This window comes from Amia ocellicauda, chromosome 3 (assembly GCF_036373705.1).
Source record: "Amia ocellicauda isolate fAmiCal2 chromosome 3, fAmiCal2.hap1, whole genome shotgun sequence".
Lineage (NCBI taxonomy): Eukaryota > Metazoa > Chordata > Actinopteri > Amiiformes > Amiidae > Amia > Amia ocellicauda.
Genome location: NC_089852.1, coordinates 29,470,395 through 29,542,483, shown reverse-complemented (window position 1 = coordinate 29,542,483; position 72,089 = coordinate 29,470,395). Strand labels below are relative to the sequence as shown.

At 41.2% G+C, this 72,089-nt stretch overlaps 2 protein-coding genes across 2 annotated transcripts; both read right to left on the bottom strand.

Annotated features, from left to right (window-relative positions):
* Positions 1 to 21,212: 21,212 nt before the first annotated feature.
* On the bottom strand, positions 21,213 to 52,425 carry fbxl20 (F-box and leucine-rich repeat protein 20). Its single transcript, XM_066698936.1, has 15 exons — positions 52,271 to 52,425; positions 45,133 to 45,194; positions 43,134 to 43,188; positions 41,929 to 42,003; positions 41,182 to 41,276; positions 40,822 to 40,890; positions 40,564 to 40,659; positions 37,769 to 37,895; positions 36,458 to 36,532; positions 35,873 to 36,003; positions 35,612 to 35,672; positions 29,425 to 29,469; positions 28,921 to 28,977; positions 27,868 to 28,080; positions 21,213 to 27,299 (listed from the first exon to the last, which is right to left on the bottom strand). The coding sequence occupies exons 1-15, from the start codon at positions 52,310 to 52,312 to the stop codon at positions 27,192 to 27,194; spliced, it is 1,311 nt and encodes a 436-aa protein (XP_066555033.1). The 5' UTR covers positions 52,313 to 52,425; the 3' UTR covers positions 21,213 to 27,191.
* A 644-nt stretch (positions 52,426 to 53,069) lies between these two features.
* med1 (mediator complex subunit 1) lies at positions 53,070 to 71,210 on the bottom strand. The gene is made up of 17 exons (XM_066698933.1): positions 71,057 to 71,210; positions 69,208 to 69,314; positions 68,532 to 68,610; positions 67,931 to 67,985; positions 67,257 to 67,389; positions 66,541 to 66,569; positions 65,688 to 65,759; positions 65,511 to 65,585; positions 65,044 to 65,117; positions 64,504 to 64,593; positions 63,430 to 63,541; positions 62,278 to 62,402; positions 60,510 to 60,634; positions 59,931 to 60,132; positions 59,652 to 59,747; positions 59,367 to 59,472; positions 53,070 to 59,092 (listed from the first exon to the last, which is right to left on the bottom strand). The coding sequence occupies exons 1-17, from the start codon at positions 71,175 to 71,177 to the stop codon at positions 55,147 to 55,149; spliced, it is 5,547 nt and encodes a 1,848-aa protein (XP_066555030.1). The 5' UTR covers positions 71,178 to 71,210; the 3' UTR covers positions 53,070 to 55,146.
* Between the last annotated feature and the right edge of the window lie 879 nt (positions 71,211 to 72,089).

Below are 72,089 nucleotides of genomic sequence, written 5' to 3'. Positions count from 1 at the left end.
ATTAAATTGTAGTGATTCACATGATTTCAGGATAAATTCAGCAGTTCCTGTATTATTATTATTATTATTATTATTATTATTTATTTATTGGCAGATGCCCTTATCCAGGGTAACTTACAAAATATAAGCGCAATACAAAGTGCAAAACTACAGTGCAGTTCAAGGCATAAAACATCACAAATTCCAATTTACATAATACAGTGCAATTCCAAGCATAATACATTTGATACATTCCAATTTACACAAGTGTATACAATAAATTAGGTCTTACATCCTGGATTGTAAAAGCTAAGTGCGGACAAGATGTTAGGCCACAGTCAAGGGCCATGGGAAAGGGAGCATAGGGGAAATCAAAATAATATGAGTACTAGTAATGCAAGTATTATAAAACGTTGTAAAGTGCAACCTTACAGGAGAATGAAAGGACTAATATTACAAGTACTGTCTGAAAAGATGTGTTTTGAGTAAGCACCGGAAGGAGGTCAGTGACTTTAGAGGGAAGGTCGTTCCACCACTTGGGGGTCAGGGATGAGAAGGAGCGTCTCTGGAGGAAGGGGAGAGCCGGACTCGAATCGGAGAGATAGTCATGACTGCCTGTTGTTGCTGTGCAGCATCACCTTGCAGTCTTCAGCTCACTGGAGTCTCGCAGCTAGAGTCCTTGCCCTTTGTCAGCGTGGCCCTTCGGAAGGGGGGCACTGAGGCTGCTAGTGCTGACTGCAGAGGTCCAGGGGGCTGTTAAATACTCCCCCTGTAGCTAATTACGACAGTGCACACCTGCGTTGCGTTGAATGACACAAGGCTATCGTGATTGCACAATCCCTCCCAGGCAGGACTGCTAAAAGTACAATGAATGGCCGCTTTGAATGTCAATACAGACAAAGAACGTGCCAGACACTTGCAGTTACACTGAATAATAGCTTGCAACAATACTAAATAATAACAGCCTACAATGTAACTGCTTCTGAATTACAGAAACTGCATGTCAATCTAAGGACAAAGTGCATTAATTCAGTTGCTAATTTACTAACAAACAGTTGCTGTCATTACAACAATACAGGTGCAAAATATAGCTAACTCTTAGCTAAACAGTAAGTTCCCTTTGTTGGGTAGTGGAAATCAAGGCCTTGAATATCCCGTGGGGCATGGTCAAGATGATTATTAAGAAGTGGAAGGTACAGTGTATGGCACCATATAGTTTCTATAGGTACTTTATATATATACTGTATATACAGTGCCTATAAAAGGTCTACACCTCTTGATTTTTTTTTACATTTTGTTGTGTCAGTGCCTCAACGTTTCATGCATTTTAATGAGGATTTGTTCCCCACTTATATACACATCATACTTCAAATTGTTAAGGGGAATAACATTTTTATTATGAAGAATATATATTTGACATTTTAGCACCTCTAAATTTCATATTATTCTCGAGTGCCCCCGGACAGGGCTCCTCAAAAGCAAGGAGCTTCTCAAACTGTGACAAGAACAGGTGTGCTGCCAAAATGTGCCAGTTGGGACTGAATTCTTCACGTCTGCTGTCAATTTAGGATTAACTGGTAACAGCTGTTTTTGTACCAGTCAATCCCAACATATGTCATGACCAAATACATTATCTTGAGTTAATTGTAACATTTTGAAGAATGCATTTTAACTAGCTCTAACGTGTTTTTTAGGACTTTGTGAATACAACATACAATTTTAGAGGTCAAATAATTTTAACTCTTTAGGATAGAGTTTGTTGCAATCGTTTGTCACAAATATTGAACAGGCTTGACAAAAATATATTATCCCAGGTTATCAAAACTCTGTATGTGACATATATGGCAGAATGTGTTCACCTGTATATTACTGTATTCATTACAGTAAATTACAAAGTAATATTTGTTTGATATGTTTAGCAAGAAATGCTAAAAAAAGTATTACAGAAATCAAATTGCTTCCTAAATAGTCTATACTGTATCTACCTGATGGGTCATGTCAAAACTCAACAAAATATTGTACCCGAAATTATTACTGGGCTTGCTGAGTGACATTTTAGTAATGTTATGATGATTAGGGAATATTTGCACAATTCAAGAATGACAACTTTGGAGACAGATCTATCATTGATAGCTTGTTGGCCAGTGCAGGAATTGTTCAGACTTGTGAACTAGTTAAGTTTTTATTTTATTTTAAACTTCGATGCAATATTGGGACTGACACGGTCAATTATTATGAGATATCAAGCCGTCTCTTCCAAAGGACTTGGAAATTAATTCACAAAATCATTAAGTAGTTCACAGTACTGTATATGATTTTATTCCTATTGCCACAGGGAGGAACAACGGCTCGGTCACGGCTTGGGGGGGAATGTCTCGGTGATGCTCCAAGGCAGATGCTGAGCTGTGGTGCTAAGGGGTCTGAGGCTAAACGAAAACAGCGGGAAGGTGAAATAAGGTGCAAAGTGTCTGAATTTGACGCTGCTGCCAGAGTTAATGAGAAGCAACCTCGCCCCCACCAATAGCTGTGCCCTGGGCTGACCCGTCACAGTACTATATATATATATATATATATATATATATATATACTGTTTTCTTATATTTGTAATATATTTAGAATACAGTATATACAGTGAAGGTGTGACAGAGGGAGGTGAGATACTATTACCCTGCATAATGGTCCAGTATTGTTCACTGTCTTTGATAAACCCTCTCCACAGCACTCTGCTCTGGCTTTGATTTTGATATGGCTAATTGAGCCGAGCTTACTGAGATCAGCAGGCAGAATTATTAGTGTCTCTCCATTAAACAGGCTCTATTGTGCGCAGCACGGGGCTGGTTGAGAGCAGCGTCAGGGAAATGGAGTTACATTTTCTACACATATTTAAGGTATTATGTTATTCAAAGAAGGTATTTGAAAATAAGTGAACAGCTTGTTCATTTAAGTTAGGAATGTCCTGGTACTCACAGAAATAGAATATGAATCATCACTGTTCTCTGGAGATTGAGTATGAACCTCTGTTGTCTGGAGCGATCTGTAACAATAGAAGTAGCTGGTTGTTGATTTACTTCATCAAGAAACTACTTTGAGTGATCAATTCATGTAGATTAACTCTATCAACTCTATCTAAGACCAATGGGATGGGACCCCTGCCTCCCGGACATGAGGTGTGAATTATTCTCAAGGTAGAAATTATTTAGTAAGAGTGGCTGTTTGAGTTGTGGCTCGACCTTGGCATGTCGATGTTCTGTATCCTAAGATCAATAAATGTTAGATAAAGTTATGTTGATCTGTGATTATTTTAAAACGTAACTAACTAAAAAATAGACAATCAAATAGATTGAAATAATTAAATCTAGTCTCTCCTTGTATTAGTACTTTTGTGGATTGGTGACAATCCATGAGGCTTTGTCCTGTGATGGAAAGAGTGGTGCATGGCATGCTTAACCAGTGCAGACCAGTGCCACAAACCATAGAGCACAAATACTCCACCTGCCATAAGCCCTTCATCATTATTGATACACACTGACTCATGCCCGATGCAAAACTGGATTTCAAACCTGGATATTGACCTGGATACAGTGATCGTTGTGAATCATACCAAACCAGTGCCATACTATGAAGGAAAAGGATCCATTGAAATAATTTGAAATCATTTCACTTACTTGTCAGGATCCCCTATTGACTGATTAGGATTAAAACATGTGCCTCCCGAAGGGCAATTCTAAGCAACTGCTAAATATAAATGTAATCATGTCATTTCGGAAGCTACCGGAACTTGCTCTTGCCGAAGTACAGAAAGCATTATAGACTGGGAACTTGTGATTTCCTGGCAAGACACAACCTTTTTAATTATTCAGTCCTTTAGGAATATATGCATTCTGTATTATTTGTATTATTATATAATTGAAGTTGAAATTGAAGAAAAATAATTTAAACCACTGTTGTGTCTGCACTACAGGTCACAAAATCACTTCATATGATGCTTTCAGTCAGAAAGAGCAAGTTTCCGTAGTCTCTAAAATGACCTTTACAGTTATAAATAGTTTTAAATTGGCTTCCAGATTGCAATGTTATGATCCTGACCTGTGAAGTAAATAAGTGAAGCGCCACTCTCATCAACTCATTCATGCATCCATCACTAAATCTGTGAACCCAGTGGGATCATGGTCACCTAAACTACAGAGCAACCCTTTTACCAGCCTTTCTATTCCATAACATCATCAGGACCCCCTTACCTTACAATAAGAAAACTAAATTGGAAATCTAAACAGCAGCTTGGGGAAGCCTCTGTCTGTCTGTGAAAAATAAAGGGAAAACATTTCATTTTCAAGTAAAACCTCACATACAGAGATTTTACCACAAATTCTCACATTGACCCATATTAAAGTTAACTGCAGTATAACTTGGTAAAAGAGTTGTAAAGTGTAACAAAGCAGAACTAAATAAAATTGAAATGTAACATCACAGTGCAACCATATTTTATAAGTGCTCAATACAGTAGCAATTCTATAAAGGTTACCGGGCAAACCAGCCCCGGCCAAATGATCTGTGACTGTGAGAATGTTACAATGTACCTTGTAGAACTATTCTTTTGAGCAAAGGATTTACACATTGCTGTGCATTATGATTTACATGCTTGCTCTGGGGCTTTCTGTTGAGCATATCTTCATGTATTTGAATGGAAGGAGTGTTTGTAAAGGTCAATGATCAAAGAAACATGTCTATGGGCACATGATTGGCTTTCCTTTATGTTTTTCAACATATACCATTCAAACTATGAGTGGTTACCTTTCATTTAACACAAGCATGAACCAAGTACCAACATTTATCAACATTTGTGGGGAACCCCCCACAGACACACACAGTGCATTTGTTTTGCAAGGGCATGACTTTGAAATCTTCTGTGTTATTATTATTATTATTATTATTATTATTTTTATTTCTTGGCAGACACCCTTATCCAGCGCGACTTGCAACATAAGTGTAAAACAAAGTGCAAACATACAGTTAAGTAAAAGTCATCAATCATTACAAATTCAATTAAACTAAAACATAGCAATTCAAAATAATACATTTTACAAATTCCAATTTACAATTTAAACAGGCAAGTACAGTAAGTGAGGTCTTACATCCTGGATGGTAAAAGCTAAGTGCTGTCAAGATGTAGGGTCACAGTCAAGGGCTACAGGAAAGAGAGCAAGGAGGAAAACAAATCAAAATCACAAGAAGCATGATAAAACTGTGAAGTGCTATCTAGCAGGGATAGAGGACTAATATTACAAGTACTGTTGGAAAAGATGCGTCTTGAGTAAGCACCGGAAGGAGGTCAAGGACTCTGCTGTTTTGACTTCGGTGGGCAGGTCGTTCCACCATTTAGGGGTCAGGGATGAGAAGGAGCGGCTCTGGAGGGTTAGATGGTTGTGTGAGATCTGCATGAATATACACTCACCTAAAGGATTATTAGGAACACCTGTTCAATTTCTCATTAATGCAATTATCTAACCAACCAATCACATGGCAGTTGCTTCAATGCATTTAGGGGTGTGGTCCTGGTCAAGACAATCTCCTGAACTCCGAACTGAATGTCTGAATGGGAAAGAAAGGTGATTTAAGCAATTTTGAGCGTGGCATGGTTGTTGGTGCCAGACGGGCCGGTCTGAGTATTTCACAATCTGCTCAGTTACTGGGATTTTCACGCACAACCATTTCTAGGGTTTACAAAGAATGGTGTGAAAAGGGAAAAACATCCAGTATGCGGCAGTCCTGTGGGCGAAAATGCCTTGTTGATGCTAGAGGTCAGAGGAGAATGGGCCGACTGATTCAAGCTGATAGAAGAGCAACTTTGACTTTGAGTCAGAATTTGGCGTAAACAGAATGAGAACATGGATCCATCATGCCTTGTTACCACTGTGCAGGCTGGTGGTGGTGGTGTAATGGTGTGGGGGATGTTTTCTTGGCACACTTTAGGCCCCTTAGTGCCAATTGGGCATCGTTTAAATGCCACGGCCTACCTGAGCATTGTTTCTGACCATGTCCATCCCTTTATGACCACCATGTACCCATCCTCTGATGGCTACTTCCAGCAGGATAATGCACCATGTCACAAAGGTCGAATCATTTCAAATTGGTTTCTTGAACATGACAATGAGTTCACTGTACTAAACTGGCCCCCACAGTCACCAGATCTCAACCCAATAGAGCATCTTTGGGATGTGGTGGAACGGGAGCTTCGTGCCCTGGATGTGCATCCCACAAATCTCCATCAACTGCAAGATGCTATCCTATCAATATGGGCCAACATTTCTAAAGAATGCTTTCAGCACCTTGTTGAATCAATGCCACGTAGAATTAAGGCAGTTCTGAAGGCGAAAGGGGGTCAAACACAGTATTAGTATGGTGTTCCTAATAATCCTTTAGGTGAGTGTAAGTGTGAGGGTGTGTTCTGAATGTAACTGGGCTTCTTGTGTACATGAGCCCATTGATTTAGACAAGTTTACAAACCTGTCACATCAGAGGGGATACTATAGCTGGAACTACGGCTGGGGCCATGTGCATCGGAGATATGCTTTTGATGGTGGTTCGAATCTGAGGTGTCACTGGATAACACTATAAGCATGGGCAGTTATGGTTGGTCAAGGGAAACGTGGGAGTGCATGGTAGAGTATGATGGCTGGATAGAGTTAGAATCACCTTTGTCAGGAAGATCAGAGCTCTGAGCTCTCAGGTCAAAACATAGGAGACCCCTGTGCCGCCAACTGCCCCCGCAAAGCCTGAGTGCAACTGCATAAACATTGTGATATCTGGTCTATTTAAAGAACACACTTCCTGCAAGATAATTGTTGGATAATTGCTAGAATGTTTTCTTTAATAAGACACTTCACCCTGCTTCAAGCAGCAGGCCATGAATTACAACAAAGAAACAAACATACCAAAAATATAGTGTTATGGTTTAGAGCAAAATTCCTGATAATATCTACAGTCTATAATCATATTATCCTTCAGTTAGAGCCCTATAGATCCTGGCATGTTAGCTTTCAATCTTTAAACATCACAGTAAGTGTTTAAAATATTTGTCAGCTACTACATAACTAATTCAATAAAAACATACTTTGACACTCATTTTTTTCACTGATTGTGTGAATCATAAGAACAATGAAGGTTTTATTAGACTTTAATACATGTATGTGAGAAACACAAATGTCACCCATGTGAATCAAAATGTAGTTTAATGTGAGGTGTGAGTAAAACTTAAAATACTCTTGAAAGTCACTAAAATAAGTTAATTAACTACAGCAGCTGTACAAAATTGATACGTTTTACAAACAAACGTTTGTATTAAAATCATAAATCATAAACTATACAAAAATGTTCCCTAGTACATTCTGTGAAACCATAACCATTGTGAACCTATGGTTAAAGCACAGTACAAAATATAAAAGTGTAAAACAATCCATGGTAAATTTAACAAGGTAAACTTGCATAGGGGGTGTTAGTTCAGGGAACTGGAGGCACTATAATAGATTTGTATAAACATTATCCTTTATTATCAGTAAGGGTTTTGAGACATATCATATGGTGGTGTATAGGTGTATTATGCTAATTTTATTTACAGAAAGTTCTTGCACATTTGTAGGTAGGTGAATAGTATTGTTTGTCAGTAACAGAATGTTCTAGACCCTGTTCTTTGGTTCTGTGGGTTTTCAGAGCTCATACATATTTATCAAGTGAGTTTGGTTTGAGCTCCATTGCTTTGTATGTAGAAAAAGCTAGATTCCCTTGATATGGACATAGTTAAGGGGAGATTCTGGAGGCTAGGTATTTAAGTAGAGCTGAAGCCCTGTAAATTGTTGTTGAGCGTAATTGTTGAGCAGTTTAAGTGAATGGATTTGAAGGCCAGTAGAGCTGCACTGAATGAAAAAACGAGGAACTGCAAAGACAGCAGTTGATAAAAGCAGCAATACCTGGGTGGACAAAATTGCAATAGGTAATATTGATATTTTGAAAGTTATGATGTCCAATTTTGCTAGCAAGCCAGTTTTGATCTGTTAATGGAATTGGGGAAAATGTGTCCTTCTTGTCTGATGTTACAGGAGAGTCCTCTGCCTATTTCATCTGCCTGTCTGCACCAACATGCAAAATGCACAAGCAGCTAAATTAACAAACAGGAGATTGCAGAAGGTGCTGACAAGGATGGGGAGTCAATTACTAAATAATCAATTATTCAATATATTACCTATGATTTGAATATGTTTAAAAGTAAGTGGCTGCAAAAGTGGATATTATGCAACTGAGTAAAGCAAGAGATTAAAATATAATTGCATCATCCTATACACTTGTAACAAACATATTTCCACATAATTGTTTTATTCTCACCCTGATAATATAATAATTTAGCTTGCTTGTAAATTATGCAATCCACCATAGAAATTACATTGGGAGCAGAAAAGGGAAAACAATAGCTTTCATTTTACAATAGAGTTTTATTAACTATGGGATGCCAACTGTAAAACAATACACATTTTTTAAGTGTCTTTTTTTCAGGTTTAACGTGTTTTTTCCAGATTCTGAAAATAATTAAGCCTTTGTTTCCACGTGTATAAATATGTCCATTATTTTAAATAATAAATACTTTAAAAAAAAAGCTAAATCTCTGTTTTTAAAAATATGCATCTTTGGAATAAATATTCAGCTTAAATCTTAAATCTGAGGCTCGCAAACTCAACATTTAGCTTTGAAAATAACATTTAACTTAAATCTAAATATGAAATCTGGGTAACAGATTAAAGATTCAGCAAAATCTGTAGACAAACAGGAATTATTTTCAATACTGAAATTTAGTGAAGCCATATCAACAGTATACACAGTGCTACATATTGTCTCTCTTCAGTTAATTGCACCCTCTGTAATGTATGAACCTAACAGAGACAGAGGCAGGCTGCAGTAGGAGATTAATTTGGAGAACACAGCTGATGTTCATGCCTGGTGCTGACTCAGCCAGGGGCAGGTGTGTGGAAGCGTGTTACTAGACATCTAGAGCGATTTCATTTCCAAGAGATCGATTCCCTTGGCAAACTGGGCTTTTTCAGCCGTGACTCATGGTACTCTTTCCGAGTGTGTAAAGTAGTCTGTGAAAGACAGTAGAGACTCAAGCTCGAAAGAGGCTTGCATCCTTGTCTTTGGGTCTGGGCTGCTCTTTGATGTTGCTCAGTTTGTGTATTCTGCCAAACACTTGTGTACACCCCCATCGTACACCTGTTCAACTACAACATCCATACATAAGAAGGCTGTGAAATGGAGGCTTCCAAGTGACTTATCCTGTAAAAGCCTCTAATCAGAGTATAGGTTTATATCTGTGTGATTAAGTGTTTCACAAACTTTGTAAACCTTGGTCTGAGTTTATGTCATGTAAATGAATTGCTAGAGGTGTGCACTCTCTGCTGCTCTGTGGAAATGTCCACACTGCTGTCCATGGTCCCGATGCTGGGAGAGTAGCATGCTGCTGTCCACGGACCTGTCACTGGGAATCTTCCCGTGGCTGCCCATGGTGCTGACACTGGGAGTGCTACAAGTGACTCTCAGAGGTCCTGCAGGCCCGAGAAGATAGGAAACATGCAGGCACTTATTGATGATTTATGACCCCTCATCACTCTATAGTGAAATTAGAAGATTATGACTTTTTATTTCGTATAATTTAAAATGTTCTCACAAGTGACTTTTCCAAAAATGTCACAACTGTTCATGCTTAATGTCACACCAATGAGCTACGACAATGGTTGTGTAGCACTGGACTAGACATGGCTGCTTTGAATTAAGACTGTGGCATTGCCTACCCTAACTGTGTTTTTCACCAGGGTGTATAGGTGTTACCAGCCTTGGGTGGACTTGAAGCAATTGGGGCTTTTTCAGTTTGTCATACAGCCTGCCATTTACTTGGTGACTATGAGCACCACAGTGAGAGCTGCATCGGTCCTGCCAACGATGCTACAGCTAAGCTCCAGGGGGCACATTAGATTCCTAAATCTCTTCTGCATTGATCACAGGGGCTGTAGCAGGGAATTTAGTTGATCAGCAGTTGGCAATTCCAAGTTGAGATCACTATTAAAGCAAACTATATCGCTTCACCTCACAGACTATAATGATGTGTCTTGTACTTTATTATGTTTCTTTGTATAACTTTGAATATTTCTAATCCTTTGCTCAAACACTCTACAATGTAACCTTAGCACCATGTAACATTTAAAATAATATATATATATGTGCTTTTCAGGTATAGAACACTGATGCCATATTTTGATTATTAGAAACATTACCAACAAAATGACAAATGGGTAACGGTATCCTCAATATTTAAAATTTACAAATGAATAGTCAGAAATGAGCGTCATCATGAGCACATTAGAGATGCAAGGGGAAACAGTTTTAGGACCTCCAAATTAATTTAAAGATTAACAGCAACCAAGTCGCAACCAAAAGATCAAAGCTCAGGCTTCAAAACTCTGCCAACACTACAAGCATATTTCTCATCTCTTATCAACACAGGGGGCTTCACTGTCAAGGGGAACAATCATGTTTAATCTCACCATGCCAACAAGTCACAAAGGACAACTTTGTTGTGAAGTTCACATTCAAGCTGGGTTTAGCTGGATTCTGTACTGGCAGGATCTGCTTTGTCTCTCTACCTTTGTGGTTGTCTTGCATGGTGAGATCATACGTCAGAAGCTGCAGGACAAATACTGATAGCAATGTGACTCTGCTGTAGATTCTCATAATTATTTTGTGTATAGAATTTACTTCTAAACATGGAAGTGATACAAACTTTAGAAAATGTAGATAAAGTATTTGAGCAGATTTAACGGGTCTCTCTAAATGATCAAGCACAGGGGGGAAAACGTGCTGCAGCGGGGGCTTTCTGGGACCAGCCTGGTAGGCTCCTATACTCACATCAGCAGCAATATGCCTCAAGCTCATGAACCTTAACCTTCTAGAAGTGAAAGGCAGCTGTAATAAATGCCAGCTCAGACACTAAATGAGCAGCCAGGCTGAAGGGTTGAGTAACATCACCATTTGCTATTTCTAGGCCTGATTCCCCTCTGGCTAGATGTGGTGGTACGAATCATGTAAAGAGATTGACTGTAAATCTGCTTATCAGGCTGGGCACAGACAAGTGGTGACATGTCTGGAGACACCCGTCTGAAAGCCTGGGAAACAAAGTGGGGAAAAGAATGGTGATTTGGGTGAATGAGGAAAAGGAAGAGAAAAAGATAAGGGTGAGGATAGGCTGGGGGAGAAAGACAGAAAAGGAAGGAGTGTGGAGACAGAGAGAATGGGGGGAAGATAAAGCAGGGAGAAATATGATAATTTCCAACCAGCTCCATAATATGAGGAGGCCTCAGGCAGGCTGGGTTTGTTAAGATGCCCGTGAATCAGGAATAAACTGATAATATTCAGCATGTTAAGAAAAGTCTCTGTAATCATGGATTATATTTAATCAAGGATATATAGACCGCAGTTCTATAAATTACATTTTTCAGATTTAGATTTTTTCCCATATTTATATATTTTAGTACATATCATTACCCTTCCAGCATTTCTTTATAATGCTATCAAACTAGTAGATTTCAGTAATTAACACCTGTTTATTCATACAAAATCAGCTGTAGTTTAAAGGGAAAGTTTAAAAAGCTAGACTACAATACAGTTCCCGATATAGTGGAACCAAATTGGGAAGTCTGATGAAAATGACAAGAAAAGAAGTGTGTGTGTGTGTGTGTGTGTGTGTGTGTGTGTGTGTGTGTGTGTGTATGTGTGTGTGGGTGGGGGAGATGGGATGTGATGGGGGTCAGAGTGAGAGGAGAATCATGCAGATTTTAACAGCAGGGAGAGAGCGACAGCGAGGACGGTACGTTCTGTAGTCTGAGTGATTCTTTTATCATACCTCCACTGACAGGCGGCGAGAACGACTGCAACACAAATTAGCCGCCTGGCTGCAGCTGAGAACAGCAGAGATGACAGCTGTATAGCACTGAGAGAGTCCAGGGCACTGCCACTATGAGTGTGTGCGTGCATGTGTGTGCGTGTGTGCATGTGTGTGCGTGTGCATGTAAGGACATGCTGTTTAAGACAATAGTCTCAAATCCAGGCTGCAAATTATTACCAGTGGCACACCTTGCAAATATATTTCAAGGAGTTTTGTCAAACTAACTCTTATATTCACTTTAGAGTGTATTGCAGGGTTTATTGTTCTTATTAGAACACTTACTCCACCACTGTACCAAGAGAAATGCATTTCACATACTGCCCAATTATTTATACCCTTCATTGGGTGGTAAATTAATTATAATTAGCAGTAACAGCTTGTGCTCTGGTATAAAACTGTACATAGTATGGCCATTGTGGAGCGAGCCAGTGGCTGAAAGAGTGAGGGGAAAACACATGATCAAATATGAGGCAAATTTTGAAATGTGGATTGGGGGAAAGTGGCTCGAGGGACTGATTTAAAGGTGCAAATGTGCAGTCTTTGCAATCTGATGTGCCTGAGCAGTTCACAGCATGAACTGTTGTGAGTAACACTGAGTCTGAGTGTGTTTGCATTAAGGCATGAGGGGTGATGGGGGCACTTAACTGTTTAGTCAGTTTAGTTTTTGCAGCCTTTCAACATTTGAAGATGAAAACTGTCTGCCTTTAGACTCAAGCCCACATCTTCACAGGAGAGAATCTTTGTGCATCAGCATTAAGCAGCCGCACCACCAAAAGGCTGTCTAGCAATGCAAAGCAAACATTTTTCCAAAAATAACAACTTGTGCGCAGCAGTTTTGACTTATTTATTGACTTATTGTACTGTGTGCGCATTTTCAAAATAACTGTATGACGTATGTATGAGTAACTATAACTTTCCAACCCCAGCGAAGTGGCAGTACAGCTCTGAGCTGCCAGCTGGCAGGGTAAATTAGATTTCAGCCGCAGCTCCACAGTCTGAAGGGTTTGATGGCCCCTCATGAGAACTCGACAAAGGTTAAAGGATGGAGAAAAGGCCACCTAGTCACTGACACTTGCTCATGTTCTAATAATCGAGTTTGGCCGCGTCAGACCTGCTCTTTAAAAAATAGCTCAGTAACGAAGGGAGTTAGAGACTAACCTTTTCAGGTTGCATGTATATGTCGGTATATTTTTATGAATACCCACATGCCAGTAACACTGAAATAAAATAATGTGTGGACCTTTGAATCAGTTTCTGTTCTATCATCATCAGTGTATAAACACCATTGTCTAACTTTTAATTAGGAGTAGTAGTAGCAGAAGACACCCAGATTTACATTTTTCATACGAAACAGTTTCTAAGCATTACAAATTGCAGTAAAATACAGTCAGTACAAAATACAATATACAGTTTACAATAAGCATACATCCTAGTACAAACGAGCTAACAAGTGCAGACAAAATAGTTAAATCCCAGGTGTGTGCTAAAGGATGGGGTAGGCATAGGAGGAGTTACAGTAACATGATAGTGAAGTGAAGTGCTCACAGGACATAAGAGAAAGGTGCATAAGAGTAAGAGTGCTGAGCAGCCCAGGAGATTAGGCTGCTGTATTACAGGTACGGTCTGAACAGATGTGTCTTGAGTAATCAGCAGAAGGTGCTCAGGGACTAGGCAGAGCAGATATCAGTGGGAAGGTCATTACACCACTTTGGGGTGAGGGCTCTGGGGGAAAGGAGAGGCGGTGCTGGAGGGAGTAATGAAGAAATAAGAGTCTGTAGTTAAGTCAATGGTAGGCAAGAACCAAAGTCTTGAACTGGATGTGAGCCGAGATTGGGAGCCAGTAGAGGGAGTAGCATGTGCAAATCGAGGCAAGAATCAGGGTTTGGACAAGCAGCTGAGCTGAGGAGTGTTTGAGGAAGAGACAGATTATGTGTATGTTGCTCGGGAAGAATCTGCAATTGTGTGGGTAGGACAGAGTGGGGTCAACGGTGACTCCAAAATTCTTAGTGGAAGAAGAGAGGGAGAGTGTGGTAGATTCCAGTGGAATTGAAAGAGAGAGATCAGAAGAAGGTGAGGAGGAGGAGGAAAAGAAGAGAAGATCAGATTTCAAAAGGTTAAGCTGGTGATGTGAGTGCATCCAGGAGGAGATATCAGTGAGACAAAAGCAAGAATGAAAAAAGAAGCAAGAGGGGATGAGACAATCAGAAGAGGGAAAATAAAGGAAGACCTGGGCATCATCTAAATAGAAGAGGTTAGAGCACCCATGGGATGTGCTGAGAGAGCCCAGAGTGCAGGTGTAAAGGGGGGAAATGAGAGGGCCCAGGACAGATACATGGGGCACACCTGTTAAGAAAGGTTGCAGTGCGGAAAAATAACCACACCATGTCACCTGGTAGAGGCAACCAGTGAGGTAGGAACCAGGCAAGAGCAGTGCCAGACATGACAAGGTCAGCAAGGGAGGAGAGGAGGACGAAGTGAACGACAGCGTCATAGGCTGCAGGGAGATTGAGGAGGATTAGCACAGAGGAGAGGGAGGGCACAGAAGCAGAGTGAAGCGAAATCAGACAGATAGATAGGAGAGCAGTTTCAGTGGAGTAAGCAGTGTGAAAGCCTGATTGCAAAAGGTCAAGATGTTGTTCAATTTCCATTTAAAAATGACACCAACTTCCATTAACATCTAACATTTTTACCTTTGTATTTTCTTACATCCATTAAAGGTAATTGCTGCCTTTAAGAAAAAGCAGCAGCCAAACCTTGATGGCATTTTTCAAACTGTCTTCATTGCAGACCTGTAGTCATTAGTTCCCTGTTTTTATCTATAAGGAACACCAGTTATTCTATTAACTTAACTCTTTAAGTACCGAAGCTATTCAAGACACTCTTGGTAAAGGTATCTGTTAATACATGAATTATTGAATGAATGAATAGTAATAATAATAATGATAATACTAGTTTAATAAGAGTCCAAGGCAAATGCTTGCAGTTTGAGGAAACATTTTCACCTAATGTTAGTAGCACATGACATTCTTGTATTTACCACTTGTATGTACTTGTGTCTACTTTTCAGTGTATATATTGGTATATGCAGTTATAATGTATACAGTGACTATAGGAAGTATTCAACCCCTTGGATGTTTTCACATTTTGTTGTGTTACAACCTGAAATGTTGTTGTATTTAAATGGGATTTTTGTTTTCTCCTTTGATTTATACAACCTATACCATACTTTTAACGAGAGAAAAAATGGGGGGGGAGTGAACAAATAAATCAATTTAAAAAAACAACATGAAAAGTCTTCATTAGGGACATACTCATCCCCTTTGCTATGATACTCCAAAATAAGTTCAGGTACAATCAAATGCCTTAAGAATTCACCAATAAGGTGAATGGAGTCTATCTGTGTGCAATAAAAGTGGTTCACATGATTTCAGATTAAATATTCTTGTCTCTGTAAGGTTCAGCAGTCGGGTAGTGCAAATATACTACCATGAAGACCAAGGAGCTTTCAAAACAAGTGCAGGATAAAAGAGTATAAGATTTAAAAGGAATTGAATATCCCTTTGAGCACAGTCAAATCACCACCCAGAATGTGCTTAGAGCAGGCCGTCCTCCCAAACTGAGCAGCCGGGTAAGAAGGGCAATGGTCAGAGAAGCCGCCAGAGGCCAATGACAACTCTGACAGACCTACAGCGTTCCATGATATAGCTCAAGTACTCCACAAATCTGGCACATATGGAAGAATATCAAGAAGGAAGCCATTTCTGAACAAAGCCCATTTAAAATCAAGCTTGGAATTTGCAAAAAGATGTGGCAAAATATTCTGTGGTCTGATTAAATAAAAATTTAACTTTTTGGCTAAAAGCAAACCGTTATGTCTGGCACAAACCCAACACAGCGCATAACACCATCCCTACTGTGAAGCACGGGGGTGGCAGTATCATGTTATCGGGATGCTTTGCAGCAGGAGGGACTTGGAAGCTTTAGAGGGCAAAATTGAGGAAAACCTGCTTCAGTCTGCAAAAGGCCTAAGACTGGGATTTACCTTTTAGCAGGACAATGATCCCAAGCACACAGCCAAAGCGACACTGGAGTGGCTTAAAAACAAGAAAATGTATGACCTAGGCTGGCCCAGTCAGACCTTGGTCTTGAATTTAATTGAGAATCTGTAGCAAAGATTTGAAGAAATCTGAAAAAGGGGGTGAATACTTCCTATAGCCACTGTATACAAGACAGCTGTACAATATTAAACATAAACTGCAGACAATACTATGTTAGAGAAAACGTAGAGTAACACGTCACTGTATGGTAGCTTGTTACACCACTGATGTAGAGGTAATGTTGGAAAATCTGACCTGTATTTTCATGTATGTATGTAGATTTCTGACTGACACACTGAAACCTCCCTTTGTAATCTGAGTGTTCATCAGGAATCATTCCTAACAGACAGGTGGATGCACAGATCAAAATTGAGAACATTGTAAAAAAATGGTTTTCAGCTGTGCTTTTTAAGACCAGCTATAAAACATCACATTTATAGTCACCATATTGTAGGGAAGAAAGAAAAACTGGTAAATCTCTCAGTAACTACCAGAAAAAAAGCACTTTTCAAAAGATATTGAGGTACTGTTCAGATCACGCAGCTGAATAGCCAGCATGTAAATCTTTCTAATCTTTTCCAAAGCCACATGATGGTATTTGTGTGCATCACGCTGTGCTCTGTTTTTCATTCCTCTGTGCTGGCTTTCACATTGCTGTCATTGTACTTTTTTCAGACATTTATTGGTGTGTGTTTTCCTTAACATTTACTTCATCTATTGGTTCTTTAATAACGATGTCAGTACCAGTGTCTTAGCTTTTGCCTTGATCCCTGGCTTTTTTGATCTATGCTGCGATTTCAGTGGGGTCTGGGTGTTTGTACTGGAGGGCTCCATCTCTCTCACAGCACAAGAGCAGCATCTACTGGTCAGTTTCTCTAATTAACTAGCACTAGGTCACCAGCCATCCACTGGCACAAAGACAGACAGTGTTTGCAAGTGTGACTCCTGCTGTAGTGCAGACAGAACAAGCCAACATATCAGCGCTAAGATACACACAAGACCTTTTGCACTTCAGTTCCTCATGATAAATAGTATAATTATCATCAATAGTCAATGTAAAACGTTAATTTCTTTATGTTTTGGGGCAACTTTAAAAACATGTCCTGTCAAAGTGTTTGGTGGATTGTAGGGCTATATGGAAACCATAAGAATCCTGCACTGTTTTATACTAGACTTTACATTAGTTAGGACTTATACATCATACTCTTCACTCTTGCAAAATGTTTAGGTGAAATGTATTTATTATGTGACAAAGTCAAAATAAATACATACATACATAAATAAATACATGCTTTTATCATGCTAAACTCACCACATTGAATATCAGTAACCATAGCACACACCGTTTTTTCCAAACCCCCTCATTGATACTGAATACTTTAGGATGTACTTTTAGGTATGCAGACAAAGTGTCAAGCAGATTCCCTGGGATCCCGGAGACAATGCCAACTGCAATAAATCATTGAAAACCAAATGAGCAAAATGTGCTGAATGGTCTCCTTTCATTGCAAGCTTTGTTATATTCTTAATCTTGTGGCTGCATTATGACCCCCTTGCAAGGTTTTCAATCAATATTTCCAGGCTGTACAGTTTTTTAATCTATCTGTATACAATTAATATGAGATGGTAGCTTTATTACTCACTCCCTCTAAAATGACCTTCAACTGGCTGAACGGAAACAACATTCATTTAGTCTATTTCAGCTGCATGCCAGGCGCTGACCATGATAGCCCAGTCATTCAGAATTGATCTACTGTTCTTGTAAGCTCAGTGTCTCCATCTGACAAATTAAACAGCCCTGAATTTGCCTCCTTAATATACAGGAGCTGTCCTGTGCTGTCTGACTGTAAAAAGAGACTTGACAGCCAAGAGCTCCACGCCGCATTTATTACAGCCTTCTTTACCTCAACACAGCCATAATACAAGTCAGTAAGCACACAGCTGTCTGCTTATTCACTTGTGTTATGGCCATTCTGTGAGTGCATGTGACTGGCTGTAAAGCTGCATGATGCCATGTGTAATGCCCTTTCGACAAAGACACTAGCAGGTATTTGGTGTGCATTTTGTGGATAGGGTGCCTTAATCAGTTTATAATTTGTTTATCTAAACTTGATTGTAATGTAATTATCACTCTTTCCTCTTCATTTTACAATGACTATACAGTGATAATCTGTATAAAAACGGGTTTTGATGTTTGAAGTCTACAAGGCACCAGTTAGACTTCATCTGGTGCTCAGTTCACGTCACCACACTACAGGGTAGATATTGAAGAGAGCAACCAGGCTCATGGCATCTGTGAAGGAAATGTACTCAGAAAGATTAAGGGAATTTAATCTTTTTAACTTGGAAGAGAGAAGATTCAATGGTCTGATGGTCAGATTACATGACTCAGGTCTTCAAAATCGGGAAAGGTATTAATCATGTCAATCCAGAGAGCCTTTTCAATATCAACAATGATACAACGACCTGGGGACAGAGTTTAAAGGTGCTCGGAAAACAGGAGAATTGTGACAATCTGACACAAACTCCAGTCATGTTGTTGAAGCCGATTCCTTGTGATCATTCAGAAATAGCTCATTCAGACTAGCTATGACTGGGATCATTAAGTTGTTGATCTATTAAGGCTTCTCGTGTTATTTGGTTCAGATTATACAGAACAGTGCCTATAAAAAGAAACAGTGCCTCAGTTTCATGCATTTAAATGAGGATCCCCCCCCAACTCTGACACACACTTATCTACACACCATACCCCACACTGAGAGGAAAAACATTTTTATTGTGAAAAAAAGGATATTGAAAATACAAAACTGAAAGTCTCCATAAGTCTCCATCTCCCTGAGTTAATACTTGAAGGGAGCACCTTTTGTAGCACTTACAGCTGTGAGTCTGTTGGGATGGGTCTCTATCAATATTGCACATCTAGATTTGGCAATATTTGACCATTCGTCTTTACAAAACTGTTCAAGCGCTGTCCAGTTTCTTAGACAGCGTTGATGAACACAAACTTCAAGTCTAATGTTCGATAGGATTTAGATCAGGGCTCTGATTGGGCCACTCAAGGACATATACCTTGTTGTTCCTTAGCCACTCGTGTCATTGTGGCTGTGCTTCAGGTTCTTGTCATACTGAAAGGTGAACTTCCATCCCAGTTTCAGGTTTCTTACAGCAGGTTTTCCTCAATAAATTTTCTATACTATTTTCTCTTCTATCCCAACAAGTGCCCCAGTCCCAGCCAATGAGAAACATCCCCATAACCTGATGCTGCCCCACCATGCTTCACAGTAGGGATGGTGTTCTGGGTTCACACCAAACATGACCCTTTCCATGTAGGCCAAAAGGTTCCATTTTAGTTTTGTCAGACCACAACATTTTATATCACATGGCTACGGAATCTTATTTATTTTTTTACACATACTTCAAACGGGAGTCAAGGTGGGCCAGATTTGTGGAGTGCTTGGGATATAACACCCTACATTAGTCTTACTGTTGTGTAGAACACTGCTCCAGTGCTTTAGTTTAAATCTTAGACCTGACCCTTATTCACGGCCACCTTCACTAATTAACTGTCACTTATTACATTCATGCTGCAGTTTTCTCTATAGAAAAGTGTGAGAGTGTACATGTGTTAGCAGAATCTGTTTGATTAATTATTGTTGTGTTAATTGTGCAACGCCTGGCCTCCTCCAGATTTTTCTCTGATTTGCTCAAAGATCTCTGCAAGAGTTGCATCATTTTGTCCAACACTGCTCCTGAAGAGCCATACATTATTTAGTTTTTAGAGGGTTTTTTTAGGTAACTAACTTCAGCCAGTTGTTAAAAAACACATTCACAGTCAACAATTGGCTAATGCAATTTAATTAGTGACCCTTTAGGACCAGGTTTGGCAAGTTTGCCATACTACCAAGAGGAGTTGGAAAGGGTCTTGTACGGAGTGGTGAAATATCCCTTCTGAGAAGTTAGCAATTCATACTGTAAACTATTGTAACGTGTAGACAAGCATTTCATTGCTAACAGCTTTTAGTTACACTTTAACAAGGGTATGAACTTTGATGCTTCTTGGCATTGTTTAGTTAGAGCTGTTAAACCTTAGAAGAGTAGAGAAAGCTGTTGTGAATAGTGATGCCTGAAGCAGAAGGTTTTGGAGGACCAATTTATTTTTAAATCAAGTAATTCCTAATAAACAGATTAAAGAGGTTTTTGAGTAATAGTCACATACTAGCTGAATAAGAAATACTTCAATAAAAAGCAATTGAGCATTCTATAATTAATACAATTATCTTAAATACAACCAAAAGGTTTTTAAATACACACCCCCAAAAAAGACTTAAGTATCTGTAACTTCTTTCATTAATACATAAATAAATTAACAAATGGGGGGGTCAATAACCTGATTGATTTGACAGAGTTTTTTGTAAGTTCAAAGACATTATTTAAAAAAAATCAAATTGTTTATTTCAGGTAGGTGTCAGCACAGAACATTTGCCAGTTTACCATCTGTTTCTTTTAGTACCAATTATGTATTCATGTTTTGTTGTTGTTGTTAAAACATCTGTTGAAAGAGTACTTTAATTGCCCTTCACTATTAGAGAATATTTTATATGTGGAGACTGGAGGTGTTCATTTCATATATAATCTTTAGTTCTGCTTCTTTGAATGGCTTGATTTGCTCTTTGACCTTTCTAACTGCATACATGGTCATCAAATCATTGGTTTCACCTCAGTTATAACAGTATAATATTACAAATGAAAAATAAACAAATACATTGAGAGCTTGTGTTTAAGTGTTAACTCAGAACCATCTGTTATCAAAGTCGCAGTATTGTTGCAGCAGGCACTCCAAAAGGAAACAAAATTGATAGCCCTTAACGTTTTTCACAGATAGGGGTTACTTACGGGTTCTTACTGCGGCATGAGCTGTAACCCTGGGAAGAAAAAACCCAACTCAGACTGGTTCAATGGAGTGATGCTGGAGTTGAGTAGACTTGAAGGCTGTCATTTCATCTCCTTGTCATGAAATCTTTCTTGACTAGGAGTCGTGAAGAAAAAACAAAACACACAAAAAGAGTGTACAATAATATTTTTTTGGGGGGATTTTCTTTTTTCTTTCTTCTAGAAACGCAGTTTGAATTTCAGAAATAAAACAATGATCTTAATAATATAGTTATATATTTATTTATACATATATATTCATAGCGATTAATTATAAAAAAAAGAAAAACATGTACAGCAATTATAATTCAAATAGTCACAGATGATCATTCTCACGATCATTAGCTCCACAACATAACCCCCTCCCAACCCTTTACAGAGTGAAGAGTGACACTGGCTTCACACTGGATTCACACATTGTTCAATCTGAATCCAATCCACATGATGGTATCAGTCTCATACAAAGGAAGCAACACCACTCTCAAAGCCAATTGGATAGCACAATAGACCTCTAACTGTAAATACCAAAAAATAAAAAAAGGAAATTATATTTTTTATGACATTTGTAATATGGAAATACTAAGGGATTATAACTATCCAAAGCCAGTTTTTCTGTTCCCCTTCTGGTACCAAACATACTGACTTTAGGGTTCTTCCAGTGCAAGTGAGCCTTTTTACCTTTAATTATTTATTTATGATAAGAAAGAAAACAACGTTTTTTGAAGGCCATTCAGTCATTTGCATTGAAATGCTTTCTCATTAAATGGCAACAGTCACACCAGTGGACTTATTTATTGAAAGTGTGTCGTGCAAGTCTGTACAATCCTTCACAATGAAGGACAGGCAGTTAAATCCAGGCAGGTGGGAGGTTATGGTTCATTCATCTTTGCTACATGTATAATTCTTGTCACTATTCTAGCACAGGAAGGGAGAGAGGAGAGGTCAGACTGGACAAATTCAAATGCAATAATGGTTTTGACTCACTTCCTCTACTGCGCTTCAGGCTTCAGGAGATCAAATCTGAAGTTTGTTGCCACCTAGCTTAAATGTTTCACAGTTTAGGAGACAGAGTTGAAAACTGACAATAAAGAGCAGAAATAAAAAGAGGTATTTAAAAATTCTAAATATTATTGAGTAATTACCCCCCCCACCCCCACCAAAAAAAAAAAAAAAACCTATGAATACTCATTTCATTGTCAACTCGAATTAAAGAACCTGAGGGATCTACATATTGCTTGGTTTTGACAGGTAATTACATTTTTTTTACCTGTACAAAACTCTCATTTATATACCTAGAGTACTACTTCATCACACAGATGGGAATAACTGCGTGTAAATGAGCAAATCCTCTGCTGTCTTCAGACTGTCTAGTACGAACTTGCCCTGGGTCTGTAATGAAGGAAAACAGAAATCCTGCTGTACAGTACTATCCTGCTGGCAAAAAATCAGAAATCCAATGTATTGTTCCCCTCATGAAGAAGTGGTACTGTTAGGTACACTATAAAGATACCTATACGTAGAGTGTGAATATAGTAAACGTAAAGTGTACTTAAATTTATTTCTTTTTCATTAGGTTTTACACTTGACATCCGTATTCAAGTTAAAACACTTGAACTATACAGCGTCTGGACTTATAGCATAGCCAGCAGAGAGCAATATCTAGAAAGTACCAAATAGCTATGCAATGGGAGTCTTATTGGTTAACCTATAATAAAGAAAAGTTAAAGACAGCCATAGGCAAGCAGTCCGGCGGTGAAGGGGTTAAAGGCCAGCACTGGCTTGCCCCCCCACTGCACCACTCTGTAATCTGCTGCCATGGCACCAAAAGGGCTGGCCTGGCCTGGGGGATTGTTCAGAAACGCTGCACTCCCATATCCACTTCCAAAACTCATCTGTACAAGTGAATAATTAAAACTAAAGACAGTTTCATTTCATTCAGCAGACAAATGTATTTTTTAAAAAGGGGGCAGATTTTCAGTGTTAGAGAGAAAAACATTCTGCTTAATTTGGGGAAATACTGAAATTATTTTAAAGGTGGTTTTCTGCCCACCCCCACTTCATGAAACTGGAATATTTTTAAAAGGATATTATCATGCCATTGTACTAGCTATACTCAACAGAGCTACAGAGCCACTGGTGTCGCTGTGGATCACACTACAGTGTTGAATGTGTTCTGAATGTTTTACACAATGTTGTGTGCAGATGGTAGAAAAGCACATACATTCCCTGTGCACTGAAGTCAATCTACCCTTTAAAAGCTGAGTCTTGGGCCCAGTTCTTAAACCAAACATTATCCTACTTTAAGATAGAAGTCTTTCATGTAGCTAAATGGTTCAGTCAATTTTATAAAACTTCCTCTCTGAGATCATGGCTTTAGGACACTGATAGGCAGCCCTGGTCATGTAGATCTGACAGATCTTACAGCTTGTGTCTCAGTTATGTAACTGGCTCGTGTATTTGCTAAAACGTAACCAACCTTTGTTTACAGGTTATTAACAGGTGGGTCTATACAGAGAGCTGCAACAACTACAGTTCGCAATGGAAACATAACGATGATTCAAAAAAAGAAAAAGGTAAACTAGTTGGCAAAAAACATGTCAGTTTCTTGTTCCAGTAGTGTAGCCTGTTGTGCAAATCAGACGAGGCCAACACTGTCCGCGTGTGAGGCTACAGAGACCTGTCCGGACTCTCAGTCACTCTCCATGGGAAAGAGAGAAAGCAATGTAGAAAAACTGCATAAAGGAAAGGAAATGGAGAGACCGCTAGAAAGACCAATACAAGCCTCCCTCGGGTTACAGTCCCAGATGCGTGTTTCCCATGGTGAGTGTTCACAGTATTGTCACAGTTTACTCTCCTAGATATTCCAGTACACTTCATTTGCTCTCACATGATTGTCGCTAGTTTGTATCACACTTGATCATGCCCGTCTCTGTGTTTCCGGTCTCATGATTGCACTATGCCTTACAATTAATTTCCTTTATTCCACGGTGTATGAATGTTAAAATCTTACAAGGAGATTCAACTCCCCTCACTTCTCACTGCTGTCTGAATTCTGCTCTTTTCTACCACCTCCCAACTTGGAAGACACATGGTGCACAAAGATGCTATTAAATCAGTAACAAATGGATAATAGCAAAAACAATAAAACAGACAGATACATAAATACAATACAATACATTCAAATTTAAGAAGAATTGAAATAAAATGTCCTTTTTGGATATATATATATATATATATATATATATATATATATATGGTAATGCACAATATATTTGTAGGTTGCTTCAATTATTCATATTACTATAATACCCTTAATGTATGTGCAGAATTAACTAGTGAGCACTAATTAAATGGTTTGTTATTTGCATTAAACGGGCAAAACTGCCTTGCAGTGAATAGCAATACTGAACCTTTTAGCGACATTAACTACTCATGGATGGTCCATATAGATGATTTACATATTTTTTGGGCCAGTGGCACCTCCTCTTATTTCTTATAATTAAGGAATAATATTGTTCTCTCCTGCTTAATATTATTGCCGGTTTGTTACTGATTTAGTAGACACTTCAAACAACAGGTCCTAAGACACGTTGCACGTTCTTGCTTGCGTACTCACTTATCCCAGGACTGGGGCAGCTCGGGCAGAGGCCACACTGTCCTGTTGCTCCTATCTGATCATATTGGTGAGATTGGAAAGAAACGTATTAATAAATAGAAAGGGGGAGAGAAAAACTGAGATGAGATTCAGCCTAGAAGGGGGAGGCTGCAAAGAGAGGAAAAAGATTTACATCATCCCAGAACAGACTCCCATGGTGTTAAAAGAAGCTTGCTTTCTCCTCCCTGCCTCACGGTACGCAGACTACAACAGAAGGGACACAGGATGCTCCGCCACATGACCTTTGCACTCCCAGACCCCTGTGGTCTCCAACAGTCAGAAAATCTGCCCCTTCTGCATGACGGGCATCAAGTGGATTTCGACAAGCCGTCTACTTATTTATTTCCTCATAGGAGCTGGCCATTTTACCTATTTAATTATTCTGTATGATTTGGTTTCATTTATAGTCTGTGCCCTTTTCTGAAACTTACAAATGTGTGCAATTTTAGCCCAGCGTAAGCCTTCGCCTCATGAGACTTTGTGCAAACAAACCAAAAAGAAAACAAAAACAGAAAAATCTTGCTCAACAGTTCATGCTAGATTGAAAAAAGTCCAGGATGTGTAAGGGTGTCTAATCCAGTCTTCTGTGCAGGAAGATGTATAGGTCCTGCCAGTCACAGTGTATATGATTGTCCTCTGCCATTATGTTTTGTTTAATCCTGGACAAGGTCAGGATGGCCATGCTTTCCCCGTTATAACATCGAGTGCAAATTCATCTCATCGTTTGTTGAACAACTGTGTAACTCTCTGTCCCGTTCTCGACAGTTTTCAACAAATAATTAGCTTCGTCTTCTACCAACCTTTTCTAATGATCAACTAAACTTCCTCCTGGGAGGTACTGAGCCATGACAGGACACAATATGTTTAGTCTTTATTCAGAAAAGTGTAACCAGCTTGAAAAATGAATGAGCATCAGTGGGGGGAAAACAAGCCTTTCCTTGATCCGAGCATCTGTAGCTTGTCGCTGTGCTCACGGCCTCCATGTTGTCTTTTTTATTCCATGCCTGGAGCAGAGGTTTTACATCTGGGCTGAACAGTGAGATTCAGTGGAGTGTAGTCCATGACTGAGTGGCAGAAGCTCCCACAGATAAGATATATACAGTACTTACATATGTACACAATTATATTAAAAAACTATAATTGAAACATGCAACATTTGGCATTTTCTCAGTTTTTTTTCTTCCTTAAATCTCATTGTTCCTTTATAAAAAATATATGAATTTCTTAAGTACTATGTGGAATGGAGAGGGGGACGTTGTGTCTGTGTGTGTTGAGGGGCACCAGAGCTACACAGGATCAAGGGCAGCGAATCAGGAAGTACTGGGAAGAGGGAGAGGTAGGGGGTCTGTTACTCATCATCCACAACAGAGAGTCCTCACAACATCTTTCCTCAGTGTAGTAGGGGAGGTTATAAATCTGCCCCTTTATGCCTAGTTGTCAGAGTGGGGTCAATTCAGAGATTTATTTTAATTGACTGATTAAAATAGACTAGAACCGAATATACTTGCTTCACCAGCTATGAGGAGAACCACACAATCCAAGATGGGTGTGCCTTTCAAATGAACCAGTCTGTTAAAAAGTCATTCTGCGCACTTTGATGGTCCTGTCGAGTTTGAGGATCCCAGAGGCCTGTTTTGGAAGGACACCAGTTATTGAGCACACGGTGGCGGTTGTATTTCTCCATAATATCTTATAAGGAAGTTCCTGTGCATCCTCTGTCAGTCCTTTACAAATTGTGAGAGAACACGATCTCATGGAATACCTGTATCTGAAAAAACAAACTGCACTCAAAGCAGACTTTCTAACTTCTAGTAAACCCCCACAGAAAACTTGTTTTTTTTTGCTGAATGACCGCAGTTTACGCTGGTTTGATGTACCCGACAAGACTGGATTGTCTGGATAGTACTTCAAAGCACAATACTGGGAACCCTGCTCAGACAACAAGTTAAAAGGGTTAACGCTTTCGTGTATAGGAGGATGACAGACAACCTTTGATTCTGTGCGTCTGGTGAACGGATTGGCTTCGATTATATTTCAGGTGGATTACAGCCACTGCGCAGAGCCAACAAACTCGCTAATAGTGCATCAGAAGTAGGGGAACAAATCAATATGCAATGAAGCATCTCCCTGACATGAGGCCGTGTCAGAGAAGCCTTGAGCCTGCAAAATCCAAACATTCAATATTGGGAAGAATTAGTCTGTTGCAAAATCATAAAGGGAAGACGAGGGAGTCCGTTAATGCTATGACCTGGGAATGTTGACATGATCCTGTGTGCGCAGCGTGTGAGGATGGGGAGGAATGTCGCAGGCGTTGCCCTGTGATGTATTTTGGTGTCATCCTGACTGTCGGGGGGCCCCCAGCTCCCAGAGAAACCTGGCACCACTGTGGGGGGTGGGGATGGGGGAGCAAGGTGCTAGGAACATAGGACACGCACACACCTGTGGGCGGAGGGCGCACGCATGTGTGGGATACTCACACAGCTACAGTGTCTCTAGGTATCTGTACAGTGTCCGGGAGGTGGGGAGTGGAGGTGGGGGGGCAGCAGTGACATCATAGCAGGATGCAGCAGCGGCAGAATCTCTGCCTGCTCCCTCCCACCGACGGGGGTGGGGTGACAGGGGCGAAGTAGGCGTGGACTTTGATATTGGGGAGATGCGTCTGTGGAGAGAGAGCGAGCAATATTGAAACAGACAATTGACAAATGCACATAGATACATTATTCTGGTTTGAGTGTCCATTTAGAGAACGCGCTTTTCTTTACCAACAAGGCTTTAGGTGGGTTCAGCGTGATCTGGGCGTGTGGACGTGCTTAAGTAAATACAAATGCCCTATCTTTATACATGTTTCCAATTCCCAGTAATGCAATGTGAATGTGGCATTGTGTTCGTATGGTTGTGCTTTTTACTAAGGATGGACTCAAGCACTAGAAAATCAAGTATTAATTCCCAAAATCCTTATTTATTCCTAAATGTTCATAGTATGTATATTAATGCAAGTTAAATAAATTCACAAATCCCACACCTTAACATTTACACAACCCTTATTATAAAGAGTTTTTGCCCTCTTAAAAACAGTTGTGCCAACCCACTGATAACACAGCAGCTCCACCCATATGAAAATGATTTATTGTGGGATTGGGGTCAAGCCTGTTCATGGTAAATCCACATCCTATTTGTGCTTGGTGTTGTGCCCCTGTCCAGGGTGCTTGTAAGTAAAGCGCATTTACCCGGAGCCTCTTGATGCCAGCCCTGGTGATCTGTTGGCAGTCGTACAGCTCAATGCGGTCCAGGCTGTGGCAGGTCTTTAGGTGTTCCAGCGAGGCGTCTGTGATCAAGGGGCAGTTATCCAGCTCGATGACTTCAAGGCGGTCGTGGGCACAGGGGCCGCTGCCCAGGTGACGGATACCGTCGTCCGTGATCAGCTCACAGTGCGACAGGCTCTGTGCAGGAGGAACACAACACAGGAGTCACCTGCCGTTCAAACGCTGGCTATGCCTTCAGCCCGGCCCCAGCGATAACAGGCCCACAGCAGCCAGTCAGAATTAGTCACAGATTACCTGCATGGGCATTTGTATATGTATAGTCTTTTGTGTAGTAGTTCTAGTTTCCACAATGAGCTTCGATGTTTATTGTAAACCGTACATACTTACATATAATTTTCTAATAACTTCAGCCAAGCTAATAAATGATTGCAGACGATTCCTTGTGATCATTTAAACATAGACAGACGTAGTTCTCAGACAGGGAAGAGGCCGTTAATGTTTGGCAATAAATACCAACCACCAGCACTAGGTGGAGCTGAGGTTCTAGGTTTGTATTTTATAGAAACTAGCTAGCTTACTCAACAGGAAGCTTAGTATATGCCAGAGCCAGTACAAATTCTGATACGCTGGCTACATACCAAGAAGCTGTGAAGTAATAGGACGGATGGTGAACTTGCACTGAACTTCCTAACAGAAACTTTGAAATGCATACAATATGATAGGCCTCAAATAAAACTATTTGCAGTGGGGTTTTTTTTTTTTTTTTTTTCTTAAGAATTGATGAGCATTTAACAGCGTGATACCATGGAGCAGATTGGCAATTAGAAACATCCTGGGCTAAACCCACTTGGCTGAGGGAAGAGCAAGACAGGGATTTTCAATTGTAAGCTTCACACAATTACGGTAGAAGGTCTATCATTCCCCGAGCAGTTTCCTGCTGGCTGTAAATTACTGCGGGGGTGCTGATGCTCTCCGAGCCCAGCAGGGAGAGGGCCTGCGAGTTCGACTGTGACTCACCAGGACCTGCAGCCGCGGGCAGTGAATGGACAGCTGGATGAGCGTGCTGTCTGTAATCTGATAGGGAGAGGGAGAGAAGGCCATTTAGTCCCATGGTGCTTATTCAATGACAGTGGTGCACTGAACACATGACATATAGAATGATTTTCCAATATGGTTCCCTGGACAAGCAAATTATAATGTCTTCTTTCATACACCCACCTCTTATTGTGCAACGCAAGCTCATGTGCAGAACAAGATTGGGGTAGAAAATAAGTGGTGTTCAGGGGAACGCTATTTTGGGATTCAGAGGAATGGGAGAGAAAGGATGATGGAAAAAAAGTTTAGGAAATGTATGAAGTCTTTTGGGGTAAACAGGAATGTTTGTTATATAAAGATTATTTGATTCTATCGAAGGATAATTGTGGGGTCTTCAGAAACAGTTAGCTAGGTGGATAGTGGCTGGGTGCAGTTTGGGGGGCATACATAATTGGGGGGCTGTTGGTTAGATCAATGATGGATTACCTGCACACATTCCTCTAGATCCATCTTCTCCAGCTCATGGCAGTTCTGAGAGAGTGAAATTAAGAACAGTGAAATCAAAAGTACAGGGAAAGCAGCACCTTATAAAATATAATGAAAAAATAAAATTATTACTGCCATCGGCAATGCTTCCGAGTTGCTCAATAGGTAAAAGCTTCTGCAGACTGCAAGATGAGCCCTATACTTAGAACCCAGTGAAATTGTTATTTGTGTCAAAGATTTAGTTGTTAGTTTTTACTTTGTTTTTGCAAAAATCAAGGTTTTCCCCACACAAAACTTAATTTTACTCCATGTGCACTGGATACAATCCCACTGAATCTACTAAAAGAGATTATAACAACAGTTGACCTTTCTGTGCTAAACATAATAAATATGTCTTTATCCTCAGGTATTGTCCCCAACTCCTTTAAATTTTCTGTAGTAAAACCACTAATTAAGAAAGCCCAATTAGATCCTTGTTCTGCCTGTGAACTACAGACCCATTTAAAATCTCTCCATCAAAGATACTAAAGAACATGGTAACAGTCCATCTGCATCCTTTTCTCACTGTATACAACTGATGGCATTTTTTTAAAATCAGGCTTCAATCCTGGCCTTAGTATCGAAACAGCAATTCAATTACATGCTTTTGACCTCTAACACAGATCACGTCACAAAAATAGGACACGCCAGTATTACAGCCAAGCTCAACGCCTATCAGATAGCCCAGACTGCCTTGTCCACACTTCAGTTAGTTCACAATGCCACCACTACACCCCCAATATCTTAGCCAGTAATACAAAAATGAAGACTCTGGTCTTGCCGTCACTTCTCAGGTTCCCAGTGTGATACAGAATTGATTTCAAAGTTCTTCTGCTTACTTCTAAAGCTTTAAAAGGGCTGGCCCTCACATACCTGAGCAAGCTTTTAAACGCCTACACACCAGCACAGCCCATACAATCTGGCTTTATAATGCCCAAAAAAAGAGGGGGGTGGGAAAAAAAAACACAGGAGGTAGAGGGTTTAGCCACATGACTCTGAAACTGTACAATAATTTTCCATCTCGTATTAAGAAGGCCACAGATGTCTCAGCCATTAAAAATCCAGTCTAAAATGGCACGTTTAGTCTCTGATTCTCATGACTAATTATACATTTACTGCTGCAGATGCTTAAGGTTGCCATGTGAACAGTAAAGAATAAAATATTTACCTAGCCTTACTAATTTTCACTTCTTCAACCAATTCACAATTAAGAAAACAAATTAAACTAATTAAAAAATAATAATTACGATTTGTACAAATGGTAATTTAATAAATTACCTAAACATTGCAATCAAAGCACATTTCTTAAGGATCACAACACAGTGTACACCTGGTATTCTATACACCAATGGGTATAATTTATTATGCACAATTTGTAATTTATCTTTAGATTACACTTGAAAGTCACCAATAGACCGACATTTATCACCAGATAAAAAAAAACTAAGAAAACAGAAAACAAAAGGCTGACATTGACAGCTATTAAATGACCTCCTTCAGTAAAAGCATAAGGGGAGAGTGATGGACGTGTTACTTTCGACTTGACACAGGAATTTGTTCGTGATAAGATTTCCCCGGAAGAAAATTATAATCCCAATCTACCATGCATTTCAGTGCAAAACGCAACAATAACGTTTCCACAACACAACATGGACTTTTCCAAAACACAACAAAAACGTTTCCACAACAGAAATGAGCACAGAAAAGGTGCATCTGAAAACACCAACATAAAATATAAAGCTGACACAAGCAAAGGAGAAAAATAATCCCTCATCAAAAAAACAGCAACACCCATTTTATAGACTACTGTAAATACATCTCTTGAGACCCTGACAGTCGGAGCTGATGTGACACACATATTGCTTTTAATTTAGAGGAAGAAAAAAACAACTAATACAATTCTGAATGCGATTGCCATACATCAGAGTCCTCTTCTCTTCTAGGAAATGCATCTGATATGTATTTGTGTAGTGATGATGACTTTCTGTGTGAATCTGATATCCCAGAACAAAGGTAAAGATGGAGAGAAAAGGGGGGGTGATAATATTATTGTTATATTACATTATGTTTTAGTTTTTAGGAGAGACCCCTGAAAAAATGCATTTGGAAAGAATATATATAGCCTTTGAATACAATTTACTTCAGCTATATGAGATTTGCTATTATTGCAGACAACCTCAGTCCACAGGGTAGGGAACTGAAACAAAGGACATGTTCACTGAAGTGAAACAGTACTTTAAGAATTGTGGGTAAGTTATAACTCATGCTAACAGAGTTGTCATTTTTACATTTGAAATAGTTATTTTTATTTGCTTTATTAGGCAGCCTAAATTATGGAAAATCAGCCAAGGAATCATTGCTTCCTGGCAGTTGGCAATATATTGCGATCAGCCTCCAATACTTTTTAATAGAGCCACCCCACCACCCCCCAAGACACTTCATGTATTATTTCCAGAACAGGAGTTTGGCATGCATTTCCTCCAACCTCTTTTTCAGGCACCAGATCAAGTATCTTCACAGAATGGTGGCAAAAGTGTGAATGCACAAATAGCTGGCACTGATAGATGATATAAAGGCAAAAAGAATGCCAATGATTCTTGGGGTAGATTACCCCCCTAATACAACAAATAAATAGTCCACACAGAAATTATACTGGTGTGACTCATTCGTTTTAGATTTATTGTTTCTCCCTGTCTGTAAAATAAAAACAATGTGACATGATAGACCCAACAATTTCCTCCATTTACAGAGTAATGAAACAGAAGGAATTTCTCTAATGAAACCGGAGGAACTGAAACGGGAGCTGACAAATATTTTCAGTTGGCACGTCAAAGCATCTCCCCTTGTAACCGACAGGCAACAGCAATTGTATAGACAATATGCTGGTTGAAAGATTTAGGCACTATTTCAATGTTTGGCACATAGTAAAAGGTTTACTTTTAGGTTGGATTGGTCAAATGTTTTAAATATTGCAAGTGGAATATATAAAGATTTATTTTGTCAATCGTATGAAGAATCAGAAACAACGCGAACAAGCTGACCTCCAGATCAGTGTGTCAGCAAATAAAACAGCTATATAAAGCAGTCATTAACCACAGATACTTGGCAGCTTGTACATAATGGACTAGGGGATGCCATTATGGATAAATGGCATGGTTTAATACATCACATGCAAAATGTGCACAGTGGCCACAGTAACTACAAACCCATAATTCCTCTTACCGCACTAGTTCCCTTTACATTAGCTAAAATAGGCACTTAATAGGAACTTTGATACTCTGCCAAATTGTCAAGGCTCCCCTATGATGTCACGGGTTGGTAGGAAGCCTAATCTGTAACCACACAGCAATGAAACAGCATGGCTAATCATAAGAACGTGAAGGAGAGCAAAATCAGTAACAAAAGAAGTCCAATATCGAGTGACAGTTCAGATTATGACGAAGACGAGAAGAATAATGTTACTTTGGCACCCATCTCAAGTCTCATGCATGGGTCATGAGCCTCAAGCCTGTAATCTCACTCTCAAGCACCCACTTCATAAAATCACACATTGCTTCCCAATACGCCACAATTCTGGAGAGTATAGTTTGTATTTCACAAGTCCACCCCCCCACCCCAGTCAACATCTACATGTGCCCATCAACCTTTATCCTTCCCCTTAGGGATTCGTCATTTATTAATAGGAGATAAACTGTGACTTCACTGTATTAATAACCGCTAACGACAACAAATAAATAAAACAGTGAATACATCTACTATGATTTATTATAAAATTTGCTAGTTATTTTTATTGCCGTGCAGCAGGCCCTGTCTCAAATTGACCCATATAATCCCCCTAGAACGAACACAGTTGTGGTCGCATCACCATGTATTTTATGAAAAACAACACATTGTTGTATTGTGGTAGTTACCAGAAAACTCAATCACATTCAGAGAAGCAAAATGTTCAATTTTATGTTCTCATATGAGCCTGCATCTGCATCAGCTCTGGCCCTTGTCATCGTTAACTGAATCAATATTAAGTGGTCACTTCAGAGATGCTATTCTTTAGGTCTGGCGTTTCGTTTCATCTTATAACTTGAAGCCATTTCTATTGCCTGGTTTTGTTATCTGTAGGCAAATGAAGATAATGCACAAATGTATGTTTATAGTGATGAATTTGTACAAGCAGGTGCAATGCAATGCACAGCTGAAGTGGCTTTCTTTAGAGCTACTGGAGCCCCACTGTTCATCTATCATGGAGAGGGATTTCCCCAAATGCAGCCAACCCATGACATCACTCAAGAGAAAGCTACCCTCGGGAGAACAATGGCAGCGTACAGAGTAATAAACTGTCAGTTTCAAAAGTCATTTGTTTATCAAATGGAAAGACACTCAATTATTACTGAGAACATGTTTATTTATTATATGTCTGAGAAACTGGATATAAAGTGAAAGGTGCTTCCCTTCAACTTTAAAGTGATGGGGAGAAATCTACTCTAAATAAAGAGGCGGGCAAGGAACATTCAGGACCCGATTCATTCACATAGAACCAAAGTAGGTTAAATCGACAATAATGAAGCACTCGGGAGATGGGTAGTCGGGGATTTTTTTCTAAGGAACATACTGTCATACAGAATATGACTGCCTTGGTTGCTGAACGACTACATTGACGTCAATCAGGTTACTAAGGTACCCAAAACTTTATCACAGACTTGTGTCTTTTGTTATCTATGGCCTTGGATGAAATTATGTTTCTAAAAATCAGCTACACCGGAAATGCACTGAACCTGGCCTGCCCAGAGCAATACACAAAACTGAAACTTGCACATGATCTACACAATCTTACTGCAACACTAATACAAACAGAGTATGCTTTGAGTATGCATCTACACAGGGCAGTGTCCTACCTCAAAAGTCCTGAATGTAAAGATTCAAACAGCCTACTACTGAACTGAAGAACAGAAAAGCTTAGTTGTTAGTGGGTAGTAGCGTACACTTGAACTTAATAAATCATCTTTGGCTTTCTTGACTTTTTCGAATTGTAGCTTGGGTGGATCTTGGCAATTATTTTACTGTACATATCATAAGAAATATGCAGATTTAGCGATTTACCTGGAACGGGAGCTATAAAATACCATCATTCACCATTGTGGCTCAAATATGCACATTCACAGATTCAATAAAACATGTATGTAGAGTGACGATGCATAATGATCATTTTCCATTCCAACCCAGTCTGCAGATTTACTATGCTTATCACCGTCCACTGCATACAGCACACTGTGTTCACATTCATGGTCTCTTTGTACATTCGATATGGAGCTAAGCATTTCTGTATTCGCAAAGACAGATAACAGCTCGCTGCAAATTACATATCACTCAGAAGACACTAAGAAAACTTTCTTATGCAAGACAAATATTCAGTTTTTTAGACCATATCCATGGTAACACTTCAGAACTATGATGATTTTTAGATGTTGCACTTTGTATGTTTTTTGTATTTGGGGAAACACAGGGCCCTACCTACAGCCCAGACAGTGCCGGTTTAAATCGGTTATAGCGGATGGTGACCTGGATTACCCAGGGTGCACTGCACAACTGGATTAGTGCAGCTGGGGTTGGGCAGGCTTGAGTTTAGTTTAAATGGGTTGCTGAGCTACAGCACGCCTGTGATTTACTAATTGCCTGCAGGTTCACAGTGTAATTAGTGAGAGCTGTAATAGTTCTCACTATGAAGCTACAGCCGTTCTGTTCGTATCATTGTGGCGCACTGTGTACCACTGCTGGGAATCTATGCACTGTTTAAAACCCGGCCCCAGACAGACAGCCCTGTCTGAAGTGGCCTATAAATCAACAACACACTGTCAGAAATAAGCAAGTGAGAGTGATATCATTGCTTAATTGTCACAACTTAGAGAGCAAGTGCCACTGGTCCAAAAATAAAGTATTATCCAATATGTCCCGTGTTGACCACCTGTGACTAGTTCATTTCCATAAAAGGTTCATTATTGCAATCCATCAGATGAAACCGTGAAACAATCCCTGCATGACACAACGCCCTTTATATGTAAATATGTAATTATCTCTCGTTTTTTAATTCTAAAAATTAAATACTCTTAGTATTATTAATTCATTACGGATTTAATTTTAGTTCTGAGCGACTCACCCGAGCCAGCGTGGTGAAGCCGACGTCCGTGAGCTGGGAGCAGCGAGCCACCTCCAGTATTCTGAGAGATCGACGACAAGAGCAGGGGTGAGGCACACATTTCATATCTATTTATTTTTCTTAACCTGCTCAACTGCCCAGCTCAATAGCACCTCTACATGTACCTGAGCAAGGGGCAATTCTCTCTCTGAAACTGACGCAGTTCTCTACAAACTCCTGTGAGAAACATACTACCCAAGTCTGGGGGGCACTTTTCTCTACCTGAGTCTCGGGCAATTCTGTCCTAGGGCGTTAAGGATGGCGTCTGTGATGTTGGCGCAGCCAGATACACACAGCGACTGCAGACGGTGACACCCCCGGCAGATGGTGATCAGCCCTTCATCTGTGATCTGCTGCTCAGAGAGAGAGAGAGAGAGAGGGAGAGAGGGAGAGAGGGAGGTGTGTGAATGAATTTGTCTATAGTGAATTTGTTACATTTGTAATGTTGTGTATATGTAGTACACCATATGTTAGCTTTAAATAAGGTGTCTGCCAAACGACTTAATAAAAACTGGAAAACTCTGTGTTTGACTCAATAGCTAATGTATAAATGTTATTTTAATAATTTAAAATGCTTATCACGGATGCTTTTGGAAAACAGTGGTTTAATACTTACTAACTTAAATGACAAGTTAGATAAGTTCAATGTAACAGGGTGAGAGATTGCAGAACAACCTTTATAGAGACTGTTCCAGCTTCACCGTGTGCCTTAGAGAATAAACTGAAGTAGGATCCAGTTTAACAGCCCAAGCTAAACCAAGCAGTAATCAATTGTCTATGAACTCATTGAGCATAGGGGAAACTTACCGAGCAGGTCTGCAGGTTTAGTGTCACCAGCTCTGGACAGTGCGCTCCAATGTACTTGAGCGCCTCATCCTCCAGCTAAAGCAAGGGAAATAAAGCACACATAAAACAATATGCTTTGACAGGAACTGTAAGCAATCCAGATACGGCTTTGGTTTGCCTGGGGAAATAATTGGGAAGCATGGTATAAGACAGACCTGGCTAAATTATAAGTTTAATTGCGTTATTTGTAAGTATACTTACAGTTAGAAGTAATAATTGCAAGATTATGTTTAATTTGTGATTGGAATATCAGTTATACCACATAACTACAGTTTAGTTACACCTCTGTTTATTGTTTCTGAATCCAGATCTGATCAAAGACATATGCAGCAGCAACACTAAATTAGTAATAAAGTAGCTGTAGGCAAATAAAGCATGAGCTGGACCTATATCCCGATCCATAACACATAAGGCAGTTGTTTGCTATATCATGTTCTGGAGCTCTAATTTTAATGACTAATAAATAAATAAATCTCTGCTGACTGTGCTAGTGCTGCTGGAGCATTGGCCTGAGCTCTGTCATGGTATTTCACACAGTGTGGCACTCCCTCCCTGACTCTTACTCCTTCAATTTCCTCATCCACAGCAGAGAAGTTTGTAAGTATGTGATGATTGGGTTTGCGATTTTATTTGTTGATTAAAAAACAAGATATTTTGGGGTGGTAGTGTTTGCAGTATATTTGTAATTATAACTGCAACTTATGTAGTATTATTGTAAATGGAATCACATGGTATTGTAAGTGTTAACTACACAAATGACGATGTGGCCAAAGTTTGAAAACAGTAGGGGAGGCAAGATGTTGGTGTGAGTCTCAAGACTTATACAGGTTATTATTTTGTGCCTGTGCATATATGTATACAGAGACATATAATCATATAAAAATAAGCAGCCCTTACATACAGGATATAAACATTTGACATAACACAAAGCACAAAACTGAGGACACACTAGAACAATTTATACACCCTTTTCACAAGGCGCTCATGCAACGTTAATATTTAAAAGGTTCTATACTCAAACGGTTTTCCACAATTTGCATATTCATCCCGAAGGCTGAACTTGCAAGCCATGAGGTTAACAACCACTCAAGTAATACAACATACAGCATCTTTAAAATGAACTATATATGTGCTGTGACATGCTGGATTTTATGTAAAACATTTGAATGTCATGTGGGGCCACTCATCTTTACTTGCATGGTCTACAGATTCTATACTAGGGTATGGGTTTGGGGGCAGCAGGGTGGTATGTAGAGGGTCACCGTGCCTTACCTGGGTACAGCCCTTCAAGAAGAGCCCCTTTAATACTGGGCAGCAGCGTACCAGCGCCTGGATGCCATCCTTGGTCACCTGATCACACCAGGAGATATTAAGCTGTTCCAGCAGGGGGCACCCTTCACTAGAGAAAAAAAATAATATTTATTTATTAAAAAATGGAATGCGAATGGATTTAAAGGCAATTACTGACAATACCATTAACTTCTCTTTACTAGTATTTTTTTGTATTCCCTCTCAATGTGGAATCACCAGCACTGCTGATGAAGGAGAAATGCAGTGAACTTCCACTCCAAAACATGTGCTGCCAAATCCACTGTGAAATCCACAGAAGAAACAGCAGAGCTGGAGCAGTGTGGTGGAGGGGAAGCAGCTGTGACTGGTCACACTGCAGGGCTCACAGGCTATCGGTAAGTCACAGGAAGCCAAGTAAACCACAACTGACTCAAGCTAAGTCCTGGCCAGCTAATTGGGGAATCCTGGTCACAGAGGACTATCCAGATAAAAACTGGCAATGTGTGGACGAAACTGTTTGAAATGGAGGATTTTACCAGTTGAAACACTTAAGAGTTTTCTAATGTTTAATTTCTAGAGAGCCGTAATCATGGCTTCTAGTTTTCATCACATCTATCAGTTAACAACAGTTAACTTGAATCAGTTAATTAGTCTAATAGCTAAAATCACTTTTGTTCCCATTGGTCCCTTGTATAAAAGTATTGAATTACTTTTGCGTTAAATATAACAGTTAAGCATATTGACGTCAATGGTTTTACATCTTCATTGATGCTTGAATGCTCTCGATTTTCAATCCAGGTCCTTCCTGAACCAAGCCCCTTGTTTAAAGATGCTGATAAATGTAAAGAGCATCCCATGATTATTTAATTTTCACTGCTTAACTAAAAACACCTTGAAGAAAATGCAATTTTTGGTGAAAGCACACAGGATTCTTTAAAGGTTTTGTTTCGTTGGGTATTCACATGTCTTGTTAGCTTGTAAGCAAATATAATGGATATTGATGATGAGTATTTAAAATAAATTAATTATTCACAGGTTGTCAATAGGTGGGGACACAGAAGGCTAATACTGTATTTCTGGCCCAGCTGCATTTACTTCTTAAATTGGAAATTAAACAACGGGTGGAGATAAAGTGTGTCGAATTCCAGCAGAACTAGAGATTGTGCAAAACCTTGTGCAAAAAACACAGGGGAAGTTTCTTTGCAACAGACCACAGGCTTTAACCATTCATGACTCAAAGATACCTTTAATCTTCAGTGATACTCAAACAATTCAAGTCTGCAGAACGCATTATGTGCATTGCAAGAGGCCGTGAAAAACTAAAACAAAGGAGATTTTTCAGTAATGTTACATAGTGTTCCTACTGACTATGCGTCTTCACTTGTGTGATGGTGTTGGATAAATGCCGTGTGCTACATCTGGAAAGTGTTAACAATGCTCAGAGCCCAGTATCCTGAGCACTAACACCTCATTGCTCTCTGTCTGATGGGAGCACACAGAAGGCAAATAAAAAATGTCTAGTAAGCCACACGAAAGGAATTAGTGGAATCAACTGAAGGTTTCTCCCAATTTGGCCATCAGTCCAGAGGAGTTAGACCCAAGCCTACCCATTCTTTAAGGTGATGGATTGAAATGTCATGGTCTATAGTATCGAATGCAGCACTCAAGTCTAAGAGGGCCAACATAGTTTTGAATCTACACAAATAAGTAAATACATTTGACACTTCGAACTAAGCAGTCTCTGTGCTATGGTTCGATTGATTAATTTGTTTAAATACTACCTTTTCTAGGCCATTGGCTAAAAAATGAATATTTTAAATTACTCAAGAATTAACTATTGAAATTAGATCTTTTAAGTAAAGGTTTCACCAGGACCGTCTTCAGAGCAGCTGGAAATGTCCCTGTAGACAGAGAACTATTGATTACAGTAAGACTGAACATATTGGTATTGGTATTGGTATTGGTATAGGTATTGGGTCCAAAGAGCAGGTAGAAGATTTAATCTGAATTACTATCATATTTAACTCCTGTGTACTAATCAGCTTAAAAAAACAAAGCTGGAGCCTGTCCAACAGGCCTGGTTTAGTCAGAAACAAGCCATAGGATTTTATCCCTAATTGAAAATAGCTCTGACATTCTTTACACTTTGCAACTGAGTATTCATTGTCATTAACAGAGGAAGAAGGATTAATCACCCTGTCAACTGTAGAAAATAATAATACTCAAATAGTTCTTATTTGCCTCAACAAGATTAGAAAAATCATGTGTCTGAGGTCAAAGTCTCATTCATACAGCGCTGTAGAGACGCCAGTAAACCGTCTCTCAGTGGGCCTCGGTATGTGGCAGTTTATTTTACATGTTGAATCTCTGGACTCAGATGAGATTTCATTTAGAGGAGTTGGCAGAAAACGATGTTCCTTAATTTTTTGTGGAAGAAGTAGGAAATTAACAGCATGCAATTGAGAAATGGAAAGCGTATATTCATGCTTGAGATCAAAAATAAAAAACAGTCTACATTAACTGATTATTTATTTTTAATTATTATTCCGCAGTAAAGCCTCACAATAACTTGCAATTTAAATTTGGATCACATCACAAACACTGAACAGCTATTCATTTAATCTGATTAGTCACAGAAAAAGTAAAACAGACCATCAATGAACTTCATTGGTCCTGTTCTACATTAAAACATCAGTATACGTCCAGAGAAGCTCTGATAGCCCCCTGATTTGTAGTCCTGTGTGAACTGTACTGGTTATCCTATGTAGCTCACTGACCTGAGTGCTTTCAGCGACAGGTTGGTAATGGACGTACAGGAGGCCAGGTCCAAGTGCTTCAATTTGGGGCAGAACTTGCTGAGGCTGGTACAGGTACTGTAGAGAGAATAGAAGTAGAGGACAGATGGGGACAGAGAGAGAGAGTGAGAGAGAGGGAGAGAGAGAGAGAGAGAGTGACAGGAGTGGTGGCTGCTAATTATTCACCCACCCCCAAGCACAGGGATTTTAGCCAATCTTCCCAACCCCACCCCAACTTACGCATCGGTGATTTTGGTGCAGCCGTTCAGACTGAGCAGTTCGATGTTCCTGCAGTTTTGGGCGAAGGTCCTGCAGACGGTAAACAGGGCAGTGAGTTAGCTGTGCACTTGTGCAGACGTTCACAATACAATTACACTCAAAAAGGTTGGGGATGGGGGACAGGAAGATCATTTTTGATGAAGGTTCAATCCATCAAAAATGATCTTCCTGTCCCCCATCCCCAACCTTTTTGAGTGCAAATGAAACCCACCCCTCCTCCACTCTCGTCCCCTACGTTTTCCCCCCTCCAAACATCCTTTCATCTCTCAATTCCACGAATCCTCACAGCCAATCTCCCTTCCCCCTCCCACAAGGCCTCACCTCAGTGCACTGTCCCCCACCCCCAGGCAGCCCCGCAGGCTCAGTTTCCTCAAGAAGCCACCACAGCGTTTTGAGATGTTCTCCACTACGCGTCCCTGCAAAAACAACATGCTGTTATACACCACAGTACAGCAACACACTTTCACACACTGCAGAGCAGCATCACCACAGTATCATACACTGTAGTACACCAACAACACACTGCAGTACATCAAAAACTCTGTCATACACTGAAGAAACCCTGTAAAATGTTTTATATTTATACTAGCATTAGAAATAATAGCATGTATACAGACTGAGCAGATTGGATCTATCAGGCTAGCAAAAGTCTGTTAGAAATATATTAATCTCTGTACTTCAAGTCTGCTATTTTTAAAGAAGGGTTAACATACACTACAGCAATAACACAGTCACACACTACAGCACTGCAGTGACACACGCTCAACAACACAGAGACGTGCTGTAGAACAGTGCTAACAGACAGACAAACACAGCACACTGCAGTACAAGACAGACGCACTCTCACACAGTGCAGTGCAGGTCCAATCCTCACAGCAACAACAACACAATTACACACTGACTGTAAAGAACAAAGACACACAACACCAACGCACTATCATAGACTGTAAGACAACACACAGCGACACCACACTCTGCCCCACTAAAAAAACACTGACAATGCTTTAAATAAAACTGATAGAATTGGGAAAGTTGGAGTAGGCAGAATGCAGTGTCCAGCTGTCTGACCTCGATGTCTCTCTGGAAGTCGAAGAGATCGATCCTCTGCCAATTGCTGCCGTCCAGAGCGAGAACATTCCAGGCCTGTCAGGGTGAGAGGTCAAGGGTCACGCACTTCCAAACAGCTGCTGCAACACCTCAGAATAGCACACACACACAAACTCCAGACCTGGGATCTACTGTAATTAAAACTACATTAAAAGCAGTTTTAAAAGTGTGAATTACAATTACAGTGATAATTCACTGAAGTACAATTATACTATAGAATTACTATAATAAAAGGTATACAAAAAGCACTTTAACCTTTGTACTCATAAGCATGATGATGGCATAAATGGACTGACATTGAACAGTAATTGATAAATGAATAATCTTAACAAGTGATCTAAGCCGTAGATCAAACACATAACCATACATAACCAAACAATAATGAATTGCACACCTTAAATCAATCTGCACACTTAGCTTAATACCTACACAAAACAGGAGGGGTACGCTTCTAAAACAACTTCCCATCTGTTCTGCCACAAGACTTTGTTGCGAAGAATGACTGGCCTGACGGTTTTATAGGTTCTCTCACATACAAAGGAAAAAGCTTTCCCTTACTTTCTTGCAAATACTGTCAAGTGTAACTTATTTACAACAAGAGAAATTGTAAGTGTTTGATAAGCAAAAGTATGGTACTTAATTAAGCTGAAAAACAAAATGACTGGGTGAACGTACATGCAGCCTAAATTTTACATTTTATACAGCAAATAGGGCAAGGCAATAAATATACACATATCCTCCCCCGCCAACGCACACACACCCTGAATCATTGTCAATTTAATTTAAGGTGACATCAGTTATAATATTTGCTCTAATAATATGTTTTGAGGATTAACCTGATTGGCTTTTATGAACTGACAGTTCTATAGAATACATGCTGTATTTCAGATTACAGCAAAATACAACATTTGTAGCTTGGAGAAGAATGATAATGTGAAAAACAGATGTGTGCAGAACCAAATATATATTAATTGCTGTTTGGTCACTGTGGCTGAAAGTCATTAAGTAACTGGCTATGAAAACATCCTGTATTGTGACGGATTGGAAACGCTTTGCTTGCAGAATAGGCTACAGGTTCAATCATCCACCAGGTCCAAGCTCAGTCTATCGGCCCTGTGCCCCGCCCACCCTCTCTCCTGGAAACATGGATTTCATGACCGACTCACTCGTGAGACCTGAGCACAGCGGCACAGCGTCACAACGTCCAGGAATGAGAAGATTCTGGGAAACGGGGACAGAGAGAGAGAGAGAGAGAGAGAGAGAGAGAGAGAGAGAGAGAGAATGCTGGTCAGAAATCAAAGGATGAGGGTTAAGAGGTTGGAGCAACTGGACTAAAGCTTAAGCAATCTGGGAGGGTTTTTTCCTTTCCTGCAGGTGACAAAGACCGGATGACCATATTGCAGAATAATTCCTATGACATACAGAGACAAGAAGAGTTTATACGTTTTCCCATAAACTTGGGAAAAAAAAACCTGTAAATAATTTCACATTTGGGAGGACAATTATTGGTGTCTGATTGCACTGCATGAAAAACAAGGTACTCTGATCAGCTATTTTATTTTACCAGCAATTGATCAGACTGAATGAACAGCTAATTGGTGTTTCTGATGTGATTGGAAGTTAAACTGCAAATGAGGGAGTGATTAATTGCCAGAATATAAATACCAACTTAGTCATATTAGTGACTGGGGGGGGGGAAAAAAAAAAAAGTTTCCTCAGTTACAAATATGGTCAAGTCATTATTTCTCTTTGTATTCATTTTGTGAATGAAACACACATGCTTTCAGTTTTCTTATCTGATCACATCAGAAACAATGATAAGCTGTTTGTTCAGTATTCAATCGCAGGAAAAGTAAAACAGCTGACTGGAGGGCTTTTTTAGTATTCATCTTGGCTAATGTGTAATAATTTACATGTTACTTTATTTTATTTTCAGGTAAAATGTAAAACCCAGTCCTGCCTGAGTCAGGAGAGTCCAGGGGACATTGTAGAAATACAGCCACCCTACACTACACTACACCCTACAGCCATGGTCCCAGAGGGCCACAGGGACTTCTTGTTTTTGTTCCCTCTCAGCTCTCAATTACCTTTTTGACCCATTTATTTGCAAACTTGAACCAAGTAAACTTTACTCCATGTTGAGAGCAGGTAGGGGTGTAAAAATGCCTACAAAACCTGCAGGAGTCTTGTCCTCCAGAAACAGGGTTAATTGTGAAAATGGCAGATTTCCGGAGAATCTAATGAAACGTGTTCTGTAATTTGATGGGGACACAGAGATAGAATTGTCTACCAAAGGAAAGCGTGCACCATTCAGGTAACTAACCAGCTCTAATCAGACATGATTTCTATTGCTTTTGTAAGTGCTTTTTAGGTTTACACTTATTCCCATTCATGTAGGCGCGAACAATGACCACCCACTCATGTTTAATCAACTCCTCTGTTTGAGATATTTTTCAATCACGATCAATCTTAGAAGTTAACCAACAGGTGAAATTTGATTGAATTATAGTGGCGGTGTGATTAGATCTCACATTGACGAACAGGGGTGAATTCAATTTTAAACACTGATTCAAATGCATTTGCAAATACATCTGACTCCGACAGTAAGTGAGACAGGTGCAGGTTATTGTAAATTAATAGTAGCTGTTGCATAATTTACAGATCACCTGAGGTGGCTGCTGGGAACAAGGCAACAGTATTTCTTCCCACCACCAACCTTACTCCCCTGGTACACATTACACATAAATACACAATTATTAACTACTTTACTGCATGTTTGCTACAGAACATATTGTATACTTTGCTCTTAACTCAACAAAGCTTTGTCTGGCAAAGAACCATTGTATTCCCCTGAACTGTTTTCTCACGATATTCAAAGCCCAGGTATTCAGATGTTTGGAGGGCTGCTGTCCTAGCTCTATCTCAATCCCAGGTCCAGGTAGCTGAGAAATGGGCTTTAGAGTAATTATAGCATTTGCCTATAGTATTGACCCCAAACACTCAGTTTATTAGCTATTTGGAGACTGTAACATCATTGAAACCATGACTCAGATTCAGAATTGTGGTCACTGAATTCTATTTTAAATGCAAAGTGCTCTCTGATATGATATGCAGAGGCAAGACACTGTATAAATATAGTGAATGAAGAAGTGACAGAGTACTCACCGCAAAAGCAGCTCTTTGGGCAGTTTCTTGTTGATGACAGCCTCGTCGTTGTTCGAGAACATCTGGGGAAAAGAACGGGACGATGGCAGTGACATAGAGAGAGAGAGTGGAGGAGTTAACATTAAAGAAGGGCAGAGTGTATTTACAATGTCTGAAATGTAATTAACATTCCTGTTCTCTGTTGTACACATCCGACTGCAGAGGATTTACAAATAAACATTATTTAATAAAACTTGTCCAATCCTGACAAGCTCACTTGAACTGAACCAAATTGATTTGAACTGAACAGTATACAGACAGAGGTAGAGATGGTCCCAGACAGAAACAGCAGTTTGTTTGCCTTTTTATTTTAAGATAATTTGCTGAGCTTATCCAGAGCGCAAATTAAAATTGCAGTAACATAAAAGGCACTATTCTCTATGGGGTTCACCTGTAGGTGTTTCGTTCTCTTTTTAATTGTGCACAATCACACTAAGGTGTCATTTTATGTTGTCCCGTTTTCTCAGTCATGCTACCACTCACACACTAGGACCTGTTCATTTCCAATCCTTATATATACATGACATAATACATATTTAAATTGTAGATCACATCTTTAATTCACTTATGAATAGGGTGACCATACTGCTGTATAATCCTCCAGACACTGACACAGGGCTTAACATTTTCCCTTTTTGTTTTTTACAAAGGCTTAAACATTTGCCAAGATTAATACTTTTGTGTCATTGCAGTGTGTAGCAAGCAATGTACTCAAATCAGCTGTTTTACTTTCCCATTACTGAACAGAGTGATCAAACAGCTGTTCCATGCTTCTTTTTGAAAATAAAATTGCAAATATAACAATATGTTTTAACTACTATACTATCAAAAGGTGACTGATTTACGATATTTGTGAAATATTATTTAGTCACAAATATGTTAAAGTCACCAAATGTTTTGCTAGTGAAAATTGTTGTCATTGACTCAATAATAATAATATTATTTTCCAATTTATTTTCCAATTTAAGGGAAATTGAGTTGAATTAAGGGAAAAAAAGTGTCCTGGTAATTATGGAGCTATATGTTCACCCTATTTACAAATAAAGTGCTATTCATTTATAACTAATCCACAGTGCAATTATAGTAACAGCATGCTTAGAGAAAATTAATTTGACATATTGGCAGTTAATAAATGCCTTTCCATCTGATCAGATAAGGAACGAGAACAAGCAAAGTACACAGACATACTAAGGCACAGACTTGGGGAGAAGTGCACAGCCCCTGCAGATTAATGTCAGCTGCTGTGTGTGTTCTGTATTATCATAGATCATTCTTAGAAAGTTATTCAGAGTAATTAGAGGGAAAAGAAGCCACTAATATAATCTCTCTAAACTTATCAAGAAGTGTACAGGCCAGGGGACGTTATTGAAGGTTACACAAAACAGAAATGCAAAGGACTTCCACTGGAGGAAGTTTCAGTATGCACATTTTGGCATGAAATGTATTTTGCATTGCTTATGCAAATTATAAAAATGCCAAACCTTACAAGCAATAAGTACAGTTTGCGTATATATGGAGTATATGTATGTTTACATATATTGTAAATAGCTGGGCTGTGATTGGTCTTAGCAGTGATCTAAGTTCTGCAATTGACCATTCCAGAAAGGGATGAAAGATGGAAAGGAGAGTCAATTTATTTTTAATTAATGTATTAAAGTGTAGCACTATTGTAGCACTGTGCTCAAGGGGTTAAAGATGGGTCACTTCCTGGCTTGCAGTAGTGAAGTCTGTCATTTATTTAAACTTTAGTTAATTGACATTCTAAGAAACAGCAGAAGTGAACTATTCAAAGCAAATATCGTATGCAAAAAAATAAAATTATCATCATGTAATAAAACAGAACATATGAATTACGCACTGAATGCAGGTTGTACTTAAAAGTATGGAAATGATTTTAAAGTTGTAAAGGATTTGTTTGTGAAATTGTTATTCTGAAGATGCAACAACAACAAAGTTTCCAACAAAAGAGACCGTCTTATTTAGTTGTTATTTAAAAGCTAGGGCTGTATTTTTAAGAACTTAAAACATTATATACACACTCACCTAAAGGATTATTAGGAACACCATACTAATACTGTGTTTGACCCCCTTTCGCCTTCAGAACTGCCTTAATTCTACGTGGCATTGATTCAACAAGGTGCTGAAAGCATTCTTTAGAAATGTTGGCCCATATTGATAGGATAGCATCTTGCAGTTGATGGAGATTTGTGGGATGCACATCCAGGGCACGAAGCTCCCGTTCCACCACATCCCAAAGATGCTCTATTGGGTTGAGATCTGGTGACTGTGGGGGCCAGTTTAGTACAGTGAACTCATTGTCATGTTCAAGAAACCAATTAGAAATGATTCGACCTTTGTGACATGGTGCATTATCCTGCTGGAAGTAGCCATCAGAGGATGGGTACATGGTGGTCATAAAGGGATGGACATGGTCAGAAACAATGCTCAGGTAGGCCGTGGCATTTAAACGATACCCAATTGGCACTAAGGGGCCTAAAGTGTGCCAAGAAAACATCCCCCACACCATTACACCACCACCACCAGCCTGCACGGTGGTAACAAGGCATGATGGATCCATGTTCTCATTCTGATTACGCCAAATTCTGACTCTACCATCTGAATGTCTCAACAGAAATCGAGACTCATCAGACCAGGCAACATTTTTCCAGTCTTCAACTGTCCAATTTTGGTGAGCTTGTGCAAATTGTAGCCTCTTTTTCCTATTTGTAGTGGAGATGAGTGGTACCCGGTGGGGTCTTCTGCTGTTGTAGCCCATCCGCCTCAAGGTTGTACGTGTTGTGGCTTCACAAATGCTTTGCTGCATACCTCGGTTGTAACGAGTGGTTATTTCAGTCAAAGTTGCTCTTCTATCAGCTTGAATCAGTCGGCCCATTCTCCTCTGACCTCTAGCGTCAACAAGGCATTTTCGCCCACAGGACTGCCGCATACTGGATGTTTTTCCCTTTTCACACCATTCTTTGTAAACCCTAGAAATGGTTGTGCGTGAAAATCCCAGTAACTGAGCAGATTGTGAAATACTCAGACCGGCCCGTCTGGCACCAACAACCATGCCACGCTCAAAATGGCTTAAATCACCTTTCTTTCCCATTCAGACATTCAGTTTGGAGTTCAGGAGATTGTCTTGACCAGGACCACACCCCTAAATGCATTGAAGCAACTGCCATGTGATTGGTTGGTTAGATAATTGCATTAATGAGAAATTGAACAGGTGTTCCTAATAATCCTTTAGGTGAGTGTATATGTACACACACACACATAGCCTATTGAAAGTCTACATCCCCTTCAACTTTTTCCACATTTTGATGTGTCAGTGCTTCAGAGTTATATGCATTTAAATTAGATTATTTTTTACCCACTTATCTACACATCATACTCCACACTTATGGGGAAAATGTCTTTTTGCAAAAAATATTACAAAAAAAAAAAAAGCAATATAATAATTGAGTAAGTCTCCACCCCTGTGAGTTTATACTTGGTGGAAGTACCTTTAGCAGCAGTTACAGCTGTGAGTCTGTTGGGATAGGTCTCTATCAATATTGCACACCTAGATTTGGCAACACTTCTTTATTTCTTCCTTACAAAATTGTTCAAGCTCTGTCCAGTTCCTTGAGGAGCATTGATGGACAATCTTCAAGTCATGCCACACATTTTCAACTGGATTTAGTTCAGGTCTCTGACTGGGCCACTCAAAGACATTTAACTTTTTGTTCCTTAGCCACCCCAGCGTAGTTTTGGCCATGTGCTCGGGTCACTGGCATGCTGAAAGGTGAACTTCTGTCCTAGTTTCAGCTTTCTTACAGAGGACAGCAGATTTTCCGCAAGGACTTTTCTATACTTTGCTCATTCATTTTTCCTTCTATCCCGACAAGTTCCATTTTAGTTTCCTCAGACCACAAAAATTTTGGCATACTTCAAACGGGATTCAAGGTTGGCTTTCTTGAGTACCATACAGGCCAGATTTGTGGAGTGCTGGGATATTGTTGTCACATGCACACACTGACCAATTGTGGACTTAAAAACCTGTAGCTCTCGCAAAGTTGTCATTGCTGACTTTATGTAACCGTTTTTTTTCCCTATGCCCCCAGTTTACCACTTTATTTTAGCTCTTACATATGACTTCAGTGCATCTTATCTGAATCAACAGGTTGGTGATGTATATAATGCTGAATACTGTCACGCATATATCAGATGTTATATACTTAAATCATGCAAAATACATTTCTCTACTTAGACAAACATGTTAGACTGCATTGCAATGTATACTAAAGGTAGTTTGTTTCAAGTAATTTAATTGTATTTTACGGCAGTAATGTCAAACTTAAAAAAAAACATTCCCCTGAATGTTGGTATAGATATATAAATACACCAACAATGTAATGTGTCATGTTTCTTTTTCATTTATTTTCATTGATTGAACATTGCTGTGGCATTTCAAGACCCTACTCTATCCCACAATGCCTCTTGTTACGCGACTATGAACACGAGAGTCGATTCTCATACTGGGTTCAGGGGTTCAAATGATCTGTGACCACACCGCAAAAGCACAAAACCATGCAACCTGATGACCTGGTCATAGCGTGAAAACACAACCCAATTTAGGATTGCTATTATAAGGGGGGTGGACACATCAAACTGAGCTATTTCAGTATTTTGTTTATTTTTCAGTAAATTGTTGTCAATACATTTTTAATACATTTTCTACACATTTCTAGATTATTATTTTTCCCACTTAAAAGGTTATGGGATGTGTAGATAAATTAAAAAAACTAAAAAAAAACGAAATGTATAAAACAGCTTATAGTAGACAATGAAGGACAGTGCATGCCTGGGCTTGCTCAGAGCTGCTGGGGAGGAACACTATACAGTCAACTCTGACAGCTGGCATTAGGTCAAGGCATGTTCATAACTCACCTAACACAGGCCACACCATAGAGACATGATTCACAGGGAGGGTTCCTGTTTGTTTGTTTGTTAGTGCTCTCTGTCAATAGTTCATATGTGAGGCATATCTATGAACTGTATGGGTGTTTGATGTGACTGTGGGAGCAAAGGGATATTCAATTAATATGAGCAACAGTGCACATCAGTGAAGTATTTTAGATTGTTAGTAATGCTAGTAAAGTTAGCATGCTGTTACACTGCTGCGAATAGAGGAATCTTGTAAGAAGCATCTGGAACTATTTATTCTAAATGCGACTCAAGGAAGACACTGGTGTTTTGCAGTACAGGCCCGGGGGACAGTCGACCACTCGAGTCCTATGATCAAAGTGACGTGGATTACCCCACGCCCTGAGATTATGATTAAACCATTACCTTTATAACCGATCAGAGTGCAGTACAATTCTTTTTAAAATGCATGAAGAAGAAAGTGTGTTCACTCTCTCAAACAGACTGATCATTTGTATACTACGTATATCCTGACGCTTAATAAATGCCCGGGTAGGTTTCAGCAGCTCTTTCACACCGGAGATTGAGCCCCGCAATGCCTTGCCTTCGGGACGGTGTACGCTTTCTGCACAGCACTGTCCAACACCTAACCGGCAGACACGCACACCTCATCCGGGGCCTCGCAGTGGTCACTGTAGCTCGGTCTCTGCCGCACACAGGCAAAGGAAGAGCATGCAGGCACACAACACGGGCCTCGGTGTGTTTGCAAACAAACCCGAGGCCTCTCTCTCCATTATGCTGTCAAATTGTGACAGTACAAACAGATTTCTGAACACCAATTATGAACTGATTTACTTTAACAATTTGCCAGATTCGTCATGCAATGTGTAGTACTGACATGTCATTCGCTTCAACCCATACGGATGGATTCATGCGTTTAGATCACAGGACAGAATATAATCTATATATTATATACATGTATATTAAATCTATAGCCTGTATACACATAAACGAACCATTTTAAGGGAAAAATCAATAACTGTAAGTACAACCATGACATATATAAAATTGTAAGTCTTAATATATGATCAGTAATAACAGTCTGCACATATCCCGTCGGCCGCAGCTGTCAGGACAGTAGGGGGGTCCGATCCTGTCTCTCATCAGCTGTTGCTCCGTTAAAAATAAATAAAACCACACAAATCCCATAGGCTTGGGGGATTAAAAAGCACCAAGGAGCCAGTTAACAGCAAGATCCAGGATCATCATAAAACAAAACTGCAGTGGATTCAGAAACGGGCCTTAGCTTTTTAACATGATTTTATTGTACACAACTACAGGAAACAATGAAAAGTTTTACAAATTAGTAGAACACGAACTAACAGGGTTGAAGTGAGATGCCGAGATATCTTGAATAGTTGTGTGAGGGGGTGACACTTTTCTGGTTGTATTGGCTTTGTTTTTATGTCCTCCCACAGCGGCGGAGAGAGCCGGAGCGCCCGGCCGCCAGTTCGGGCTCCTGCCGGGGTCTCGGTTGCAGCGGCAGCCCGTGGCCCGCAGCAGCCATTAGCACCGCACGGCCGTCCCGACATCTGCTATTGAGCTTATGAATGCTTATACATGTGTACATGTGAACAGGGCCCATTTAATGCTCACACTGCACGTCAAAGGAGCAAGTTCAACTGGTCTGGGACGAGGCGCCGTGTTTTGTGGTCATTGTGTTTGCAGAGAAGAGGAACCGAACTACGTTTCACATGATATCCGCAGGTTAAAAAATAAAACAAAGTCAAACGTGCAATTAGTGAAAAACAAAAGCAAAACGGTTAGGCTTAACCGGGGGGGGGGGGGGGAATATCTCGCAAACGAGCCATCTCGGAAGTGAAAATAATAATAACAGCCGATATATCCACTACGGAAGCCAGCAGAAACGAACAGCAAGAGAAAGTCTATGTCGTGGGGGTTTCGCCGCTCGCCTGTGAAGCCCGTCCGGCGGAGAGCTAGAAACCCGACCTGGTTACACGTTAAAAGTGCAATAATAAACAAAAGATCAGCTGTGGTCATCCCAGCGCCCCATCCCCCCTGTGCCTCCCCATCTGCACTCCTACTGGCCGTCTGTCTAACCTTCCTCTCCCGGGCTGTGTCCATTCGCAGAACCGAGCGATTGGGGGCTTTTTAAACGGCGAAAACCCACCTCGAACCGGCTGCGCGACACTCCGTTCACCTCCTTCCCCATCCTGGATGCCGAAACACGCAGAGGACGCGGGGAAACGCGGCGCTGACGCGGAGGAGAGTGTAAACACTGCCGCTCGCGTCGCTCCTCATCGCAGAGCTGCTGCTGCTGCCACACTGCCCCCCTGCAGCCCAGACTGCCAGCCTGTCGGCTCTCTTGTTTGGGATCACATTCAACATGCATACGGGCGATCCAGCAGGCTTATTCACATACATACACTATGCATTGGTAATACACAGTAAAATACCTTGGCATCAAATAAAGACAGAATCAGCAGCATCATAGTAGATCCGTGCATGCTGCTGCTGATTCTGTGTTTATGTTGTTTTACCGAAATACTGAATTTTAGTGACATTCTACTCAATCGACCCTGTATTATGATGCTTGTTATAAAATACATACAATCTAGGTTGGTCCACCACCCATTGTCATGTGTTACTAGTGAGGCCTTTCAACATGGAACATCAGTTAGAAAAAATCGGGCTGTTTTATCTAGTTTTTATTGTTTTTTGAGTTCTATTGGTTTTAACGCTATCGATCCAACACCGGTTGAAATAATAATGTATTCAGTATATGACTACTAATGCAAAGTTTTGTCCCTTGAACGAGGCCTGTGGCATGATTGGTTGGATTACTTTTCTTCAACAAGCTTGTATTTGAAGCACATGAAACCTCTTTACACATCAACACATCAGCTTATGTCGTATTAATAGATACTGTGCGTTTTAAACTTGCCCAAAAGAAACACAGAGAGAGAAACTGTTTCAAATGTATTTTATTATGCCTCTCAGGCACAGAACTTCCGCTTTCCGTCATCTCCGCCCACCCGAGTCGCCGCAGCCAATGAAAACACAGAAACTGGCACACGGCGTGACGACATTATCGCGGGAGAAACAAGTGTGAGAGTTGGAAATTTAAATAGCCTGGTGACGCAGTGCCCACAACAATGGACTGTGATCGATGTGTATTTATAATACAAAACATGGTTTTAAATGTTCTTATAACTAGGTATTGAAGCAGATACAAACATACAAATATGTATTTCTTACACATTCATGTTAATACATTAATTGTAAAACACATTTTTATGTCTAGGTTTGCTAAAGTTTAAGGCTATACGGACGGTTTTGGCTCATATTGATATACACCACATTTCTATGATTATGCAAAGTGTTTGCTATAAGCATGCATCTCGTACTTTGTTTTGTTTTTTGTATATCTGTTTAACCACTCCACAGTAAGGAACTTTAGCAACAGGTCTCATTTGGTTCCAGATACCATGGACAAAGCCAACAGTCAAATATATAATAAACATCCTCATCAATACCTCAGTGATCTCAACTATCTAAATTATCAAAAATCATAATAAAAGTAAAAAAAGTATAGCTTAATTTGTATTGAAAATCAGACCACTCATATATTCCTAAGTACTAGCTCTATAGAAACCAAGTTTAAAATCCAAAATTGCAGATCAGAACCTGTACTGCATTTAAGACCATGCATTAAGAGAAATGTGCATGTCCTGCTAAGAAATAAATAATAAACATACTGATATTTATCACCAGTCCTACATTTCTCTTTCTCTGAATGAAGAAAGGATGGCCATATATTGAAACAAAGATAATGCTTTAAGCACAGCAGGAAAGTGAAGTCTGTTCACATAGGAAGAAATAAACCATTATTTGACTTTCACAATTAAATATTTATTTAAAATCAACATTGCTATTTCTTTCTCCTTAAAAAAAAACATTCCTTTTCTTAAAAATAAAAGTGTCAATGTTCAGCCCAATCAAACTAATTCGCACACATGTAAGAGTATAGAAATGCTTTAAAAGAACATAAGTATTTAAATCTAAAAGCTTTATGAATATGTGCATACATACAATTTTCACAAAAATAAAATGGTAAAACTAAATAGACTGTACACGGGGAGTCTGACTTTACAACGTTTGTTGATCTAAAAAGTGTCTCTCCTTGCGGTTCCAGGAAAGATTTATGTACAATATTATGGAAAAACAAAATAGAACAAACATATAAATTCAACTGAAATGTTCAGAAGCAAGATCAGTTTTGCACCATGCTTATACTTCTATAACTGTTCTATAATCAGAATGGTAGGCCAAGTGTTTTGACAGTTGCTTGTAGAGTGTTATGCATATATATTTATATATATGATAGATGGATAAAATTAATAAAACTACAAGAAGAAACCTATCCTCTGTGGCTGACGACAGGCAGAGTTTGGTGAGGAGAGTCCAAGATCAAGTTTTCACAGTGAATAATAAGGTCAGCTTTCCAATGTCTTATTACTGAACAAAGACATAGAAAAGAAACTTGAGGTGCACATTTCCATGGATTCACTCTCATGGGTTTATATCATTTCCCTTTTAACAGAGAACAAGCAGGGATTTGACCAGGAAGATTACACAAACACCCTCCCCAAATAAAACACTGCATGTGTGTCCATAATACTTGTAATTCAGGAAACCACACACTGAAAAGACTCCAGCTGCAGCACAACACATAGGCAGGGCAGTTGTTTTGCCTTTCACCTTCTGAAAAAGCACTACAGGAGTGTGTGTGAATGTTCCGGACTGCCTTGTGTGCTCCGAGAGAACCGTCAAGGCCAGGTGACTTCCCCTCTCCCTGCTAGAGAATGGATTCAACAAAAGCTGATCCCAATCACTGTGTATTAAGATTAGGCTGCAGACTTGCTTACTACCCTGCCTTCCAAAGGACAGTGATGCTTAAGACCAGGTTCTTAATGATGAGATTGAGATTCCCACAAGCTAAAAACACCCCCTTGTCTTTCGAGAGCGGCTCTCACAGGTTCTTCTCTATTTGAAGGGCTGGAGATTGCCGGTGAGAGCGGAGTCCATGAGGTCGTCATCTTCATTATGCAGGTAGGCTGGGCTGGGCCGGGCCGGGCGGTCAGACCCCAGCAGGGACATCGAGGGGTCGGTCGCAGCAATGGGGGAGCGGGACCAGCTGTCTGCCTTCAGGGGGTGGGAGGAAGAAGCAGAGCAAGAGGAAGAGGACTTCTTCTTCTCCTTGTCTCTCTCTCTCTCCCGCTCCCTCTCCCTATCCCTCTCCTTCTGCTTCTTCTTCTCCTTCTTGTGTTTCTTGTGTTTCTCCACAGAGCTGATGGGCGCCGAGCTCATGTACTCATGGGGCGGCTGCAGCGGGCGCAGGGCCTGGTCGTCGTCCGAGCTGGGGCTGTTCTGGTGAGACTTCTCTGCAACCGAGCTGCTGCCAGACTCGCTCTCGCTGTCGGGGTTGAGCGGGGTGTAACCGGGTGAGCGGCTGTGGCTGGGGGAACAGCGGTCATGTTTGGGGGTGGAGGCACTGAAGAGAGGTGAGCCATAGGCCTTCGGGCCAGAGAGTTGGGACCTCATGGCCTCCACTGAGCCCTCACCGGGCTTCTGCAGGGTCACCTTGGCTTTGATGCTGGGTGAGCCCCCGTCCGGTTTACTGATGATGATCTTGGCCACTCCAGTGCTGCTCACACCCCCGCTTTTGGAGTCCATGTTTTTCTTGTCTCCTGACCCCCCACTGGACACAGACACTTTGGATTTGCCCTCCTTGTCGCTCTTTTCCCTCTTGCTCAGGTACTCGCCGCCCTGAGATGAGAGGCCATGCTTGGACGTTGGAGGCCCAATATTGGGAGGCACCCCAACACCACCCCCACAGCCTCCGTCCACACCCTCCTCACCCCCCACCCCACCGGTGCCCACGCCGTGCTTCAGCTTGTCAATGACAGCAGTGAGGGAGGGCTTCTTGTTGCGGCTGGGTGATTTGCCTTTGGCGTTGGGATTGTTGCACCCTCCACCCCCGCCCCCATACTGCGACTGTGAACCCGCCGAGAAGGAGGAGGAACTGGAAGAGGAAGAGGAGGAGCTAGAGGAGGAGGAGGAACTCGATGAGGAAGACGACGATCCTGAGGAGGAAGTACCACCCATCTGCTGCTTCTGAGACCCCATCGCACTGCCAGAGGATGACTTAGAGCCGCCTCCTGAGCCTCCGCCCCCTGATCCCATGGGAGATTTGGCCTTAGAGGACGGGGGCGTGCCGGGGACCTGCTGCTGCTGCAGCTTCATGGGAGAAGACAGCTTGTCGGAGGCACTGCCACCACGGGAGTGTGAAGGAGAGATGTTAGGCTTGATGTTGGGGTTGATGAGAGAGGCTGGCGGTTTGCCCCCTTGCGGCTTCATCTTGCCTCCACCTCCAATGCTGCCGCCCCCTCCTGCCCCTGCCAACCCGTGCTTTGTGATGGGGGAGGAGCCTGGCTTTCCCCCACCCAGTCCCTGGGAGGAGCCCTTAGACTGGGAGCTCCCTCCACTACTGCCGCCACCACTGACCCCTGGCTTGGGCCCACCGCCTTGCCCCATCGAACCCTCTAACTTGCTGCCTTTCATCTTCCCCGACGAGGAGGAGGAGGAGGAGTGGGAGTGATGGCTCTTGCTCCCCCCGCCACCTCCTGTTCCCCCGCCGCCCCCCCCAGCTGAGCTGCTGGATGTGTAGCCCCCATGTGAGGAGGTCTTTCCCCCCGTCAGAGTGCCCTTCGGGATCTGGATGGTGATTTTGGGGATGGGTGGGGTTGCGCCTCCTGGGGGTGTCTGGGACCGGCCGGAACTGCCTGGGGATTTGGATCCTCCACCTCCCCCCATAGAGCCTCCAGAGCCCACACTGCCACTTGGGGGGGTGTAGGGTCGGCCCCCAGAGCTGTGGGAGGGGGATTTCCCGTCAGGGTCCAATTTCTTGCGCTTTGGGGGCTTCTCCTTTGACTTGCCATCGCTGGAGGGGGTGCGACTGCGCTTGCCTTGCTTCCCTTCCAAGGACCCCCCAACTCCACCTCCCAGAGCTGAGCCCCCCCCTCCTCCGTTCCCCTCTTTGCCCCCTCCGCGCATCATCTGTTGCTGCTTAGATTTGGAATCGCTTCGGAAGTCAGTGCCACCCATGTCTCCCAACCCTATCAACAGGGGACTCTGGCCTCCACCGGAGTGGGACGAGTGGGGGTCTCCTAAGTCAGGAGCAGGTAAGGGTCCTCCTAAAAGAGGCTTACCTCCTCCCCCGCTGCCCCCAAAAACCATGCTCATCTCAAAAGGATCCTTCATGGAGGGATCAGGGGTACACCGACCATGGGAGGTGGGGTTCTGTGGGGTGCCTGCTGGGGTGTGCTGCTGGCTCCCCCCCCCAAACCCTTTTACCAGGTCCAGGTCTCCGTCTGCACTGGGCGAGCTGTCATCAAAGTAGGTTGGGGGAAAACCCTGGCTGGCAAGCAACTCGGGGTTGAAGTCCACTGCGTCCGGGAAGAAATTGGTGGAGGAGGAGTCGCTGTTGGGGGTGGCTGCTGTGGCGGCTTCTGCAATCAGATCAGCCGGGTCAGTGAAGGGGTTCTCATTACTGCCAGCGTTGAAGAGGTCGGCCTCGAACACTGCACTGCCCTGGCCAGAGCTAGAAGAGTCACGGATAGGAGTACCTAGAGGCCCCCCGTCATCCCCCCCCAGACTGTGATGGTGCTGCCCATGACCGCTGCCTCCTCCCTGCATTTTGGTTGTCTGTTCGGGGATGTCCGACAGGATCTCGTTGATGTCGGCTCCGATGCTATCAGAGCTGGAGAGACGCACCATTCGGGGCAGGCCAGGAGGCTGCTGCTGCTGCTGCTGCTGCTGTTGCTGTTGTTGCTGCTGTTGCTGCTGCTGGGAGTGGGACTGGGAGTGAGCCTGGGAGTGATACGGCACCCCAGCCCCAGTGGGAGGTGTCCCACACTGACTGGGAGCCGGCGTGATGCTGTGGGGGGTGTCCAGCCCGTCTCCAGGCAGGTTCACATCGAAAATGGGGTTCTGGGAGGCATCAACGTCCATGGAGAAGAGCTCCCTGTGAAAGTCATCCTCGGTCTGGTGATGCTGATGGTGGTGGTGTTGCTGCAGGGAGCCCTGCTGCTTCAGCCCCATGCCTCCGCGTACACCTTCTCCCTTCTCAGATCCACGCGGACGCTTCTTCTTTGGTTTGCCACCGCTGCCGGGGCAGGAGCCACCGCCCATGCTGTCAGTGCGTGGCGACCCAGAGGAGTTCTGCCTTTCCAGGGGGCTGGAGCTGTAGAGGGTGGAGAAGTCCTGAGAGGGGTTATCCTTCAGCAGATTCATCAGCATGGGGTGGTTCTTGGTGTTGCTGGCTGGTGAGGAGGCCGGTGGCGGGGTGTGGTGGGGTTGAGGGCCCACAGAGGGAGGTTGAGGGGTGGGGCTGGAGCCAACACTGCCTGTGATCTGCAGCAGGCTAGTGAGTATGGGGTTCTGGGTCACTTTGCTGAAATCATCCCCATGTTGCTGCTGCTGCTGCTGCTGCTGCTGCTGCTGCTGCTGCTGCTGCTGCTGTTGTTGTTGTTGTTGTTGTTGCTGCTGCTGGAGCTGCTGTTGTTGCTGCCCCCCTCCGGTTTGGTTCATCCCCTCTCCGCCAGACCCAGACCCCCCTTTCAGGGTCATGCTCATCCCAAACAGGGTGCTGATGGGGCCAGAGAAAGAGCTGCCGCCCCCTCCTCCCGCCATGCCCATGCCACTGCTGCCCCCTCCAGTGGGTGTGCTGCCCCCTCCGCCCCCAGGGATGCCCATCAGGTTGCCTCCTCCTCCCGTGCCCATGCCGTATCCTGGACTACCTGCAGGGGGTAGATTTTTCTTCACCATGTCCTCCACAGTCTCCGCTATTAGGGACAGTGCTGGGGTGTCAGCCTGGATGGTCTCTGCCTTCCTCCGGATGGCTCGCATGGTCACTGGAATTGACATACACCTGAGGAGAGAGAGATTGGTGGGTGCCTGGGACCGACAACAAAGCACTGTGTTTTTGAAAAGAAAACTGTATCAAGACTAAAAGTTTGATTACCCTATTTTTTTATTGAACTTTTAATTGGATCGCAGTGTCTTCATATAAAACACACATCAGTCAAATACTTTTGAATAAAATAAAAGTAATATTCTTTGGAATGTACACTTTTGCCCGGGGCAGGAGATAAGCGGACAAACTAAGTCATTGTCATCCAAACAACACAGACAGACCAACCTACCTTTGCACCACCTTGGTGATGAAGTCATCAGTGCAGATCAGGGCGTCAGACAGGCCCTTGTACAGCTTACAGGAGACTTGCCGTGTTTCCAGCACCTCCATTACCACTAGGGGGCATTAGAGGAAGACGAGGGGAGAGGAGAGACAGCAATTCAGCAAAAAATACAAATAAATACAATCAACAAATAACATGCACTGCAACCACTATATGCTTCCCTTCTGTTTAATAAATTAATTATAAAGTACAGTATAATCCCCTAGGCAAGTACATAAATGACCTCCTTACCACAGACAAGGGACTCATTGACAGGGTGCTGAAAGGAAACACTGAAACTGGAGTCTGTCAGCGGACACACTTCAAACTGCAACAACCCGGGGGTATCTGAATGGCAGAGTGTGGGTGGGAGAGAGAGAGAGAGAGAGAAAGAGAAAAGTTTCCAGTTTGTCCAGCAATGAGTGGAATCAGTGCAGCTCTCAGTATCAGTAACTGTGTGGTTGTTGGTGCTGTGATCAGTGTGGGTGTGAGTGTAGAGGCAGTGTGCTGTTGGGAGCAGGGGGTACGCACCCTCCTTGATCAGGGTGCGCTTGACACAGCTGCCGATGAGCGTGTTGTAGGCGGCCTGATGTCGTATAATGTCCAGCAGGGCAGGGACCTGGGCCGGGTGGCGAAATGGGATCTTCGCCACCAGCGCTCCCTGCAGACAGCGCCCTTCCTGCACTGGGGCGTCCCGATTCAGGAAATAACAATGCTGCTGGCCTGGCAAGGACTTGAGACAGCGAGAGACACAGAGGAAGTGGGTAAGAGGGAGTGAGAGAAAGAGGGGGTAAGTGAGAGGAAGAGGAGGGGGGGGAGAATGATAGTGGGGGGAGGGAGAGGAAGAGGAATGGGGAGAAATGAGTGAGATGTAAGCAATGAAAAATAGGAAAGGGATGGGGGTGTGTGAAGAATATATAGAGAGAGGGGGATGGGGGAGGGAATAGGAAAAATTAAGTATTGGTTTAGAGAGAAAGAGAGGAATGGAATCAGGTCAGAATGCACAACAATGGACAGCAAAGGAAACACACAGGGGAAGTAACTACACATACACACACACAAGCAATATACCACAGACAAAGACAGGCAGGGAGAGGGGTGTAGACTCACTGCATAGAAGCGCATGTTGTGAGTGTGGGGGGGAAGGGTCCCGCCTCCTTCCTCCTGAAGTTGGCTTTGGGTGATGAGCTCATAGAGGGGCACCATAGCGGGGGCCATCTCAAACACAGGGATCCCTGGGGGATAAAGAAGAGGGGTGAACCTGGTGCCAAAGCAGCAGCTCTACAGAAACACACCGTGACTCTCTCTAAAAATGGCCTCTTATAAATATATTGACATATGAGCCCTTTTAATGGCTAATCATATAAGCATGTTCATTTGTTGAATTTTTTCTTAAAGATATTGACCTACTGACCGATCAGATACTTTCAAACTTGAGCAAAAGTGCATCTGAAACAAAACTACATCAAAACAGGTTCATTTTTAGGGTGAAAAAGCCTCCTCTTTCCTCTCATAGTTATGCTTCAATGTTCCCTTTTTCTCCTTCTGGAATTCTGTGTACTATTTTAAACCCGGCTGCAGCTGGAGAGAGAGCTGGTGTTTGAAGTGGCCTCTAAATCAGTAACACACTGCCAGTAATAATAAACAAATGAGACTGATATAATTGCATAATTGCTACAACTCGGAGACCAAGTGCAGCTGGACCACTAATGCAGTGTTAGTCTGTGTGTCCTCACATATTAACCACCACCTGTAACTAATTAATGTCTCTAAAAGGTTCATTATGGTGATCGATAGAAATGAAACAGTGCCATTTTAATGCAAACATGTAATTAATAGTATCAATTGTTTAGATTTTTTTCAAACCCCACTGTCAACACCCAGAAGGTAAGTCATGCAATATGTATTTATTTAATTTAGTGAGGAATGTAATTGTAGTGGTATATATATATACAAAAATGTTAAGATGACTGTTAATTACAATATAATTAAAAGTTTTAGTTTTTTTCCCCACGACATAAATAAAATAATCCATCGATGCATCATACCCAAACAACGAATCAATGGTATAACAACTGCTACCATCTCCCAGCCCTAGTGTTCATTACAAGCAAAATACATGGTTTAATTTTGTTTAAAATCCATAAACGATGATGTCAATAAATGAGTTATTTTGTCAAACTGTATTAACTCAGTCAGTAGCTTATAATGGTTATTATTTTATTTATTGTAATTATTCTATTACTACAATCACCACAGCGAAAATATAATATCCATTAAAAAATAAACACCTATAAAAACTCTCAAATTGATACTTTGCCAGTATAAAAAAATAAAGTGACACTACATCTGCAGAGACCACAGTCTCAGCTGTTCTTTAAATGCATCCATTTATTGAATGGCCACAAATACTCATCATAATTATGATTTTATTTTCTAATTAGCCAAAACTTAATGTGACAAGTTTCTTTATTATTATTTGCTTAAATTAAACTTGTGTGGCTACAGAGACACCTACAGGATAATAGATGAATTACAATATAAAAAAAGAAAAGTAAGAAGGAATACACATCCTATTTTAATTTGTGAATAACAATAATACACATTAAAACTGGATTAGGTTCTGTGTGTACGGCACCATTTCAACAGCCCTTTCTCCAAGATTCCCTTTGTGCATCACTTCAGCCCACCTAAGTTTTACCAGTTTACAAATACATACACGTCTGATCACTTTCTGTTTGTGTGCCAAGAAAAAAAATGAAAGTAAACAAACTTTATTAACAGCAGTTCCTTACAAATTTTGAAATGGATGACAGTTCTGCGCAGTGGGGGTTTAATATCTCTGTCTGCTGTAACAGCGCCATAGACCAAGCCTTACCAGTGGCGTTGCCCATCCTGTGAATAAAGGACAGGGAGAAGGGCATGGGCTGCTGCAGCTTGAGGAAGAAGCAGGCGGGCAGGTCCACACAGTTGGAGTTGGTGACAGAAGAGAAGGAGGGGGTCCTAGGGACAAGAGGAGAGAGTTAGACAGCTTTTTATAGACCCCTCCCCCCCAAAATATTGTATATGCACATATCAATATAACCCCAGTGGAAAACAATACTCTAATTTATTAGTCTCCCCTTTTTCTACTGCAAATTGGAATTGACAGTTACTCTAATAGTCTGACTGACTCCAGGAATGAGGAGACAAGGCACTCCTCCAATACTCCTTCTGTCAAAGCCATCCTCCATTTCTCACACTTGCAATACCTATAGTCCACACATCAAACCAGTTGTAGGATTAGATGGAGCAGTAAAGCCCCCATACTTGTAAGCGCTTGAGAAGCAACAGTCAGTCGTGCCCAAATTCCACACACCCTCCCCCAGCAGCATTTTTGCACCACCCTTGGAACGTGTCCAAAGCCAGCAATGACATCATAAGTCCAGAATATGCAGTCAGTAGAACACTCTGCACTCAAGATGTACCAAATCATTTGTCAGGGCATCTTTAACCTAGCGAAGCACTGTTTTTTTGTGTGGGTATTGTACTTTTCAATTTATCTCTGAATAAAACCTGTTTTCTAATCAAATATTTAATTTGTTTGGATAAAATATAAATAAAGCCACAAAACACAAATTTGTAAATCTGAAAATCAAAACCCCTAGATACAGGTTACAGTAAATACATACATGTTACAGTGCAGTACATGAAATACAGTAATATACAACAACTTAAACAGAACATATCCATAAAATAAATCTTAATCCCCTACATAAATGTTTAAGATATATTGTTTTCCAATGTTCTGTAAGTTGGTGTATTTTACTGTATTTTTAGAACTGGATGGTCATGTAAATGAAGGAAAGCATCCTTTTTAGAAAACACTTCAGTTATGTTATTTCTATATTATCAGTTATTCAGTTATGCAAATACATACGTTTTCAGAAATAAATCATGGCATGTGTTGTTGTTAAGGAAATTCCTTTCCCCGTTCCTGCCACAGATTTCTGGGAAAGTGCGTTGTTGTGTTGCTGGGAGAGGAACTTACCCTTTGTTGTCCACAGGGTGTGAGCCAGTGATGAGAGGGGCGATGGGCAGTTTGTACACGGAGGAAGTCCCTTCGATTGTCACGGACACACTGACTCCCAGGGACCGAGGTACTGCAGGACACGGGAGAGCAATGGATTCAGATCGGAAATGCACAAACGTAGACAGCGAAGCAAACACTCAGAGAGACACAGAAGCCAGGCATCTTGAGAAGCAGCCAGAGATACAGGGAGGCATACGGATACAGATAAGTCTATACACACACAAACACTCATATACATATAGCCACACGCACACGCACGCATGCAGACACATGGACTAATATACAATAAACAAAATGCAAAAATTTACACAGAAAGACAAAAGGAAACCTGCGACAGACTTCTAATAAAGAGGGGTAAAACCGAGACCAAAAAGCCACATATATGCCATTTTGTTTCTGCAACACAGATGTAAATGACCAATATTGGGAGTCACCATATTCTATAGAGGAAGGAAATAAAGGCCAGCAAACAAACTGTCGAGATGATGAGGGTAGACAGACGCGGGGAGTGAACCCCACTACAGCAGGTTTAAAAGCCCATGCTCCTGGCAGTCTTGGACTGCACTGATTATAAAAACAGAGGAGCTGGTGTGGCTGTCAAGTTGTTGGTGGGAAGAGTTTAAAGGAACGAAAAAGAGAGGCTTCAAATTCCAAGGCAAGTAGCAAAAGACAGTAAAATGAATTCCAGATTTATTTTTTGGATGCCGACCAAAATTTCCTTTAATGTTTCTGAAACTGAATTTAAATGTTTAACATGAGACAGTTGTAAGCAAGTGGTTAAATGAGTAACAGAGATCACTGTTTTCACTCTGAGCAGTATCAGAGCAGACTGTGATCCACATTCCTCACAGGGTAACGCCCGGATGGACGAGCACTGCCCAACGCTCGCAATATGTATACAAAATTAAGCATAGTTTTGGGCAATTAGCGTGAGTATTTTTTGTCAGGAAATGAGGAGCAGAAGACACTGGAGCAAACACGTGTGCAAGCCACACGGTCAGGATGCAGGACCGCTCTGCTGTGGAGACTGACCATTGGAGTCGGTGAGGTTGAGCAGTGCACCGGTCCCTTCCTCGAACACATCATAGGGAGACACATAGCACTGCAGAGTGACCAGGTGACCTGTGGAGACAACTCATCAGCACAGAGACCAGCCTCACGGTGTGGGTGTGGGTGTGGGCATAGATAGACTATTACTTTTTCTGCATCATCAGGTATGTGTATATAAATATACATTTATAAATCACTGTGTAGATTGCTAATTTGGATGCACAGATCGTAAATCTCTTGCTCTTTCCAACTGAAAAAACAAATAAGTACATCTGCACTAGCAAGAAAAGTATGAAAAAGGCCAGTCCATCTTACACACAGCACACTCACAAGACAACAGGACAATTTAGAGCAACCAATCATCTTGAGCTGGTTAACCCTATAATAAACTTACAAGCTGAGATGGTCATACAGTTGAGAATACCTATATGAGGAGTGTGTTTGCATGCGTTACAAATATGAGGGCTGATGCCATGCTGGCACTTCTCTGTGTTTCCAGGCTATTCTGCAGTATTAGCTTACCTCCACTCCTGGAAGTCAGTAATCCCACACTGCCGTGCAGGATGGTCTCCACAGTGTTAGCGTTGGTGGCTAACCTGGAAATCAAAGAGGACTGTGAGAAACATGGATGCAACAAATCAGGCTTACTCATAGTCTCCCAGAACGTTCAGAATACTATAAACAGGTTTGGGCATCAGAAAAAAAGAAATTCAAAACCAGAATAAGACCCCATCCCAAATATTGTGACAGTTTAGTTCTGGTTGCCACACTTTAAGATAGATATCTCATCCCTAGAGCCAGTGCAGATGAGAGCATAATCCCAGGTCTAGGGAGAACACTGTACACAGACAGAAGAGGGGACTGTAATCTCTTGGGCCTGAAACCAAGACGATTACACAGGAATCTGGTTCAGGGTATTCAAGATCATTGAACATGACAATCCAGAGATCAACAATAATGCAATGACCTCGACACTGAAAGACACACACCTGAACATGTGCATCATCTTGGTGAGGTCAAGCTCCAAAGACTGCAGGGCCAGGTACATCTTTGTCTTTAGCTTACTGCAGAGAGAGAGAGAATCCATTGAATGCTTAACAAAGGTGCTAGTGAAGGGGAGGCGACACAGGTTACAGGTAAGAGATGCGGACTTCTGAAGGACTTACTTGTCTCCAGGCAGTTTATACAGGTTAACCAAGCCTTTCAGGTGTTTGGAAAACTCCTCAAAATTCCTGTCTCTGTTTGTGGAGGGAGAAGAAGAAACACAATATTTAGGTAAATACTATCTCACAGGTAAGAAATGTTTACAAGTTGTATATAGTTGGTGACAACAAAATGTATATATTCTTGTAGAGAGCACCCTGGCAAAATCAATGCAGGTGTCCTGTCTGGTGCATCACAGGATGTGACAAATATATAACATGAGGCTACTGAGTGTCTCAATACTGAATATATTTTTTTATATAATAAGGAATGAATGCCTGCAACTTATTTGTCAATCAAGACACACCTTCTCACAGGTTGCACAGCATTCTAAGTAATTTCATCTCAAGAGATAGCTTGATCAGCAGTTTTATATACATGTTCCTGGTGACAGCTTTAATTCACTGACTGAAATTGTCTGTAATACCTAGTATCAGTAGTCCTGTATATTGCTCTGATACTATGTGCAAATGAACACAATTTGTAAAAATTTGAGATTAGTAACTGAAATGGGTAATGTACTGCAACAGAAGGATTGTTAAGTGGCTTTAAGAGTAGGATACATCAGCTCCATAGTGCTGGAGGGCTGAAACAGTTTAGAAACCCCACTGAGAAAAACAGTCTAATCATAGTCATCTGTGACTGGAGCGTACATCTGAGGCTGAGCACTGCTGGGTTTGCTGGGCTTAAAGCACGTCAGGCCCTCAATGGCATTACAGGACGTTTTAATGTTTGTCATCCAACTAGCGGCAAAATCAGTTAATCCATGCATCAGCTTTTTAAGATAAACATTGTAAAAATATAAAACATGCTTACCTGAGGTGCTGTACCAGCTCTGGACAGCTCTGAGAGAGAGAGAGAGTTCCATTCAGTTAATTTGCTGTTAAATGTATATAAAAATCCACAATAGCAGAGTACACGTAATAATTTCATAGTTTAAGTAATTTAAACAAGAGCTTAGAAGTAAATAAGGTGCAGGTTATTATACTGGGGAGGCTGACGCTGCTCTCTGCAGACAACACAGCACAAAAACCTCATGATCAGCACACTGACATGGCAACCCCACCAGGAGATGGCTGTACAAAGAATAAAGGTACAAACATTTAACTACAGATACTCCTACCAATAATGATTGAGATTCTGGCCTGTTCATACATCCCTGCTCTTACTCATTTGTATATGTGCATGTATATCTTTGTAAATTTACAGTTACATATGAAGAACTGTATATATGTATACAATGGAAGTAACAATAGCTACATAATAAGTAATATGTATAATATTTATCTCCTCCCCCACTTCATGCTGTGTTTGATGTTTCCAATACAGGTACTTGTAGTTGTTTTATGCAAAATACCAGGGAAAACAAGATAATTCTACACAGAATAAAAAGAAAACTGTTTAGGAAGTGGAAAAGGCCAGTGATGTCCAAGCCCCAGTTTTATATGTCACTAAGTAACCAATTTGGGAATACATGATAACTATTTATTCAATAAATTCTCAATGATGACCTTATAGCCTCCCCTACTTACTGCTGGGTTCTCTCCATGATGGGCCACCTTGACATCCACCAGCTGTCCCCCCGTGTCCAACTGGACCTCCACATAGAACATGTCAGAGGTAATATAGCACTCGGTCGCAGAGGGGCTCAGGTGAGACCCAAGCCTGATGAATACACAGACACATACAAGGTTACAGAATACAAACATAGAGGGGGAAAACTCAGGCCTCCATGCAGAACTCTTTTTGAGTATTGTCTCCTGTTCCTAACCAATGCATCTACACACATTTTTCGGATTCAGTGCACTGTTTAAACTATGAACTGTTTTCGAATTAGTTTTAATTCACCTATTTGTGCAACAATTCACTTTCTGTAACATAGTGATACTGTATATAACCATGTTTTTTTCTCTTTAAAATGTAGTTTTGTAGTACCTTGTAATGTCATGGATATTACATTGTATGTAAGTGTGATAAAGCATGTAAGTTGCCTTTTTAAAAAGATACAGGCTAGATATGGTACATGAAAAAATTTAATATCATCAAGATCTGAGAGAGAAGTCCAAAATTATCAACTTGATATAGACTGACAGACAAATGCAAGTGACACGGGCACTAAAAGTGGCATAAACATACAGACAAACGAACCAACAGACCGACAAAAAACAGTCAGGTAAACAGAGACAGACAGACAGACAGTGCTTACCCATTCTGCCTTGCAATTGACTCCAGGCGGTCAGTCATGGCTGGCAGAGAAGACACTGAGAGAGAGAGAGAGAGAGAGAGCAGATGAGTCTGAGACACCCAGGAAACGTGCTAGACCAGGATTGCAGTTTTATATCCAAAGCATTTGCTGCCTGTCTGAGTGCACACCTCTCAGCTAATCTAATGTAACAGTTTGGGGGTGAAGGGAGATTTGCTTACGGGGGGAAGCAATGTCCATCCGAGCAGTGCTCCACACTATCTGCCGTAATAATGTGCAACTCCAAGTTTGTTTGGTTTTTAAATAATGATTTGTGCTTTTATTTTCAAGCAGGTAATACATGTTTATGCAGAAATACATTTACAGAATTAAACATATTCATTAGGCTACAGCAGGGCAAAGAGAAATAGCAGGCAGGATTCAAGGATGGTGGAGAAATGAGCAAATCCTTGGCAGAGTGGTGGACTGGGTGTGACATTATTTTGCACTACACTGGCGATCCAAAAAACTCATCGAAGGGCAAGTCTGTTAGTTCTGCCTCACTTCTTTCTGGGCCTGGCACCATTACCACCGCTCTCACTACCTCCCCACTGGGATGACTAACCCTTCAGGGCTCTCTGCAGGGTCTCCAGACAGGTGAGCAACAGCTGGTGACCCCCAGCATTCGGCACCCCACGCTTCTCCTACAGAAAGAGAAAGGGAGAAAATGTTGTCTTAGTTGGGATTTATATACCATTACCTTCAATACATATTCACCTCAATTAGCACTGTTAATTTCATGTGCAACTAGATCGGACTGTAGTGAGAAAAGGTCACTCCTTTTCAAATTTCATAAACTGACAACTTCAGCTGATCTTTGGGGTTACGTGATCAAGAGATATCAAACAGTACATTAAACCAGTATTCCATGTCATTTTTATTAATATTACTATTATTATCATCAGCCTCTGAAGTAAAGAGACAATGGAACAATAATGACATGACTAATTCAACAGAGTTGATATATACATTTTCAGGTTCCTACTTTTGCTGTCCATTTCCCCTCTTTCTCCTCTGTCATTGATATCCTCTTTCTCTCTCTAATTGTCTACTCCTCTCTCTCTTTCCTCCCATCTCTGGACTGCCCTTTCCAATTCCACCTCAACCTTTGCCCTTCTCCCTCTTACCCCCACTAATCCTCCCTCTCTTTCCTCCTCTCCCTGTTCTCCCCTCTTTCCTCCTGTACCCCTCTCTCTCCACACCCCTTTCTCCACTGCTCCCTTTGCACCGTTCTCTCTCACCATAGCCTGCCGCACCACCTTGCTTGTCTCCTGCCATGGCCGGGCAGCACAGTGCTTGGCATGAAGCCTGTCCAGCAGGGCGCTCACTCGGCTCTGCTTCTCCGACTCTGCAAAAGGACAGATGAAATGGTTACATACACTAACACGGCACACTGCCACATGCAACCCCACATAGCTCTGGGAATAGATTGACGAATTATTGCGCCATTTAAAAAATCACGATGAGTTATATTAAATTGGATATAGTAGTTTTCTGTGACAAAAAATATAATTGGAGCACAAACAAGAGAGATTATTAAATTAATTAGCAACAGTAGGGAGTCTGCACACTGGGGAGACCAAATCAAAGAAATTCACACAGTAGGATCATAAAGGCAGACAATGTTGTGGTTTAAGTCTGTTTTAAATAGTCTAGGTTTATTCCAGCTCAACTCAAACAACAATAGCAAATATAATTATTAACATTACAGTTAGTCATTCAAATTTATGTTTTCAGAGAGCCGTGCAAGCAAGGCGAATGTATACCCCCTAAGCGAATAACATGCATGCACTCGCACACACATGGAAATAGGAAGGAAATAGGATAAAAATTATCTTAGTAGTCTGAAGCATTTATGGTTTTACAAGATGTTGGCTCTTGTATTATTGGCGATTGTTTGTTTGTTTATTTATTAAAACAGTGGAGTCAAAAAAGGAACAATTACCAATAATACAGGTACAGTTATTGATAAAGGATTTTTTTTAAGCACAACAATAAATATAGATATGCAGAGCAATAGCAGGGATCCTCAAGGTGGGGAGCAGATAAGTGGATAAATGCATTAAGGGTTTGGTATCATATTGTCCAGAAAGAGGGGTCTAAGTATTACAATTGCTGTATGGGCACGTGCATCTCGAGGTGGTCAGTAATCTGGCCAGCCTGACCTCAGCGGGTCGTTCCAACTCTGAAGGACGAGGATAAGCCTTCAACAGCTGCAGGAATTGTTCATCCTTTGAACTTTTTGTACATTTCATTGTACACACATCTGACCATCAGATTATAAATACAATGTTTGCTTTTCTGTAACAGCTGAACAGTTTGTACAAGAGCCTGCAACTCATTAACCTTCAATGGATCAAACTGCAATGCAAAAAAAATATTAATCTGCAATCATTATCCCTGCAACACACACACACAGGCCGGTATACACAATTTTTAATACCATCACAGAGCACTAACAGCCATCTTTACCAATAACCACACCTTGGCTAAAGAGGACAACATATACATTTGCATTGTATGCTTGGAATAAATAAACTCTTACTGTTCCTCCCATGCCATACCTTTACCACTGTATTAAATGCTACTGTGTTGTAGGCTTGCACTTTAAAGGAAGTTTAAACCTTGAATCTCCGTGTTTACAGTTATGAGGCGAAATGTAATTTTGTTACATTAATCACACATACAAGTCCTGGTGATGGCAGATTTCGGTCACTAAATGTAATATAATCCTGTAACACAACATAGTAAGAAAAATAATGAGATCGGTTTCCCTGTTTAGGGTAAGGAACCGTACTGGATACTTAGTATGATACTATTATTATTATTATTATTATTATTGTTATGTCTGCCACTCACTTTGTAACGCATCAGCTGTCAGTGTAGTGAGTTGAAATCAAACTGTTTCACTTTAATGTCCCGCATCTACAAACACACTCGTAACTGTTATAAATAAAATGAATGTGTCACCAGAAGCCAATGCTCCTACTACACGTTATTAACTCCATCCTCGTCCACCAGCTACCGCCGCTACTGTGCAGCTCAGCCCAGCCCGCCAGCCACCTCGGTGTCGCCCGACTCTGCGGTTACCTGTGCTCTCCTCCATTTTGGACCGGTCTCCAGGGGTCGGTGCCCCGGCAGACTGTGCTCCGGGTCCGAGCTCTCTCGCCGGGCTGCAGCCAGGCATAGAAACCCCCGACACCGCCGCCATCTTCGACACAAAACCTTCCGTCGCTTTCGCTAGCGCTTCCGAGACGGCAGGCCGCTCAAGAGTGGGGAAGACGGCGTGACGTCATCAGGCGGCGACAAACTCACGACACAAGCCAGATTGGAAAACATATCATCAACCTTTGAAAGGAGAATGTCTGAGACGCCGCAGACATTTGAGCAGTATTGGAGACAGACATGTGCGTTTCATACGATGTATTTGTTCTTGTTTCAGTTATTTTGACTGTTTGAAGTGGCGCAAAATAATAAAATCCGGTGACACGTTTTAATGTTTGTCTTGAGAAACGAGCCTCTCCGTACAAATTGTGAAGGGAAACAATAACTCAGCTTGTCTGGGCCAGTTTTACAAAACATAGCTGGAAAAACTAAGCAACGAGCAAACGCACCTCTAAAATATGCGAAAACGTCAAATAGAAATCTGTATGTATATATTATAGATTTAGGGGAGATCATCAAATATATGCAACCATTTGGGAACCAGCGTTAAGTGAGCGGAAGGCCTAAATGAGCTGCTATTTTGATTGATTGAAACCCAAACATTATTTATTGCATGGTAGCCGCCGGGAGAAAGTTGCTGCTTTCCACGAAGAGGAGCTTTGCATGGCGTACCTACACTACAGCAAGCAGCTTTCTGCGGAAGGGTAATGCTGCTATGAAGTGCATCACCAGACGTTGGGGTAATTAAAGTTACTGTAGAGTTATAGCGCAGTAGAAAACTAGTGCTTTATTATTTTGTGTTAAAGAGGCGACCATTGCACACCATAAACAAACCACTACACGTGACCTATAATTGGCAGAGATTAGCCATTTAAAACCGTTCCTCCAGTCGCCATTTTACTTGAAAGAGTCTCCACTGGCATACTAGTGAGAACTCGTGCTCGGGAAAATACAAAAT

Coding starts and splice junctions, on each gene's coding strand:
- fbxl20 (XM_066698936.1), bottom strand. CDS start 52,312: ATGGGGAAGGAGGTGAACGGAGTGTCGCGCAGCCGGTTCGAG. Junction 42,004..43,133: donor GCTGTGCTCAGGTCTCACGA/GTGAGTCGGTCA, acceptor TCACCCTGACAG/GCCTGGAATGTTCTCGCTCT. Junction 35,673..35,872: donor CAGAATTGCCCGAGACTCAG/GTAGAGAAAAGT, acceptor TCGATCTCTCAG/AATACTGGAGGTGGCTCGCT.
- med1 (XM_066698933.1), bottom strand. CDS start 71,177: ATGGCGGCGGTGTCGGGGGTTTCTATGCCTGGCTGCAGCCCGGCGAGA. Junction 62,403..63,429: donor CACCCTGTGGACAACAAAGG/GTAAGTTCCTCT, acceptor TCTTGTCCCTAG/GACCCCCTCCTTCTCTTCTG. Junction 60,635..62,277: donor CAGGATGGGCAACGCCACTG/GTAAGGCTTGGT, acceptor TTTATCCCCCAG/GGATCCCTGTGTTTGAGATG.